At 33.3% G+C, this 72,089-nt stretch overlaps 2 protein-coding genes across 6 annotated transcripts; both read left to right on the top strand.

Moving 5' to 3' along the window:
* The first annotated feature begins 23,880 nt into the window (after positions 1–23,880).
* On the top strand, positions 23,881–27,015 carry LOC112273496 (inositol oxygenase 1). The gene is made up of 10 exons (XM_024502387.3): positions 23,881–24,374; positions 24,532–24,616; positions 24,726–24,930; positions 25,198–25,257; positions 25,377–25,429; positions 25,647–25,769; positions 25,903–25,972; positions 26,115–26,193; positions 26,312–26,393; positions 26,546–27,015. The coding sequence occupies exons 1-10, from the start codon at positions 24,193–24,195 to the stop codon at positions 26,570–26,572; spliced, it is 966 nt and encodes a 321-aa protein (XP_024358155.1). The 5' UTR covers positions 23,881–24,192; the 3' UTR covers positions 26,573–27,015.
* Positions 27,016–27,182: 167 nt separating this feature from the next.
* LOC112273495 (protein DECREASED SIZE EXCLUSION LIMIT 1) lies at positions 27,183–32,026 on the top strand. 5 transcript variants are annotated; one of them, XM_024502383.3, is made up of 14 exons: positions 27,451–27,689; positions 27,767–27,941; positions 28,251–28,313; positions 28,475–28,543; positions 28,695–28,751; positions 28,969–29,057; positions 29,372–29,439; positions 29,573–29,639; positions 29,959–30,025; positions 30,197–30,279; positions 30,680–30,771; positions 31,001–31,104; positions 31,349–31,412; positions 31,568–32,026. In XM_024502383.3, exons 2-14 carry the CDS (start codon positions 27,826–27,828, stop codon positions 31,685–31,687), a joined length of 1,059 nt encoding a protein of 352 aa, XP_024358151.1. In that variant the 5' UTR covers positions 27,451–27,689; positions 27,767–27,825; the 3' UTR covers positions 31,688–32,026. The 5 variants fall into 5 exon arrangements, with proteins under 5 accessions (XP_024358152.1, XP_024358151.1, XP_090101142.1 ...); XM_090245016.1 differs by having other exon boundaries at positions 29,378–29,439; XM_073529339.2 differs by having other exon boundaries at positions 27,555–27,689; positions 27,795–27,941.
* The last annotated feature ends 40,063 nt before the right edge of the window (positions 32,027–72,089 follow it).

A 72,089-nucleotide genomic window follows, 5' to 3' on the forward strand; every position in this document is an offset into this window, starting at 1 on the left:
CTTCTCTTAATCATCTTTTCACTATCTTCATCAAAGTATTCATCTCTCAATCTCTTCTCAAATCTAGCCTATATTTTTACATCAATACTCTTATATAGTTGTTTCATCCTTTCTCTAATCTTTGAGATAACTGCTAAATGAAAGGTCTCAATCATCCTATCTAGTGAAACTTCATACATTTCTATTTCATAGCTATAGATTTTTAAAAAATTAGTGATATTTTTTCCATCTAATGTCTCTACTTTACCAATAACATCCCTCAATGCTTAGATAGCCTCTTGCAAAGTTGTATTAGCAACTTATTGGCCCATGAACATTTGCATGGCCCTTAAAAATTCATCTACAAGCATTTGATCACCTCCATCATTTGAACCTCTTTATTTTGTATCTTCCATCTTGACTTATTGAGAATTTAGTATCTTTAGGTGCTCTCATTGGAAGCACTATTATGTCATGATAGAGAGAATTTACCTTAAGAAAGCATTGTGCTTGTAGCTATCACTAAATGCTCAATCAAGCTTCTAGATTTTAAAAAACAAATACCAAGTCTATATATAAAATTTTCCTTATAGAGGCAATGACATCAATATATAAGCCCTAAATACCAAAGATCACCAAAAATGTGATAAAAATATTTTAAAAACTTGTACATCCTCAAAGTGAATTTTTTTCCAAATTTCAACAACTCATATTTCACGATTGAACCATCCAAACAAACTAAAATTTTACATGAAAAATTGATGTATATTTAACAACTACCACAACAAATTCCAATTGTAAATTCATTATAGATCTTAAGATATTGCCAAAATCCTAATAGTAGCTTCAAATCCTTACTTACATACAATTATATACAAATTTCTTCATATCTCACAAAATAAATACTCAAATACCATAAAACTTTGATATATAGCTTCTCAACCTAATAACAAACACTTCTAAAAGTTTTGAGCTAAAAATTCTTTTGAAAACTTAAGATATGGCTCCAACTATTACTATCAACAAACCAATTCATTTATTGCCTTTGAATTACATGTGTTGTCTTTAATACTCTAAAACTTCTTCATACAGACTCTAAATGCAAAAATTCCTCCACAATAGATATATATCTTAAAAATATCCTTGCTGTTACATCTCTCAATTTCCAAAATCTATCATAAAACTCCTTGTATCTTCAAAATAGTAATAGTATATCTTTAAAAGACACCATAACTTCAAATGGCTATAACTTCATCATCTTAACTCCAAATCTTTTAAAATTTATACACAAATTGTATTCCAAATTCTAAATTTTAAAATCTTTGCTTCTAATATTTAAACTTTTTTTTTGAAGTTGCCAAAATCCTTGTTATGGTCATAGACAGCCTACTAAATGTCCATTGGATATGGCCTTTGATTAATAAGAATAAAGATCTTTACCTTTTGCCTTCTTCCAACCATGCCTTGATTTCATCCTTTTCCATAAGCCTTTTAGTAGTTTAAATTTTCATCTTTAGGCTTTTATCTTCTTTTGAAGCTCTATATTAAATATTTAAATCTTATATAATTTAAACATTATAATAAAAATAGATAAAATTCAAAATAAAGTTTTTTATATTCAATTTTTTTGAATTAATTTAATAATAATTTTAACATATATCAAGACTTATAAATATAAAATATATCTTAACTAATTTTTACATATTATAAGCATTTACAATACAAGAGCTGCAAAAAAAAAGGCTATCTTTTGCTATATATGCCAGATTCATTTTTGATAGTTGAAAGATATTAAGTAGTATTTCTAACTAGTATTAAGATTTCTAAGACGTTTTTAAAAAGAAAAATATAAATATTCTTATAGAGTATTAATCCTATAATTATTCAATTGAAATATAAGAAGGATCTCAACCATCATTTGGACTCATTTACAGCTTATTGCAAACTGATTTAGTTGCAATAAAAGAGTACATTGACAAGAACTTGCTTAAGAACTTCATATGCCATTCAAAATCTCCATTTAGAATTCCAAACTTATTTGTAAAAAGAAAAGATAGGTTTTTATGGATGTGCATAGTCTATTAAAGATTTAACAAGATTACTATCTAGAATAGACATCTCCTACCTTAGATTTTAAGACTTCTTGACCAACTCAATCAAGCAAAGATCTATATAAAAATAAATCTATGAGAAGGAAATAACTTAGTCCACATTAAAGGAGATGAGTAGAAGACTACTTTTCAAACTAGGTATAGACATTTGAAATATAATATCATACTTTTAGACTCATGAATATATAAGTTAATTTTAATATGTCATGAATAATATCTTTTGTGAGTTTCTTGATAATTTTGTTATTTTTTATTTAGATGGCATTATAATCTATTTCAAGAATACAAAAAATCATGAACTTTGTATTTTTTGTCTAGTACAAAAACTTAGAGATGTTGGATTATATGAAAAGATGGAAAAATATATATTATTTACTATTCATGTTGAATTTTAAGGACTATCATAGATTAGAAAGATTTAAAAATAGTCAAAAATGTACAATATTTTTTGAGATTTATTAATTATTATTAATTCTTTATTAAAAACTTTTCTCAAGTTGTAGCTCTTCTTATACATTTGATATACAAAGACAAACCTAAATGGAGCAAAGAAGCAGAAACATCTTTTGAAGCCTTAAAAATAATATTTATTTTTGTACCAATTTTATATAGTGTTGATTTTTTTACAATGTTTTTTATGGAAATAGATGCATTGGACTTTGTTATGAGTGCCATTTTATCATAAATAGGACCTCCATATGGTTGCTTTTCATTTCAAGAAATTTTCAATAGCTGAAATTAATTACAAGATCCACAATAAAGAACTTCTTATAATTGTGGATTCATTTTAAAAATGACATCATTATCTAAAAGATGCTTTTAGTTCAATTATTATATTTATAGATCATAAGAATCTCAAGTACTTCAAATTAATATATATTTTGAATCATGACCAAGCATATTAGAATTTTTTTTTATTAAGATTTAATTTCAAGATCACCTATAGACTCAAAAAATAAGAAAGTTTATCATATGTCCTTTCTAAACATTCTTATCTTCTCCTAAAACAGGAGATGTAACAATAAAAAAAAAAACAATTCTTTTGAAGTTGGACCATTTTCATCTTTGAGTAATAAAATCAATATTGATTATTGATTCAACTTTTGTCAAGAAAATTCAATCAAGTATGTCTTTTGATCCTCCTGTTCATGATATCAAGAATAATTCTTTTAAATCTTATATTATTTTTAAATTCAAATTTAAGAATAATCTATTTTATTTTGAGGAATGATTATATATTTCAAAAGACAAAGCATGATTACATATTCTTCAAGCTCATCATGACTTTCCAATAGCTGGACATTTTGGATACAACAAGACTTTAGAGCTGATATCTAGAGATTTTTGGTGGCCTCAAACGTAAAAGGTAGTCAAAGACTTTGTACAATCATATGATATTTTTTCAAGATTCAAAACTCCTTATCATCAATCTTATGGACTTTTTCACCTATTACCTATTCTAAAACAATCATGGTCTTTTATGATAATATGACAATATTTTTGCCATTGACAAAGTTTGCATACAATAATTTGGTATATTTTTTTATTCAACAAATACCTTTTTTTATTAATTATGGTTATCATCCACAACTTACTACTTTTAATTTTTTTTAAATTAATAATCTTGTGGAAAAAGATTTAACAAATTATTTGTCAGAACTATATATAACAATAAAGGCTCAATTAAAAGAAGCTTAAGAACAACAAAAGATCAATGCATATACCTATCATAAGGAATAACTACAATTCAATGTAGATAATAAGATATAGCTACTTCATTGCAATATCAAGATTACTTATCTTTGTGACAAGTTAGAATATTTTAAGCTTAGACCTTTTTCTATTAGTAAATAAGTGTCAAAGACAAGAACTTAATAAAAAAAATAAACAAGTGAAACTTTTTTCAAAGAAAGATGACAAAATAGAAATAAATTAATATATATATTAAAAAAAAACTAAAATGGCTATTGTCAAAAGACCAAAAAACTAGAGACCCTTAAAATTAGACAGAAGCAAGAAAGGAGTTGATAAGAGTGAAGAAGGCTTCACTCTTGCCTCTATATATACTATCTATCTAAGAGCTATGTGGCAATGTTCTATAGGACCTCCAAAAATATGTTGACTTTGCACAACACATATCTTAACTTGCAAGGCAAGTTTTTTATGTAGGCACTACATAGTTTGTTTGTTTTACAAGCTATCAATATATGTGGCATGTGGTTAACTTATTGACCAATTTTCTAACCTACCAATCAAGTATAAACATATGTAAAGTCAAAGTAGCATCTATAAAGCTTCTAGGAAGCTTCTCTAAAAGATATTATGAAATTTATCTACGTTTACTTATTTCTACTTATTCATTTGACCTAAGTAATAATTACAATAAATATATGTTTGTGGCATTGTTCCCCCTTCTATAGACAAGTTCCATGAAGAGTGGTGATTACATGTTGAGGAAGTCTAAGATGTAGCAAATTATATTTGCCATATACTCTGATCTTTGTTTTCTTTGAAGATGATTGATAGGGCCTTTCAACCATTGATAGTCTTCCATATCATGGCAAAAAGACCACCCAATTATTTGATCATAGTTTAGACCTTTATACCTTCTTTCAAATAAAATACTTGAAACACCATCAAAAGTTGTTCCTACTTCTAATAAAATTATCAAATATTGGAAGTCCCTTCTAAGGTCATGATATCAAACGCATTTTATCTTGCCATTTATTCAAGGAAGAACATGTCATTCTTGAGGATTTTTACCTCCATTGCATTGTCTTGAGGTTTATGACAATCATAATGTCTTATCTAGCAGATCAGCAAATAAAGGCTCTTCAGTCAAACTCGATGGTTCTTAGTTTTCTATCTTCTCAATGTCACAACTACAAAGAACCTACAAACAAAGATTGAAAGTAGAATGTTATCTTGCTTAGATCTTATTTCTTTTATAAAGAAAGTTTTCAACTTCACTTTGCTGGATGTCATCGATAAAAAGCCTCCATCGCCTTTGCTACATTTGCAAGATTCTTTACTGTCTTCTATGTGTGTTCACTAATATTATATCTGCGCCAATGGACAAGATATTTCAATTTATTTTGGTGCCACCTTGAATCTATGACTTCTTCTATTTCGAATTCTTCATTATTGTCTACTTCTATATGAGGAGGTGGAGCTTGTCTTCTTATTGGTATGTCCACTATCTTGTATGATTTAAAAAGAGACATGTGGAATACTAGATGGATTTTCATTGACTCTAGTAGGTATAAACAATATGCAACTAGATTGATTTGTGCAGGAATAAAAAATAGTCCAAGCCTTCGATAGTCCAACTTGTCACAGGGATGAGTGGTCTTAATATTGTGACAAAATAACCATACCTTGTCATCCATGTGAAATGGTGGTTGTTCCTTTTGATAGACATCCACATTGATCTTTTATTATTCTTTAGCTTCTTTTAATTGTGCCTTCATTGTTATATATAGCTCTGACAAATGATTTATCAAATCTTTTGTCATAGGATTATTAGCTTTTGAAAAGTCAAAAGTATCAAGTCGTGGATGATAACCATAATTGACTAAGAAAGATGTTTATTTTATAGAAGAATATATCATGTTATTATAAGCAAACTCTGTCAATGAAAAAAGAGTTGTCCAATCATCTTATTGGTAGTTGATGGTACATCTTAAATATTGCTCTAAAACTTAATTAATATGCTCTATTTATCCATCAATTTGAGGATGGAATGCCAAAGATAGTTTTATATCTACTTTTAGAAACTTGAAAAGAGTCTGTCAAAATCTTGATACAAACTAAGTTTCTCTATCTGATATATTATCCTTGAATAATCCATAATAGTAATAGATGTTGTCAAGAAAGAGCTTAGTTGTTTCTTCATGTGTGATAGATTTTGTACATGGTACAAAATATGCCATCTTGGTAAAATAAACTACTACCATGAATATAGAGTCATAAGCACCTGAGATAGAAAGATCCATAATGAAATCCATAAAAACAGAAGCCTGTGGTTGTTCTAGAATAGGTAATGGTTGAAGAAGTCTCAAAGGTTGATGACGAGGAGTTTTTGATCTTAAACAAATAGCATAATATTATATAAAATCTTTGACTACCTTCTACATTCGTGGCCACCAAAAATCCTTAGATATTAGTTCCAAAGTTTTATTGTATCCACAATGTCATGTTGTTGGAAAGTTATGACGAGCTTGAAGAACATATAATCAAGCTTCACCTTCTGGAATACATAGGTGTCCCTCAAAATATAATAGATTGTTCTTGAATTCAAACTTAGAAGTATCATGAGACTTTAAAGGATTTTTCTTAATATCACAAATAAGAGGATGAGAAGACATACTTGATTTAAATTGCTTATGAAAGTTGAATCAATAGTTAGTCTTGATTTCATTGCTTGAATATGAAGATGTTTTGACTTCAAGAGAATTGTCCATTGCTGATCAAAAGTAGTATCTCCTCCCTTTGATGCAAGGTAAGATCATTTAGAGAATGTATCTGACAAACCTTGTTATTTTCATAGTCAATAAGTGATCTTGAATTTAAATCTTAACAAAGTTATACTCGAATGGACTTGGCAACGATTCAAAACAAGTATTGATATAAAATATTCAAGGTTCTTATAATCTGTATATACAGTGACTAGACTAGAAGCATCTTCTAGATAATGGCACCATTCTTTAAACAAATCCATGATTGTAAGAAGTTCTTAGTCATGGATCTTGAAGTTGATCTCAACTACTGAAAAAAATTTCTAGAATAAAAAGCTACTAGGTGATATTTATCATTTGTTCCTATTTGTGACAATATAGCATCCAAAGCAAAGTCTGATGCGTCTGTTTCCATAAAAAATGGCTTAAAAAAAATTGATGCAATACAAATTTGGTTCAAAAATAAAGGCTATTTTCAAAGCTTCAAATCCTACTTCTACTTTTTAATTCCATTGAAGTTTGTCTTTACAAGTCAAACATTTAAGTGGAGCTGCAACTTGAGAGAAGACTTTCATGAAAATCTAATAGTAGTTGGCAAATCTCAAAAAGTATTAAACATCTCTTACCGTTTTTGAGATCTTCTAATCCATAATAGTTTGAACTTTCTTACGATCCATCATAAGTTCATCATTTGAAATGATATATCCTAAGAAGTCAATTTAAATAATGTGAAGTTCTTATTCTTTTGTATTCTTAGAAATGATTGAAGTTCATGTTCTTTTATATTCTTAGAATAGATTAAGTTGTCGTCTAGGTTACAGACAACAAAATCATCTAAAAACTCCTAAAAGATATCATTTATTAGATGTTAGAATACTGTCGGTACATTTGTAAGTCCAAAAGACATGATGTTGTATTTAAAATGTCCATACCTTATTCAAAAGGCAATCTTCTATTCATCTCCTTCTTTGATGCATATCAGAATGTATCCTTCTTGTAGATCTATTTTTGTATAGATCTTAGCTTGACTCAAGTAATCAAGGAGTTTAGATATTAAAAGTAGCAGATACTTGTTCTTCATGGTGATTTTGTTGAGTCCTTGATAATTAACACACATTTGCAATGATGCATCATTTTTCTTAACAAATAAAATTGGAGCTTTTGCTGGAGATTTGGAATGGCATATGTAGTTCTTGGCCAGATTTTCTTTAATATACTCCTTGAGTTCAGCCAATTCATTTTGGGATAAACTATAGATTGGTCCAAATGGTGGTTGTGCTCATTCTTGAAGGTCAATTGAGCAGCCATTGGAATGATGTTTTGAAAGAGTATTTATATTCTTCTTCACAAATACATCTTGAAAATCTTGATATTGGCTTAGAATGCCACTTGAAGTCTTTCTACTAGTAGAAACAAGTGCAGCATAGATGACACAAGGTGATCCTTCTTTTGCAGCATGCAAGAAAGCTCTTGCATCTACAAATACAAGTTTAATTGTATTAGACTTATGACTTTTTACTTCATTAACTATGCTCTTAGTTATACTTTCAGAAAAGTCAAGTCTATGAAAAGTCCAATCTATTTTAGGATTATATTTTTCTAGCCATGATAAATCTAAAATGACTAGATTAGAGAGAGATCTAATGATATTAAATATTACAAAGCTACTATGACCATTAGTTGCTACTCCTTTAGGAAGGATTTCATGAGTAACATCTTCTGAAGACAATAGACAACCATCTATGACTTCTACATGAAGAAGTTTAGTTTTCTTCACTAAAAGTATGCTATGTCTTTTAGCAAATTCTTCATCTAAGAAACATGTTGAGACTCTTGAATCTAATAAGGCACATGTTTTGTGATGTTTAGGTCCTAAAATAATATTTATTATAAAAAAAGAAGAAGATTGTGAGCAGAGAATAGGACCTTCACTAGGTGTTGTACCAGATTCCAACCACACGGTCCCTATTGTAGTTGGACAAACTCATTTTCCAACATACTATCTTCTGAGATAGCCATACTCTTCATTTTATAGTTACGTTACTTCATTAGGCAATGTTGATGTTAGGGACATAGTCCTTAGACCTTTCTAGAGACAAGTTTCTAGAACCTTTTAGAAAGAAGTCTCTAGAAACTTCCAGAAGATTCCTTGAATATTCTCTTAGAATATTCTTCAAAGATTCCCTAAAGATTCTTTGAAGATTCCCTAAAGATTCTCTTAGAAGGCTCTAGAAGATTCTTAGAATATTCTAGTAGATTCTAGAAAGTTACTTGAGAAGCTTCCTAGCTCTTGGGTAGTTGCTCGAGAAGCTTCATAGTTCTTGGGAAGCTTCTTGATGCGCTTCCTTAGAACCATAGGCCAGTAGTATATATAGGAGTCGAGGCTGAAGAGTTCTTCAGTCTCGACAACACATCTCTTGGAGTTCTAGCTCACCTTTCTGGTGTTGTTCTTGTACTCATCTGTTTAATCTAGTTCTGCCACTTCTTCTTGAACTTCTTGTTAGATTTCAAGTCTGTATTTTGTATCCGTGTCAGTTTGTCGAGACTACCTTTATCTTAATATCAGAGCTGAATCCTTCTTGTTTGAGAGCGGATTACCCCTCTTCTTGAAGGTATTCTAGCGCTTTAGGGGTTGCGGATTACCTTCCTCTAAACTGATATTTTCTCAATCACAATATCAGAGCTTAGTTCTTTGAGGCAGAGAGTGGACTACCCCTTTCCTTGGAGATACTTGAGCGTTCTAAGGGTTGCGGATTACCCACTCTTGGACTGATATTAATTCCTTCTTTTTGTTTAGCATAGCTAGTAGAAAAGACTGTTAACATCGATTTCAGAGCTTTGCCTTCTTGATAGAGTGCGGATTACCCCTCTTCTCGAAAGCATTGAGGCATTTTTAGAGGTTGCGGATTACCCTCCTCTAAAACTAAAATCGTTTAGTGTTTTTTTTTTTTCTTTTCTCCGAGTAGGATTTAGTGACAGGTAGTGCTACAATTTTCTCCAAGAGACTTAGCAATTTCTTCTTCTCTCAAAATTTTAATCCATCTATTCTCTAAATATGGAAGTAGACCAGGTCATAGACAGTGCATCTCCACAAGTAGACAATAGAGTGGCAACTCTTGCAGATCTTCAAGCTCTTATGAATAATGTACGAAAGAAGATTGCATTTCTTCGCAATCCAAGTAAAGAACCTCAAATTAATCTAGTGACCGAAGAAGCTAGACGCAAAATTCATAGCCTACAACAAGAGATTATTCGATTGAGAGAAGCAAGACATATGTCACATACGACCCCTATGGATACTTCAAGGATTAGTACAAAAGAACCAAAAGCGAGTATGCCAGATAAGTATGACGGAACAAGAGCCAACTTCCGAGGTTTTGTGCAACAAGTACGGCTTTACCTACGCCTATACCCTTCTCGTTATCCGAATGGATTTACCCAAGTTGCTTTCATAGGTACTCTTCTATCAGGAAATGCTCGCTCTTGGTTTGCTCCACTATTGGAGAAGGATTCTCTAATATTGTACGACCTAGAGGCTTTCATAGAGAGACTTACTGCTGCATTTGGAGATAGTGATCGAGAAAGAGTGGCTGAAAGAAAGATACAAAATCTGCGACAAGGATCAGGTTCTGCTGCAATCTATGCTGCAGAATTTCAACAGCTTACATGTGATCTTGATTGGAATGATAAGGCGTTCATGACACGATTTCGATATGGACTGAGAGATGATGTCAAGAACTTATTGATCACCATGCCTAAGGCGGATACTTTAGAAGAACTTATATCTCAGGCAATTATTTGTGACAACCACCTCTTTGAATTACGACAAGAAAGACGATCAGGCTGGAGAAATGATGGAGCATTTGCTACATTTTCAAAAGGTCCAGAGAATCACTCCACAGATCCTGAATCCATGCAAATTGATGCGGTACGTTTCAAACCCCTCACAGCTGAGGAAAGGAAGCGACGGTTTGAACAAAACTTGTGTTTATATTGCGGAGAAGCGGGCCATAAAGCTGTAGATTGTCGGAAGAAACAGAAGCCTCAAACAACAAGACTCAGGAGTACAAGCATGCAGGAAAACAAGGACGCCCAGCCACAATAGGGACCGTGTGGCTGGACATCTCAACATCCAAAATTAATCAAGGTCCCTTTCTCTCAACTCAACCTTCGGATTGTTTTATGGTACCTTTACATCTAGGTATTCAAGAACTACAAGTAGATGCTTTATTAGACTCGGGTGCATCCGCTTGCTTTATAGATGAAGAGTTTGCCAAGCTTCACAATATTTCTCTTGTAAAGAAACTTAAGCCTGTCCATGTAGAAGTCATAGACGGACGACCATTGTCTTCGGGCAATGTTATCCATGAAACTAAACCATTGAAGGTACGTCTTGAAAACCATGAGAGCAATATTGTGTTTAATGTTATGAAGACCCCTTCATGTCCTATCATTTTGGGACTATCTTGGCTTGATAGATATAATCCATTGATAGATTGGAAGTTGCAGAAAGTGACATTTCCAACAAACTCCTTGAAGGTGGAATCTGCCAAGACAATGTCTAGAAACAAATCTTTGTTTATAGGTGCAAGGGCTTTCATGAAGGAAGCCAAGAAAAATACACCTCTTGTCATCTTCGCAACTCCGACTCGAGAAGATGCAACTCCGACTTTGGTTATTCCAAAGCAGTATGAAGAATTCAAAGATGTCTTTGAAAAGAAGAATGCTGATATGCTGCCAGAGCATCGACCCTATGACTGTGCCATTGAATTGCAAGAAGGAGCACAACCACCTTTTGGACCAATCTACAATTTGTCGCAGATGGAGTTGACTGAGTTGCGGAAGTACATCGACGAGAATCTAGCCAAGAACTTCATCCGTCATTCGAAGTCGCCAACTGGGGCACCAATCTTATTTGTGAAGAAGAAGGATGGCTCACTACGGATGTGCGTGGACTATCGAGGTCTCAACAAGGTGGCAAAAAAGAATCGCTACCCACTGCCTTTGATCTCTGGTCTTCTAGAACAACTTGGACGTGCAAGGATCTTTACAAAGATTGACCTAAGGGGAGCTTACAACCTTGTACGAATTAAGGAAGGAGATGAATAGAAGACAGCGTTTCGAACAAGGTATGGCCATTTTGAATATAATGTCATGCCATTTGGTCTTATTAATGCTCCAGCGGTCTTTCAACACATGATGAATGACATCTTTCGAGAGCATCTAGACGATTTTGTTGTCATCTATCTAGATGATATTTTGATATTTTCTAAGAACGAGGAAGAACATGAGAAGCATGTTCATCTGGTACTCAAAAAACTACGGGAGCGAGGACTCTATGCCAAATTGGAGAAGTGCTTATTTCACCAAACTGAGATGGAGTTTTTGGGATTCATCGCGACTACGGAAGGCTTGAAGATGGATCCAAAGAAGGTAGAAGCAATCATGTCTTGGGAAGTTCCGAAGACGGTTAGGGACGTACAATGTTTTCTTGGATTTGCTAACTACTATCGGATCTTCATCAAGAATTATTCTCAAGTTGCTGCCCCCCTCACTCGGTTAACGTGTAAGGACAAGCTCGAATGGAGACCTATCGCAGAAAAAGCATTTCAAGATTTGAAGATGGTATTTACTACAGCTCCAATCTTGGTACATCCGGACTTTACAAAGGCCTTTTATTTGGAGACAGATGCTTCGAATTTTGCTTTGGGAGCTGTACTTTCACAGATGGGCATAGATGAGAAGCTCCATCCAGTTGCGTTCTATTCTCAAAAATTCTCTGCTGCTGAGATCAACTATGAGATCCACGATAAGGAACTCCTTGCTATAGTAGATTCTTTCCAAGAGTGGCGCCACTTTCTCAAAGAAACTGCACATCCAGTGACCGTATATACGGATCACAAGAATTTGGAGTATTTTATGTTGGCTCGGGTTTTGAATCGGCGTCAAGCCCGGTGGAGTATGTCGCTATCGGTTCGACTTTGTTATTACTTATCGGCCTAGGAAGCAACAAGGGTTGTCCGATGCATTATCAAGGAGATCATATCTCGCGCCAAAGGCTGGAGATGCAGCATTTGATCAACACTGCACGACATTGTTGAAGCCAAAGAAATTTCGGCTCAACGCAGCTATTGTACCAATTGATGCTGACTTCCTCGACCAGGTACGGGCCGCAACCATTGAAGATTCTCTAGCCCTTGATATCAAGCAACATGCTAGTGATGATAAATTCAAGATGGAAGGAGATCTAGTATATTTTGAAGAGCGGTTGTATATCCCAAAAGGGCCAACACGACTCCGAGTTCTTCAATCTTGTCATGACTTTCCAGCTGCGGGACATTTTGGATTCAATAAGACCTTGGAATTTATTTCCCACGATTTTTGGTGGCCTCAAATGTGGAAGGATGTGAAAGATTTTGTTGTATCTTGTGACATTTGTTCAAGATCCAAAAACCCTCGACATCGGCCTTATGGACTTCTACAGCCATTGCCTATTCCGCGCCGACCATGGTCTTCGATTTCCATGGACTTTATTATGGATCTACTACCATTGAATTCATTTGACAGCATTTTTGTTGTCGTAGACCGGCTTACAAAGATGGCGCATTTTGTCCCTTACAAGAAGACATCGTCAAGCGAAGACACAGCAAGACTCTTTCTTGATAATGTGTATCGATATCATGGTCTACTAGATGATATCGTATCAGATCGAGGAACCCAGTTTGTGTCAAAGTTTTAGAAATCTCTTATTGAAATATTGAAGGTGGATATCAAGCTTTCTTCGGCATTTCATCCTCAAAAGGACAGCCAAACAAAACGGGTGAATCAAGTTTTAGAGCAATATTTACGTTGCACCATCAACTATCAACAAGATGATTGGGTCGCATATCTACCGCTAGCCGAGTTCGCATATAACAACACCCTTCATGCGTCAACTCAACAAACGCCATTCTTTTCCAATTATGGATACCATCCGAAGCTTGACTTATGGAGTTCGTCAACGATTAACAATCCGGCAGCTGAAGGATTAGTGAAGGAGCTTTCGCAGCTTCAAACTACATTGAAGCTTCAATTGCAAACTGCCCAAGAATCTTACAAGGCGTCCGCGGACAAATTTCAGAATCAAGCACCTAAATTCACGATTGGAGACAAAGTTTGGCTGCTTCGACGAAATATTAAGATCAAGCGGCCATGTGACAAATTGGACTATCGGAGATTGGGACCATTTGTTATCCAAAAGCAGATCAATCCTGTAGCGTATCGTCTGGAGTTACCAGCTACTATGAAGGTACATCCTGTCTTTCATGTTTCTTTGTTGGAGCCTTATCGAGAATCGTCTTTTCCTAGAAGAGTACAATGTCCACCACCTAGCATAGAAATAGAGAACCACAAAGAATACGAGGTAGAAAAGATCCTGGATTCACGGCAAAGACGGGGTAAATTAGAATACTTTGTGCATTAGAGCGGTTACGATATTAATGAACGAACATGGGAGCCAACCAAAAATCTCGCGAATGCGCCACAAAAGGTACAGGAGTTTCATCGACGATATCCTGAGAAATCCAAGCCGGTTCGACGATAGCTTCTTTCTGAAGCTTGCTCATCTAGAAAACAGAAAAGAGGAGAGAGCACCACCAAAATCCATAGTTGATGTAGTCATTCTCTCCAAGATAGCGTAGAACTTTGTTAGTAGCCCAAGTTTGTTCTTATTGTTTTAGCCTTTGAATATGGATAGCCAAGATACTACACTTGTCATGTCATCTCAAGCAACTAGCTCACGAAGACGACCGCGAGATGAAGAACCGCCTGCACCACGATGACGTCGAAGGATTCCGAGCAACAGATCGCTGGTGATTGTATTTGAGGTCGAGCCTGCCTACAATGGTCAGCCAGAAGGAGTGTTTGCAGGACAATTTCACAATGAAGACACGGAGGTTCATGCTTGGTCAGAAGTTGAAGGCGTGGGCCACTACCGTTGGCTTCAAGGACCATTGAATCACTTGCCTCGTGAACAACAATTGGAGTTCATAGTAGAGGTTATGCTACAGATCTTCATTTTCTTGCGTTGGTATTGACTGATGATAACATTGCTTCTCGGAGACCTCAAAGCTAAAGGAGGAGGTGATGTTAGGGACATAGTCCTTAGACCTTTCTAAAGACAAGTTTCTAGAACCTTCTAGAAAGAAGTCTCTAGAAACTTCCAGAAGATTCCTTGAATATTCTCTTAGAATATTCTTCAAAGATTCCCTAAAGATTCTTTGAAGATTCCCTAAAGATTCTCTTAGAAGGCTCTAGAAGATTCTTTGAATATTCTAGTAGATTCTAGAAAGTTACTTGAGAAGCTTCCTAGCTCTTGGGTAGTTGCTCGAGAAGCTTCATAGTTCTTGGGAAGTTTCTTGATGCGCTTCCTTAGAACCATAGGCCAGTAGTATATATAGGAGTCGAGGTTGAAGAGTTCTTCAGTCTCGACAACACATCTCTTGGAGTTCTAGCTCACCTTTCTAGTGTTGTTCTTGTACTCATCTGTTTAATCTAGTTCTGCCACTTCTTCTGGAACTTCTTGTTAGATTTCAAGTCTGTATTTTGTGTCCGTGACAGTTGAGCAGTGTGCTTAGGTTCTCCACAATATAAGCACAATCCTTAATGATGACGAGTCTTTTCTTACTTAGTAAGAAGTTTGAAACATACTGCATCAATTTGCATATCCTCTACTTCTAAATATATGTGTTGAAGAGATGTTGGTATTGCTATTGAATTATAGTAACATTGTGGTCCACTTGTATGGTTCTCAAATTAGAATTCAAAAAGACGATTGTCGCACTTCACAGCAAAGTCAATTGCTTGACACAATGTTTAAGGATTAGATAAGTTGAGTATTAGTTTTTTTACCTCATATTGTAATCCGTAGAAAAATTGGCTAACAAGTACACCATCATCCGACTTAATATCATTTCCAAGTTGTCAAAACTAAGAAGCATATAATATTACTGATTGATTGCCCTGTCGCAAAATACGGATCTTGTTGATTGTAACACAAATTATATCATGTTTTGCATATTTGGATCAAAATTCTATCAAAAAAGTCTCCAGATTATCCAATATTGGATCTGGTTGTTCAAGAGAAGATGAAAAGTATAATAATATTGAACTTAAAAGAAGCGCAATAATGAATCTAATTTGCGATCTTGGAGTTGGATAGCTTTGGAGTTGAAGTTCAATCAAAAATTATACTTCATTGATAAATCTTCTAAGCTTTGATCTAGTGCCATCAAACTTCTCGAGTATGACAATTCTTGGTCCTCTAACACAAGAAGGGTGTTCCACTATAGGAGAAAAGACACGATTTGGTACAAATGTTGAAGCAGCTCCAATCTTTTCTATATCTTTACTTCGTGCCAATCTTATTGCTCTTTGTCGTGGTAAATTAAGTTGATGCATTGCATTCATTAATTCGCTCAATTATTCTTATATTTGTGCCATTGCATTCTTTATTTTAGCAAGTTCTGCTATGATAACACTTAGAAAAGAAAAGATGTCTAATATCGCTTAGGACAAATAGAAGAGAGGACTTGAAAACAAAGAAAATACTAAGAACAATATCAGTTTAGAAGAGGGTAATCCGCAACTTCTAATATGCTTATGTCTTATCAAGAAAAAGGGATAATCTACTTTTAATCAAGATTAGAAAAAGCTTTGATATTGTAAGTGCACTCTTGTTAATCTGTCAAGGACAAGAACTTGATAAAAATAAATAAATAAGTGAGTTTTTTTTAAAAGAAAGATGACAAAATAGAAATAACTAAATATGTATATTAAGAAAGAAATTGAAATGGCTATTGCCAAAAGACAAGAAAAACTAGAGTGGAAGCAAGAAAAGAATTGACAAGAGTGAAGAAGGCTTCACTCTTGCCTCTATATATACTATCTACTTAAGAGCTATGTAGCGACGTTCTATAGGACCTCCAAAAATGTATTGACTTTATACAACATGTATTTTAAATTGTAAGGCAAGTTTTTTATGTGGACGCCACATAGTTAGCTTGTTCCACAAACTACCAATATGTATAACATGTGGTTAACATGTTGACCAAGTTTCTAATCTATCAATTAAGTATAAACATATATAAAGTCAAAGTAGCATCTATGAAGCTTCTAAGAAGCTACTCTAAAAGTTATTATGAAATTAATCTATTTTTATATACTTCTACTTATTTATATCATCTAAGTAACAATTACAGTAAATATATATCCATGATAATAAGTCAATCATAATTCTCATCGATTAAATCTATCAAAAACTATGAAGATCCATCTTATATTCTATGTATCTCTTTTTAAGCCATATAAGACAATAAATATTTCAAGAAGAAGACAACTACTATTTCTTTCTATAGAAGTAGATAATAATCAAAAATTTGATATAGAAGAAGTCTTAGATTCAAATGAATGCCAAAATAGATTAGAATATCTTTTTTATTAGTATGAATATGATATTAGTGAATGCACATAGAAGCCACTAAAAAATCTTGCAATCGCAATAAAGAAGGTTGAGATTTTTTATTGATGACATTTATCAAAATCAAGATAATGATTAGCAAATCTTTGCTATAAAAGAAATAAATTTTAGAAAAGATAGCATTCTACCTTCTATTCTTATTTGGTACTTTTGTGTATTTGTGATACTAAGAAGATGAAAAACCAACAATCAACAAATTTAACTGAAGAGCTATTACTTGTTGATTTATTTGATGAAATATTACAATTTTTATAACCTTCAAGACAACATAATTGAGATGAAGATCCTTAATAATGATACATCATTCTTTAAATAGATAGTAAGATACAACATATTTGGTAATACAACCTTAGAAGCTACTCTTGATGTTTAGTGATTTTATACAAGAGTCAAAATGACTCTTAACAATGTTTTAAATATTTTATTTGAAGGGAGTTACAAAGGCCTCAAAAATTATCAAATAACAAGGTGGTCTTTTTGCTTGGTATAGAATACCATCAATAGCTGAAAAGACTTATCAACCATCTTCAAAGAAAACAAAGCTCAAAGTATGTGGCAAATACAATTTATTGCATCTTAGATTTTTTCAACATATGATGATTGCTCCTTGTAGAATTCATCATTAGAAAAGAAGATAATATCTTGGACATACATATTTATTCTAATATTTATCTATATGATTAAATAGAAGTAGATAAAAGTAAATTTATTTCATAATATTTTTTAAAGAATCTTCTTAGAAGCTTCATAGATACTATTTTGATTTTACATGTGTTTATAGTTGATTGGTAGGTTAGAAACTTTGTCAATAAGTTAACCACATATTGATGGCTTATAAAAAAAGCTAACTATGTGATACACATAAAGAAAACTTGCATTGCAAATTAAAATATATGTCTTATAAAGTCAACATATTTTGGAGGTCCTATAAGACACTGCCACATTATTATATAGTAACACAACTATATAGTGAAAAATAAAAATATAGATGTTGTTGTAAAAGAACTTAATAAAAGGATGTAGAAAAATAATAATAAATAATAGAAAGGTAATAAAAGATTTAGTCTTAATGCTATCTTTTAGAGAATAGGATTCAATTTAGTTTATAATAACATAAATGCTTCAAATCAAAGTAAATAAGATAAGTAATTAATATGGACAAGTTTAAGAGGGAGTTATCAATATATTCAGGCAAAAATTACCTCAAATTATCAAATATTGATACTTAAAGAAGACCAATGGTCAAAATGGATCAAAATCATATCCAAAAGTACAAAACTATGCACCTATGGTAATTTCGAGATTCTTTGGTAGATCAAAGAATTAGATTTGAGAGCAAACTAGCAATGAGATTTTTTGACATTAGTTTTAAGTCAATTTAGTTAATATTTAGTTTTGAAGAGATTTTCAAAGTTAGTAATGTTCTTGGTTGGTTTAAATTTTAAAAAATAAAACTATATTCATATATCTAAAGGTTTCTTGAATTTTGTAGTATGTATATAAGTAAATTTTGGATAAGTTATTGATGTGCTAATTTTAAGTATATGTGTAAATTTTAAAGTCAATCAAAAAAGTTAAATCAAAGTGTATGAAAGTTTTGTGAGTTGAGATCTAAGAAATTGGAGTTTAAAGATTAGTAAGTATTTTTAATATTTTTAGTAATTTGTCATTTGGATTGAAGTAAATTTTTTTTACATAAAAACAAGACTTGATTTTTAATAGTTTAAGTGAATTTTGAGAAAAATTCAATAGTTCAAAAAGAAGATATTGGTGCTTAAAGTTTATTATTTAGATTGGAATAGGATGCCAACTAACACCTGAACGGATTTTACGGTTTTTCTTCCATTTGGTAAGTGCAATTATCTTTAAATTTTTTGTACTTATTTTTAATTAAGAAATTTAAAGTTGTTTAAAATTTTAAGTAAGATCAATGATTTAATAAATAGATATTGGAATTCTAATCTATCTTAGGATTGGTTTGAATTGATTTACTTTTGGTTAGGATTTGATTTAGAATTTAGGATTTGTTTAGGACTTAGGATTTTTCTAGGATTTAGTTTAAGATTTAGGATTTATTTAGGATTTGATTTAGAGCTAAGGTTTGTCTAGGATTTGGTTTAGGATTTAGAATTTATTTAAAGTTTAGGATTTTATTTAGAATATGACATAGAAATTAGTTAAGGTCCACTAAGATTTTCATTGAGAAAAAAATAAGATTTGATTAGGATTTATTTAAGATTTAATTAAGATTTCTCTAATATTTCTTAAAGATTTCTTATAGATTTCTTTTGGATTTTTTTAAGATTTCTTTAAAGTCTATTTATTATTTCTTTATGATTTCTTTACAATTCCTTTAGAAGTTCTTTAGAATTTTTTTATGTTTCTTTTGTCATTTCTTTAAGATTTCTTTTGATTTTGATTAAAGCTTAATTAATATTATTAAGATTTAATTGGAGTTTATTTAAGATTATATTAGAATTTTTAAGATCTTATTGTTGTAATTTCTCTTCTTTCCTCTACAACCACGTGCTTGGTACATTTTCAAGCAAGAATTCATGTAATACAATAATACTATTGTAACAAGCTAGATTACTATGGACTTGGATTATTTTCTATTTATAAATATATTTATTACATCTATTAAAGTCAATAAGAGACCATCTTATATTCTATGTATCTCTTTTTAAGCTATATAAGACATCAAATATACTAAAAATAAGAAAAATATCACATTCTCGAATAAAAATTGATAATAATCAAGAATTCAAAATTAAAGAAATCTTGGATCCAAAGTAGTGCAAAAATATGTTGAAATATTTTATATATTATTAAAAATATAATATTAATAAATTCACATAGAAGCTAGTTAAAAATCTTGTAGATATAGTAAAAAAGTTTATGTTTCTTTATTGATGATATCTATTAAAATCAAGTTGAAAAGTCAATGCCAAAAATATTATATATTTATCTAAATTAAAAAAAGTTTGATAGAAGTAAAAAAAAGTAAATAAATTTAATAATATTTTATTAAAAAGCTTCTTAAAAGCTTTATAGATATGGATTTGACTTTATATGTATTTATAGATGATCAATTGGTTAAAAACTTGGTAATAAACGGGCCACATGTTCCACATGTTGGTAACTTATATTTTTGATTTATGCTATTGATATTTGGTTGTGCTATAAAAAAATAAAGATTATAAAAAATCCAATTTATTGAAGGTTATATATTTTTAGATATGATTATCCTAAAATAATAATTAAAGAGAGATCTAATAATATAAAATATTATTAAATTATTATAACTATTTTTTGTTATCTTTATAAAGTTAATTTTATAGTTAATATTTTCAAAAGACAAAATGTAATAATCTATGAAATCTATATGAATAGTCTTAGTTTTTTTTTTTTTAAAAAATATATTATATTTTTTAAAAAAACAAATTATCTAAAAAACAAAATAAGGTTCTTGAATTCAAAAAGGCAAAAGCTTTGTGATTTTAAAGCCCTCTATGTATGTCTATTGTAAAATAAGGTAAGGATTTTAAGAAAAGAATATAACATGCATTAGGTGTTGCAAAAGATTCAAATTCCATGATTGTTATTATAACTGAATTATTTTTATTTTTATTTTTATCTTATTGATCCATTACTTTTATTGGCAATCATATTCTTCATTTTGGAGTTGTATTTCTTCTTTAAATAATGTTGAGTAGTGTGTTTAGGTTTTCTTCAATATAGGTATAATCCTTTTTAATTATGTTAAGACTTTTCTTGCTTGATAAGTGGTTTGAAATGTGTCACATCAATTTGTATAAGTTTTGGTCTTGATAAATAAGTTTCAAAAAACTTAATTTTTTTTATTATGACTTGATTTTTCTTCTTCAATAAAATCTTTGTTTTTAGCACCTTTTAAAGAATTAATTGTTATATGCAATGGCTTGAGCATGAAATTATTTTAATGAGTCTACTTTTAACATTGTTAACAATAAATCTTTGATAAAATCATTTAATAAATATAAAAGTTGATTAATAAGGGTTATATTATCTCAATCCATATCACAATAAAGGCTTTGGAATTTGGCAATAAAATTGATAGTTGATCTTGATTCATATTTTAAAGATAAAAACTTTATTTTTTATTCTTTTTTTTTAATAACTCTTTTTAAATGTGGCCGTAAATGTATCTAAAAATGAATTCAAATGAAATAGTAGTTATAAATCTTCTTCCATCAAATATGCAAACAAACAAAAAAAAATATTTTCAAATAAGGATACATCTATAAACCCAACTTGAATTTTTTTTTTAAGACATTGAAAAGAATGTGATCTTAAATAAAACAAAACTTATTATAAAAATCTTTAAATTTTATATTTTATTCCATAAAGCTTCTTTGGCATATTAATCTTTGCTTCTTTGATATTTGTAGTAGCAAAGTTTTTTAGATTTATTTACAAGATTGATATGTTTAATTCTCATAACTACACGATTTCTTAGCATAAAAATTAGACCTCATTGTTGACTTCTTTCATAGGCATATGAATAATACTTCTATTGGTCACATTAGTAATACATAATGTTTTTATTATAAGAGTGTTGACAAACTTGTGAAGATTTGCAATAGTTGGAAATCCATTCTTACTCCCATTGATAGAAGCTAAAGTGACTATTGCCAAATACATAGAGACTAGAGATTCTTAAGCTAAAACAAGAATAGAAGAAAGACATTGATAAGAGTAAAGAAGGCTTTACTCTTACCTCCATATATATTACTTAATTAAGGATCTATGTGGCAATATTCTATTGATTATTTGAGATGCATTAAACTTGCAAAACATATATTTAACTTACAATGTAAGTTTTGCTCATGTATGTCACATGGCTAACTTGTACTACAAGTAGTCAATATACACAATATGTGGCCAACTTATTGGCCAAGTTTTCAACCTATCAAATACCTACAGATACTTGTAAAATTAAATCCATGTCTACAAAGCTTTTAAAAAGCTTTTCTATAAGATATTATCAAATTTACTCACTTTTAATTCTATCTAACTCTTCTTATCTTCATAATTATTAATGCCAATATTAATGTCCATAATACAAAATACCTTAAAATTATAAAATAAAAATAATTTAGATACATATTAAGCTTTTAGATGTATTATATTGAATATAATTAAGATAATAAAAGTAGCATAATTAATCAAAAGAAAAAACAACAAATTACCTAAAATTGAATCATTACATAATTTTTAAAATATATATATATTTTTTGGTTTAATGGCATACAAGTAGTAAATGTTAACAAGAAATGAAAACTTATTCTACAAAACTATAAAAAATCTTTTAACTTCATTAAATTAAACATTAAAGAACCAAAATGAAATTGAATGTCCAAACCTACTAAATTTAAGTTATATATAGAAAGATGCATGGTTCTTTTTAAAAGCAAGAAAAGAAGTTATCATAAAATAAGCAATCACCAATCAATTAATGGGATCTAACAAAATAAGCAAAAATATTTAAAAATGAAAAATTGTGGCCAATATTTCTACTTGTTGCAAATATTAGATTTTAAAATATAGTTTTATCATGGCTACTTTTTTAATCTAAGCAGAAATTATACCTTATAAGTGTAATTAAATAAACTACCAATGATAGTTAAAGATCTTGTCATTCTTATGCTTCCAAAATATAGTTACTGTCATATATTTTTCCACTTTGCTGTCCCTTGCTGTCAAATTATTCCTATAAACTCACATGTTTGACTACATTTCTGTCCCTTGCTGCCAAATTATTTCTGTGGTCTCACATACAATTGACCATTTTGCTGTCCCTTGCTGCATTGGAGTTGGAAAAGGAATGTTCAGAAGAATGACAAGGGACCAACATCCCCCTATTTTGGACCTGTTTGGAACCATAACAAGCAAGGATTCTGAGAGTATTGTGATGGTCCCTTGACATTGTCACATGCAATTGGACTGCTGTTGCTTATCTTCTAAGTAAGGTTTGGCATGTCACCCTGCAGGAGATAGGCATGATACCTAAATTTGGAGGCTTTTGATTTATTTGCCACATCATCAGCTGGACCTTTCCACTCTGCTCATTCTGAGCCTGTCATCCTTAGCCTGCTGGAAAAGTACCAATCTGATACTGCACTTCACCAAACTCATCAGTGAACAGAATATGCATCTCCCCCCAAAATTTGCCATCAGCCAGCTACTATTTATTGGAAGTTGGAGATTAAAACACAATGTCAGGAATAATTTGGGGTTTTTAAACCCAGCATCAAATTGGAACTTATTTACATTTGTATAAATAATACCTCAGGGCTTTTAACCATGTAGGAATAATCTTCTTTCCAATCTGAGTTCAAGGACAATACATGCATCACAGAGTGAATTGTTGGATGCATGATGATTTTCCAATGAAAAGGTACATTGCCTGTAAAGATATTTACTAAGAGGGGTTCCACAACCTTGTGATGGAGACAGTAAGCTGAAGGAGTCAAGAATGACATCATAGAAGCACCTGCTGCAAGATATTTTACTAAGAGGCGTTCCAATCTTTACTTCAACAAATTCTCAAAAGAACTACCAGGAGAAGGTCTCTGAAAAATATGTAATATGAGAAAGGTGTGGAGGACCAGAGGTGAAGGAAACAGGAGTCAAGGTGGGAAGCAGAGAGACTAGGGACGAGGGTGAGGGCGAGAGGGGATAGAGTTGGGGCAGGAGCGTCACACGGAGGGGGAGGGCGGAATCAAGGTGAAAGAAAAACGGGTTGGCATCATTCATTATTTCTGAGGAGGCCACATCCCTGTTCTCACTGTCAACTGCCCCTTGTTCAATGACCCATCTGTGACTTCGCATCGAAAGCTCAGTTCCAGTCCCGTCTCTCTTAATCCATTCCTCCTCCTCCTCCGTTTCATCCACGTCTCTCTGTGCTCATCGCTTCACGTCCCTCTCCTCTTGCTGTGTGTGCATGGCGTTGCTACCCTTCATCTGACCCTGCGTAGGTGGAGGAGGAGTCTGTAGCTAATCTTCTTTGCTGTTGTTCGGAAAAGGTAGATCGCACTGAAGAAATCGAGGTGGTAGGCGTCGTCCACCACAACCGAGTTGTATCGCAATGGGGCGATTAGTAGTGGACGTAAGGACTCAGGTGGAGGAGACAGACTCGAAGCCCAAGTCCAGTGATGGAGAGGCGCAGTGGCACCAGATGTCCATGCAACTCGTTAGTTGTCCCGAACTTAAAGAATCAGTTGGGCTCTTTCAAATGCCCGAGCACAATGCGTTTGGCCAAGCTTTCAGGTCACCTCTTAGATGATACCACTCTATCGTCACAACTTGAATGAGATAGCATCCTGGAACCGCATCTATAGAATGACTTCTTTCTGTGCAAGGGTATCAATGTAAAGAGACCTGAATTCTCCTTAGCACATTCTTAGAGGTCGCGTTTGTACTTCAGAGCATACGATGCAAAGGATGGGGAGCGTCAAGCATGCGTGGAGGATCTCTATCGCGCTAATCATACTCACCAGACCTACGATTTCGTAAGTGGCGCCAATTCGATTAAATAATATGCCTTATTTTTGAATCCCACATCGAGTGCCATGGGAATGGATTTTCAATCTCATCTGGTGGAATCAAGTACTATTGCAGGGTCAAGCCATGCGGCAGAAGCACCTGCAATTCAACAAAGCGGTCATGAGCATCTGGGATTGTTGCGAGCTTCTGAACGAGTGCGTAGATGACAGCGATCCTGACCTGGAAGAGCCACAAATTCAGCACCTGTTGCAGACTGCAGAAGCAATCCGCCTTGACTACCCCGATGATACCTGGTTCCATCTTGTGGGACTTATTCATGGTAACCTATTACTGTGGACAACTTGAGGGGACTTGAAGAACTTCTCCTTGCAAATCTTTACTAAATGTTGTTTTGCGAAGTATGTTTGTAGAACCCGTGTTCAGATGGAAAATAACGCTCGAAAGAAATAAGTGGTCACCTTGACTCGGCCCTGTTTGTGAAAAATTGTGGAAGGGCCGATTGAATTGGCGGACATCGGTTAAGAATAAGCGCCACAAGGAACGTCGCAGGATGTTTCTAAAGTGTTTGTGTTGGTGGCAATGGCAGATTTGGGCAAAGTGTTGTTGCATCCTTTGTTCGGAGAGGAGCCTCAATATGCAGTTGTTGGTAGACATCATGTTCTGCACCCTCAAACGTACTCATGTTTATCTAGCATTTATGCTTTAATAGGTCTTCCTTTGGAGTGTTAATGCATGATCTTCGTTGTATTGGATTTGTCCTGGCAGGTGACACTTTCCCAGTAGGATGCGCTTTTGATCCCGCCATTGTGCACACCGAGGTACAATATGTTTCGCCCCTTCGTTTTAAACGAGCATCATGTCATGTGCTCAGTAGAGATCACCATTTTAACATACAACTTAGGCAATTGCCTAAATTGTGTGGTGTGTAGGAAGGTTGTTTGGCGTTTGGCATGGCAACCTACTGTATGGTATTCTAGGAACCATGCACTAGAATTCTGGTAGGGTTTGTGATGTTAGTTGGGTGTGACCTTGCAGTTGTTCAAGGACAATCCTGACACGCATAATCCCCAATTTTCTACCAAGTTGGGAATTTACCAAGAAAAGTGCGGGCTTGACAACGTGGTCATGTCCTGGGGCCACGACGAGTACATGTACCAGGTATTACTTCGAGGTCCCCAACACCACCACGTTCTGTCTTCTTGTGTTTGCTCGCGACATTACTAATTTTCATGTCCAACCGGTCTATTTTATTCTATTTTTCACTTTCTTTTCTACAAACCTGATGATACAGGTCATGAAGCACAACAATACAACACTTCCACCGCAAGCGTTGTTTGTTATCCGCTACCACTCCTTTTACGGTGAGAATTTTGTTTTTCCAACTCGAAGCCCGGAAATTTTGAAAATTACTGGCCCCAAATATGTTTGGGTTATGCTGCTGCGACATCTCGTGATTTCAAGTTCCTACCTAACAAGCGATGATGCTTGGGTTCCATTGTGTAGCGCTGCATCAAGCGGGAGCATACAAGCACCTATTGAGTGAGACCGACCACGAGAATCTTCAGTGGCTTGAAAAATTCAAGTAGTTTCAATCCCCTACTGATGTAAAACTCTGCTATGAGTATGAATTTAACTGAATTTCCCTTAGAGCAGTCATGACTCGATACTGATCATTGCCTCGTCATCGAAATGTATTGCAGCAAATTTGATTTGTACTCCAAAAGTAAGGTGCGCGTCGATACTGATGAAGTGTATCCCTACTATCAGTCCCTCATTGACAAGGTACACTAATCGTTGCAATCTTTGACGAATCCATGCATTCACACTATATTTGGCGGAATTGGACGCAAGTTGGGATATAATGAGCACTCGAAGATTGCATGAGTGGAAAACAGGAACTAACAAGGTGCATTCTTTGTGGTTTATGCAAGAAGTATTTTCCCAAGGTACTTCGATGGTGAGCTAAGTGCAGATGAATACATTCAAGCATCTAGGAGAGCTTCATATTTGTGCAACCCTGTTCCAACAATCGTGTACTATACATCTAGGACTGAAGAATCCGAAGTTGAATGATCAAATTGATGTTCCATGTGCTAAATAATACGCTACATTCATGAATCAGCTCTCGTTCGGCATTTAGTATTACAATTACTTCATATTGGTTAACAAATGTCGTATTTGGGTTCTCTCGACTACCTTGCTTGGAATATCTCTTGGGCCACAAGAGAAATGACCTAATCTCTCTGCAAGGTTATCCAATATTTCCAGCACTTACCTTCAAAGAGGTCTATTTGTTCTAGAATCCGGATTGAACCCTAATATTTTCTGAGAGTGCCCTGATTTCTGTGACGTGCAATCCGTATCTACTTTTTATTAATCAATTATTATAAACATTCAATTCTCATATTTGTTGTTAACTGAATATAGTAGGAGGTCAGCAAATCTTCTGCAAAACGCCACTCCGTGTACATAAACATGCTACACTTGTTTCGACATGATTCGCACCACTACATTCACATGAATAAACCCTACAAGCAGTACCAGTAACTGCCGGACGACATCTCTCTAAGAATCGCATAGCATGATGTCAGTTTCTGTGGGACGTTCGCCAGAGTTTTGAATATTTGGTGGACTTTGTAGTTAGCGTAATTATGGTTGGCACACCGACTTCGAAAAGCTTTGGTTCATCCAATGAGACCTGGGTGAGCCAGCACCTGGGCTAACGCACGAATGATGCGGAATCCAGCTAGTGAGAAGAATCCATGTCATTTGAGGACAACCACAAGACTAACGTTACACAAAATGAAAAAAAAACAATTCATCGCTATAAATAGACTTCGAAGAGCTCCATGGATGATTTCATTGTCAATTCTCCGCGGCCATCCTTAGAGAGGTGACGGTGTTAGAGTTGTGACGGAAAGATTTGGCACACGAAAGTTGGGTGGCACATCGTGGTAGACAGAATTGTATTCACATAGTTTTTATTTATCTTCTTGTAATCGTGAGCTATCTTTTGTTGAACGGTTTGCGGAAATTGCATCATAACTGGGGCAGCTGAAAACCCATGTGGCGGTAGAGGTGATTTTCTTATGGATGCTTGTGATTGTAATTCTTAGTATAGTTCGCGCATGATTTTCAAGCACTACTTTATTCAGAACAAACGAAATCCTGTGTGAGGTGAAGGTGGTGGGTGGCTATCGAATGCTGTTCACCTATGGCGCTAGCGACATCAAGACGCCCAGCGCCTGATCCTGTTGCTGTTCTCCGTGCTCATCGAGCTGCTGTCAACGTGCTAGCTTTTCACACACCCTCCGGCGCTCTTCTCTCCGGGTACACACTATCTCCTGTAGCTTATGTAGATTAATTGTCTCTGAATTGTTTTTGATAATCATTCTAAGTCTCAACTCATTTTTAGTTGTGGCTTTTGACGAACGCAAAGTACATGTAACCATATGTGCAAATTTTCCTTTCTTTTTTGATGCTGTGACCTCTATATGTGTTTAGGGTTTATGGTTTAGGTGCTTAGCATTCAGAAGATGCTTTGTTTCTCGATTTACGGGAGAGAAATTCTATGTGTGCAAAACATGCGGCATTTAAATATTTTATTGTGCGAAATAGTTCTCACACGGGTGGATGCAGTGATGCTGATGGAGAATTGAAAATATGGGACCTTGTGAAACATCGACCTGTGTTTTCGTCGAGGTATGGCCTCGAATTTATTTTATTGCATGTTGAGCTAGTACTGCAAACTATTCCACTAGGCGGAACCGTACCAATCTTTGTCTGGGTTATATTGAACCTGCTAATAGCTTTTAAACAATCGTGTCTGGTTTTCTAATTATTTTGTATTTGTGCAAATGTAGAGTTCATACTCCGTCGGCTGGAGTGCTTGGAATTGGTGTCAGCTCAGCATTAAACAACAAGATTATAAGGTCTGAACACGATTTGAATAGCAACCTCAGGACTGAATTGATCACCTGAGCTATTTGCTTTTTAGAGCTTTAATTACGGTTGTAGGTTTTAATATCAATGGTATTTTGTAATTTTCCATATCAAAGTTTCTGTCCTGGATTATGAAAGCAGCCAAGGTCGAGACGGCACCGTGAAGTGCTGGCAGCTGACAGAATCGAGCTTGTCAAGGTATAAGAAGTGATTTCTAGTCCTCCACTTCATGCGTTCTAGACTTTCTAAGAATGTTGTATTCTCCTACTGCGACAAATAGGATAAGAGATTGTAAAAATGACATTAATTTTGGTGTGCGAGTTGTTGCAGAATTGAGAATTGTTTGATAAGATGAAACAGTTCCAGAGATGGTAATCGCTGGGAATTGAACACCGTGTCTTGGTTGAGCTTGCAGACAACCAATCTTGAGTGTAAAGTCAGAATCTTATCATTTCTGCAAACTCGCAGTTGCAAGGCGTTGCACTACAAATGATGAATCTCATGGTAAGAATTTGTGTTTAGATGAACATGAGGACCTACTGGTGTGATCGAAGTGCGTGATATTAACAAGTTGTCATTGAACTCTTGATATTCGTCACACTTTATTTGGAAATCTCTTGTTTAGTTCATCTGCTAGCTCCACACGTTTGATGTGTTAGGAAGTTAGGACTCTTTCCTCTTCAAATAAGGTATATTTGGTACATGGTTATCTGCAGAGCCTAGTTACAGCCACCAATATTGTACGCTGTTCCCAGTTTATATTGTGATTTATATACTTGTTCATTTGTAATTACTATGTAGAAATCGTTTTCAATAAGGTGCAGAGGATACGAGAGGAGCGGCAGGCCAGATTTTGATGGCCATTGCTGGAAATGATACATCTAAAGTAAGGCAGTACTGTCCATGCGCTTCTTCTAACAAACCTTGTCTAACGTTAGTGTTCTCTCGGCATGATATGTGATAATGTGATATTAGATTATTGGGAATTGGTCCATGCCTGATTATTAATGTGAATATAGGTAGAGATCTGGGACATCACTTCTGGTCAAAGGGTGCAGCTCTTGTCGCCGAAAGACTCTTCTGTAGGTGAGACTTCGTTATAGTCGCAACATAGTTGATTATACCATGTTCCACCTCAACCATACTCTAAGAGATGTTTGCAATTTCATTTACATCCAAAGAACACCATAAGACGTGGAATATCCTTAGAGGTCAATTCTTTAGTACGTAGCTTCATGTGAGACTCCTGTAAAAACATTGTTAAAGTTTTTCATTTAAATGTCAACTGGGCATGGCCAAGCCTTGCATTATAAACTTAGGAGATCCGAATTCTGGATCAATGGGCATTTAACATATATGAGGAGGTGATGTACACTACTATCAAGCACATAATTTGTGGGTGCAGGTATGTGTATGTCACTGCACATGATCTTTCAGTCTGGGGAAGGTGACCAGTGTACAGTAGTTGCCGGGTCAGTCTTCATCTTACGCAAGCTTTCATTTGTTCGTTTCATCTTCAACATGCTCAGACATTCTACTTTGGTGAACACTGTTCAGACCGTAAAATACGAGAAGAGTTAAAACATCAAATCAGTACCATAAATTATACTCTACAGTCCTGAGGCATAACTAGCTATATGCAGATATGAAGATGGCAGCATGTTGATGTGGGACACACGGCATCCAGCTGCGCCTTTGCTACAATCTAAGCAACACAAAGAACCTGGTTAGTCTTCAAAAATTTTATTGAAATTCCCGAGCACTGTTCTTTCTGAAGTGATTGTCGTACATTCTTTCTTCATGATCACGAATGGCAGAATTTTGCTGAAATTGAATTTGGTTCCATAACTTGATGCACGAGAAAATTTAATCTTAAGGTTTGTTAGCTATACGATTCTCACAATCCATTCTAATGTCCAGTAGTCGTCGCTGCATGTCATTGAAGTAAAAAATTTCGCCGATCTGAATGAGGCTTGGCAGGTCAGTATTGTTCAGTATTTCTAGATCCTGGCGCTGATTATTAACTTTCGGATCGCGTACAAGAATGAGATGTTGGTTGCATCGTGAATCGGTTACAGTCTGTTAACTTGTATTTCTAATACCCTGCTGTGTGTTCGTAATGACAGTCCTCAGTCTCGTACTGGATGGACCCGGACTAGGAGGTATTTCAGGTTCTGCTGATGGGCAACTTACACTCTTTTCTTTCAATAGTACTGAGGTAATCAAAATAATATTCTAAAGATCACCAGACTTGAGATGTAGTATTTTGTGGAAAAAATAATCTGCAATAAGTACAACTAAATGACATGTTCTTGTTCATACTTTTCTTCTGGTACAGAACATTAATGTGATTTTGTCCAATTTTGTTGTTATTGTTGTTATTGTTATTTGTTTGTTTTTCTTCTTTCTTTATTCTTTTTTGATGCGGTTGCCTCGCACGCAAGCAGAAAGTGTACACTCCAAAGAAGAAGTTCGAAGGGCAAGCAGGAATAGGTGATATTGCACTACGAGGTGATGATAAAATTTTTGCAACTTCTGGTTGGGATCACCGGTAAGACATTGTACCGATTGCTGTATGGAGATCTGAGGTCACGGTCTTGTTATTTCAATGGCTTCAGTATATGGATCGGAAAATGGAATGGAAGAATAGTGAGAAACTGTTGCATGTATGCTGCATCTGTTGTGCTTATATAATCGTGTAGCTTTAGCGTCATTAGCTATCCACTTTCTTCTTGTTTTGAACTTCGCAAGTGTTTCTCTGTTGACAAGGAACCACGGTGTTGTATGTTCAACAGGGTTTCCATTTATGACTACCGACGTCGCAAGCCTCTGGCTTTTCTTAAATATCACAAAGAGATCGTATGTTTTTTCGTTGCCTTTGGCGTAGTCAATTTCATGTGACATGACTTCATGTGGACAAAATGCAACATTTTATGCTCTATAAAATTTCATTGATGTCTTGTCGCATATCTCAATTTTGATTCTTCAAGAGGAGTGGACGGTGTTGGAACCAGGTGAATGGGGTGGCGTTCTCGGAAGACAAAAAATGGTTAGCCTCAGGATCGAAGGATTCAACCGTGGCTTTGTGGTCCTTGTACCCGCCTTCTGAAGGAACTTCAAAATCCGTGGAGTAAAACAGGTTGGTCACGTATTTTGTAATTGTGGAAGCAATCGTTGTAAACATTCCACAAAAATTATTTTTGAAATTGTTGTCTTCGTGTTGTGACACTTGTATCGTAATTCAAATGTGGTAACTTCAATCACATTCTTACGATGGCCGTCTGATGGCAACCTCCAAGTGAGATGACGTTTCATCAGTAGAGAAGACAACGTTTTCGACAGAAAAGTCTTTGGTAATGTTCGGAGTCTATTTTTGAAGGGCTTATATTATGTAATTTATGGTTTATGCATGGGAAATAGGATGTGAGATCAGACACTTACATTTATTGAATAATAGAAGCCTATATTTTGCATTTCGGTTAGTTGGAATCTTTTGAATATTCACTCGTTACAGGTCAAGAATAATAGTGTGATGGTAGAAAAGATCTTATAAACTATGAGAATCATAGTTGGCTACTAATATTATTTTGGGAGTTCTTCGGCATTGATCAGACAGCATTCATCAATTAAGTGATCCTAAATCTCTTTAAACGAACTTTTTGTTCATCATAAAATACTTGATTTTTTAAGTAATCATGTAAAAGATGTAAAACTTACATGTACCACAACAATAATATTTTGTTAAATCCATCCACCTACTTGTTAAATTCACCCACCTACCCTTCGTATAGAGATTCTTAAATTTAATCATTCTTGTACCATCTTTCATCTTCACCATCATAACCATCATTAAAAAACAGATCATTTGCAATCACTTTATATTTTGCAATCAATGAAAATATGGAGTTTTTATTTTTTGTGTTAAGAATCTAAATTTTTTTGTTAAATAAACTATAAATAAAGAATTTAGAAATATGAATTCAATACTTCATCTAAAGTTTTACAAGAAACTTTGGAAAATGGCACAAAGTTGCAAAGAGCTTTAGACTTGACTTTTGGATAAATCTTTGCAAGAAAGAATAAGACTTTAAATTAAAAATAAAGCAATACAAGTTAATAATTCATATTAAAGAATCAATATTAAAAAAAATTATAGTTCGTAAAAAATCTCTTCAATTTAATAGTTTAAAGAGGCTTAAGAGTTTTAACTTAGAAGACACAAAATTATCCAATCAATCACAACTTTATTTTAACTTTAAGACTTCATTAAACATAAGTAAAAAATCATTAAAATTAATAGCAGCCAAAAACAAGAACCTAAAATAAATGAACCAATTTATGTGATAGAAGAAAAAATAAGTTAAAGTAACCATGATGTGCACTAAAGCTCTCAATTGAAAATAGAATTTACTTAGCAACAAACATACAATATGGCAAGCATTTGTTTTGAATCTTAACCAAGATGACACATGAGTGTTGACACTCACTTCCAAGGATTTTTTAAAATTTATTTATAATATATTTTTAATTTTTTAGAATTTTTTAAAGATTTTGGGATTTCTTGTAATTTCTTCAAGGTTTACTTCGAATCTTCTTATTAAATTGTTTAAGGTTTACTTACTTCTTGAAGCTATCAAAGAGTTGCCAAGTAAAGACTAAAATGCCTAATATTTAAGGTGTTTTTTTCCTTCTTAGATTTTTTCTTGTTCTTATTAGAAAACTAATATTTTTACAATATGTATTTAAATTAATATTTAAATTGGTTTAGAAGATAAATACTACATTATTGAAGAGTTGGTAGAAGATCATCCAAACATATTTGATATTACTAACTCCAACCTACCACATTTATAGTAAGACCAAAGTTGATTGGTTTTATAAGCTCATGACTCAAATTCTCTCAATAATGCTTGAAATTTTTCTCTTCTTCATCTTGTATATACATATCTAATACCAAAGGAGATAGAATCTTGTATATATATAAATAAAGCTATCAAGACAATAAAAAATACCATCTTTTCATCTTCAAGGTATCATATAAACATTCTCTATATTTAATTCAAGAGCCAAATATCAATGGCTTCTTTTATAATTTGAATTTAGTTCAAGGTATGCACATACAATAATACTTCATATTACATAAATGGCTAAAAAAATTAATTTTTTTTTTATTACAATTTGAGATTATATAATATTTTAATCTAACATAATAAAAATTAGTTTATTCAAAATCAAAATCTTTCTATATAAGATATAGATTCCATTATATTGCAACTACTTTTGAAATATTTTAAAAAAAGAATAGGATGTAATATTGAATAGGATTGAAGTCTTTTAGTAAAACACAAAGTATTCAACAACCTTTTCAATTAATTTAAAAGTCAAACTTAATTTTGTGAAATTCAATGTGTTACATATTGGTGATGATTAAATCTAATGTTGTTTTATTCTAATACAACTATTGAATTATTATTATATATATATATATATATATATAGATCTTATAGAAAAACTTATTATAAAACATAGTTCTAAATTATCTTAGATAAAAATTAAGAAGATATTAAAATCTATATTTGTTAATACTATCTTTCTATAAAATAGACTTTTACTTACTTTATAGAACCATAAACAAGGCAAATCAAGATGGATTAACAAAAGTAGTGTTATGTTCATCTTTAGATAGAAATAAAAAATAGCAATTGAAAAAAATTACTTAGATAAATCTTAAGTTAACACTCTTAGAAGGCCAATTATGAATTAGGATTAAAATATACCTTGATGTGCAAAACCACCCAACTATTGTAGATGAAGCTATTTTTTGTTAATTAAAGTGTAAGTAAACTTAATAGGATTTTTTTTTAGAATTATTTTAAGGAATTTAAGTAAATACTTTAATTAATTTAAGTGAATATTTTAAGGAATTTAAGTGAATAGGGGTTTTTTTTTTTTAATTCTAAACAATCTTTGAATTTGATTTAAAAAATAAATAAAATTTAGGTTGTTAAAGATTGCCAAAGTGTTTCTAAATACCTTAGGCATTATTTTTTTTAATTACAAATCCAACTTAAGGTAAGATTATATCTTTCAACAATCAAATGCTCAACATATGTAAGCTAATTTTTATATAATACAATAATCTTTTCTTATCTTTGTAAACTTTACCTGTCACCAATATACATATTTACCTCAATAATTACCTAGATAATGCAAATAGATAGAAGTACATTAAAGTTGATAAATTTGATAATATCTTATAGAAGAGTTTTTAGAAACTATATAAATATAATTTAGACTTTACATGTATTTCTGGTTGATTGATAGGTTAAAAATTTGATCAATAAGTTAGCCACATGTTGCACATATTGATAACTTATGGTACAAGCTGTTGAAGATCAGTAAGCTCTTATTTACTTACCACCACATAAAGATTAATCATAGTAAGTTGCTAATAGTCAAAAGGTAGCAAAAGATTAAAAGAAGTTATTATAATGGCAGCTAGAATTTTAAGCTAGCAGTTGAATTAAGATGAATCTAGATTTAGTTGGAAGGAAGAAGATGTCTTTGGATAAAATCCATATACTTTGGATGTAAACTCCACCTATAAGTAAAAGGTGTTGGAAGTAAGAAACATCTTACTTTACACTTTTCTTTGTATGCAAACTTTGTTGATGCTAAGTATTTGTAGCTTTTAGATTTATTTTTTTTAATAGATTATGGGCCCACACATATTTTCTTGAGTGTTTTGAAGTTCTTTGAAGTGGTTATTGATGTGTGGAGTAGATCAAGTTGTTGTTGCTGATGTTAGGATTTAGAAGTACCTAACCTTTAGATTCAGATCTAGATCTAATTCTTGGTTTGATCTAGATCTAATTCTTGTTTTGGTATTGATGTTTGGTTTTTCACCTTAAGAAAAATGTATAGAACACTTATATTGTATTTTTTTTGAGATAGATCCTTGGTGGTTTAACTTTTTAGTTTCATGACTTAAAAATAGTAATTATGTTTATGGTGTATAGAGGTGATTTATGAGCATAAGAGTGATATTTGAGTTGCAAATCAGATTTGAAACGTTTAGATAGGTCATTAGACTTGTGAGAAGTCTTACAAGTGAAGTTGAGAGTATTTTTGAAAGTAAGAATAATAATTTAATCACAAAGAAGGATTTTATGATTTAAAGGCAACAATACTTTTTTGCTGATTTTGAGAGCATTTAGGACTTCTTTTTTTAATCTTTCTTGATGCATCTCTCTCTTAGACATGGCTTCAAGTAAAGGTGAAGGATTGAGAGTAATTGAAAAGTTTTGAGGTAAAAATTTCTACCATTGGAAAGTAAAAATAGAGTTTTTGTTGGCGTCTTTGGATCCTTGAGATATTGAAAATGAAAGTGAAGAGGCTCCAAGCACACATGCTGATATGAAAGAAAAGAAGGAGTTCAAATGTTGTGAAAAAAATGCTTTTGGATTGATTGCAACAAATGTGGATAAAGCCAACTTCTCCCATATTATCACTTGCAAAGAACTAGCAAAAGCATGAAAAATTCTTTATAATATCTATGAAAGCAAGAACTTATCCAACATCATCTATTTAAGGAAGAAGTTCTTTATTTGTAAGGTGGAAGAAAGAAAAGACCTCATGGCTCATGTCAATAAGATAAGGGCTCTTGTAAACTAACTAGCAATTATTGATAAGTCTTGGAAAGAAAGTGATATTATCATGACCTTGTTGATGAACCTTTTCAAATCCTACAACTACTTTATTATGGCATTAGAGTCCATTAAACTAAAAGAGCTTATAATAGACTATATGATCGTAAGACTTGTCCATGAAGTAACCAAAAAGAAAGAAAATGAGCCCCAAAGTAAGAATTCATCACTCTACTCACATTAAGGCAAAGACAACTATTCAAATCAATGAAATGATGTCAAAGCTTGCTTCATTTGTTACAAAGTAGGCCATTTTGTTCAAAATTGCTACAAAGGCAAAAAAATAGAAAAGAAAAATGTAAATAGTATGCAAGATAAATTTGGAGGACAAGATTATGCATTCACGGCAATAAATGGGATTTCTATGGTTGCTATGTCAAGATGGATTGTGGATTTAGGTTGTTCTAAATATATGATATCTTATAAGTATTTATTTGACACTTAAAAGGCTATTCCAACATCAAATGTGGTATTGATAGATAGTAGTACATATGAAGCCATTGGAATTGGCTCTATTATAGTGGAGGTAGTTGTGAATGGAAAAAATAATAGGATTAGATTCAAAAACATCCTTCATGTACCTAAGATGTAATAAAACCTACTTTCGGTGAGTAAACTTGTAATAGAAGGTTTTAAAATTTAATTCGACATGAATGGATGTTTTATAAGAACATTGAATAGATGTAAGGTCTTCAAAGGCTTTACAGAGGGAAATTTATACTACCTCATTTATAAGAAGGTGAATAGAGTGGATGTAGCTGCATTTATTGATTTTACATCATTCCAAGACAAATTAAATATATGGCATCATTGCCTTAGCTATTTGAATGTCAAGAATATGAAAAACCTTAAGTCTATAATAAGTGACTTAGATCTTGGCAATACAAGCCAAAATATAAAACAACTTACATATAAAGGATGCATATAAGACAAACAACAAAGGGCCTCATTTATAAGTAGCGTAGGAATATATGCTATCAAGTTAGTGGAGATTGTCCATTCAGATGTATGTGGACCTATGAAGAAGAAAAGTATTGGAGGATCAAGGCATTTTCTTACTTTCATTGATGATTATTCAAAAAAGATTTAGATCTACATTCTTAAAGCCAAGAATAAATACTTTTAAAAGTTTAAAGATTTTAAAACACTTGTTGAGAAATAAAGTAGATACAAGATTAAGGTACTGTATATGGATAATGGAGGTGAATACATGTCTATATAATTTGATGTTTATTTGAAGAATGAAAGAATTTTTAGACAAACCACAACTCTATACATTCCATAATAAAATGGTATTACTGAAAGAAAAAATCAAACTATTGTAGACATAGCAAAGAGCATGCTTTATGCTCAAAACCTTGGTTGTGAATTTTGAATGGAAGCTATAGTGAATGTAGTGTATACAAGAAATACGTGCCGAATAAGTGCTTTTGTATCAATGATACCAAAAGAAGCTTGGAGAAGGAGACAACTTTGGATTTCTCATGTGAGAACCTTTGATTATATTGCATATGTAAAAACACTAGATTGTATGAAGTCCAAACTTAATGCAAAAGGTACAAAGTGTGTATTTCTTGATTATTATGAAGATACTAAGGCATATAGGCTAATGTGCTTGGAAACCAAGAAGATCATTAAAAGTCGTGATGTTGAGTTTTTAGAATATAAAAGTACTTGTGAGTACTTGGAAATATATCCAAGTAGGATTAATGATAACATATCTTTGAATTCAGCAAAGAAACAAGAAGATGAAGATAATAAAGATGATGAAGATGAAAAGCTAAAGAATATTGAAAAGTTGAAAGCTCCTACAATTGCTAGGACCAACAATGAAAGAAATAAAGATGTTGAAGATTATGATGATAAGGAGTACCAACTACTGAGTAGGAAATGACAAAGTTTAAAAGAGAAGATGGGTAAAAAAGTACATGGAGTGCAACAAGGTGAATGTTCTTCTACAAGGAAAAAGAGATATCTTTTGAGAGAAAGAAGACAACACAGTGAATGGTAGAAGAATTACATCTTTCTTCAAATAAGTGAAGAACATATAAATATTGCTCTTCTTATTGATCCATTGTCTTTATGTGATGCATTGAAGTTCCAAGATGCATTCAAGTAGAAAAAGGCTATGGAAGAAGAGTACCAATCTCTTGTGGACAATGATATATGGGAATTGGCACCTTTTCTAGCAAATTGATCTAGTGTTGGTTGTAAGTGGGTGTTTAGGACTAAAAGAGATGCAATGGATGTGATTATGAGACATACAAGGCAAGATTAGTTACCAAAGGATACTCATAACTTGCTAGTATTGATTTCAATGAGACTTATGCACCTGTTGCTAAATTCACCACCATTAAGACCATTGTTGTGATTGGGGCAACAATAGACTTAGAAATATACCAAATGGATGTGAAGACAACAGTTTTGAATGGAGAATTACAAAAAGACATTTACATGGACCAATCTTAAGGATTTGTACAACAAGGCAAATGACATCTTGTGTGCAAATTTTAGAAATCTTTATATACATTGAAACAATCATCAAGGACATAGTACCAACAAATTGACACTTTTTTTTGTTAATGAAGTATTTATGAGGAGTGAGGTTGATCATTCATTATATGTGATGCAATCGAAAGAATTTTTGCTGATTGTAATCCTTTATGTTGATGATTTGATCATCTTGACTAACAATATGAAAAAGATGGATTAGATGAAGGCCAAATTAGAGAAGGAATATGAGATGAGTGATTTGAGAGAGTTGCATTATTACTTGAGAGTCTAATTTATAAGAAATCATAGTAACAAGATCATTACAATAAATCCAACTAAGTACATTGAAGAAATGTTGAAATGATTCAACATACAGGAGTATAAGCCCATTGGAACACCCTTGGAAGTAAACTTGAAGTTGATGAAGCTCATGAATGAGGAGTTTACACAAGTTGAAGGTGAGATGCAAAGTGTTCCATATAGCACAATAATAGGCTCATTCATGTATGCAATAGTGGCCACAAGGGTGGATCTTATATATACGGTGAGTATTGTAAGCCAACACATCTCTAAGATTGGACAGTTGCATTGGAAAATAATAAAGAAGATATTAAGATATTTAAAAGGTACAAAAGACTTTAAATTATTCTTTGGTCATAAGAACATTGATTTACAAGATTATTGTCATGTGGATTTAGTTAAAGATATAAATGATAGAAGATTTACAATGAAATATTTTCTCTTCATTAGAGTGAAAGCTATTTTATGGAATTACAAGAGACAATCTACCATTGCAAGATCAATGATGGATGCAAAGTACATGGTAGTAAGTCATTGTACAATGGAAGCGTGTTGGATAAGACAACTCTAAGAAGATATTAGACTAGTATAATTAGAAGCAACTCTAATTATGTATGACAATCAAAGATGTCTTACATTTGTTATCAATCCAAAACATCATTTAAGGACCAAGCATATTCATATTCAACATCATTTCATACAATAGAAGATTAAAGAGGGAATAATAAGTATGAAGTATTGTACTACAATGACATGCTTACTGATATGCTTACAAAGGCATTAGTGAAGGATAAACATCACAAGTTGATACAAAGATTAGGATTGAAAGCCTTTTAAAAATTAGCAAAGAATGAGTGGTTAAGATTTGCAAGCTCTTACTTAGTTACTACCACATGAAGATTAATCATAGTAAGTTACTAATAGTTAAAAGATAGAAAATAATTAAAAGAAGTTACTATGGTAGCAGCTAGGATTTTAAGATAGTGGCTAGATTAAGATGAATCTAGATTTAATTAGAATGATGAAGATGTCTCAGAATGAGGCCATAAATGAGTATAAATTTTCACTCCTCAATCCAAGTTATAAGATGGCCTCAATTAATAATTGCTTTTAATTGGTGGTGTGAAGTGAAGTAAGAAAATAACAAGAACAAAAGAAGAACAACTACCAAGCAATTGACATAAATGACATGAAGCAATTACAACATCTAAAACTAAGTCACAGTCTGTTCACTATATTTTTATTCAATGAAAAATAAAAGTAAAAAATAAAAAATATATTTATGGATAAATAATTTTATTATCTTTTCAATGACGTAAGAAACATATAAATCCGAATTACTATGAGTAAGTTATGAAGTTTTAAAGATATGAAGTAAATAATTGAAAAGTGAAGTGAAAATATTTTTCTCAAAAGTAACTTGCTTATAGATCAAGGATTCGAGCCTCACCAAGGCTCACATGAAGTGTATATAGGTGACTAAGAGAGGCCACGATGACTTATTTTTATCCTCCTAACTACCTTCAAGGTGCTACAACCCATATGGAACTTGTGTACTCCCCTTTCTACAAGGACTACACTATCTGATGGCCCTCCTATTTTCTACTAGAAGGACCAACATTTTTGCAATTTTGACCTCACCACGGTGTTCGAAAACATCCAATTGGCTGAGGAATCTTGTGTGGCCTTCAAATCTTGCTCCATTTCTTCATAAAGGCTCTCAAAGTCATAAAACTCATTTTTATCAAGATCTTAAAAATTACTCTATAAATTCCTAAACAATTCTAAATAAATTCTAAAAAATTCTATAATATTCCTATATTGCTAATATCCATCTAAAGCTATATTTTTCTACCTTTTTAATTTTTGATAATAATAAAAATTAATTTAAATCCACTATAAATCCTATTTTTTATATCAATAATTAAAATAACATGAGGTTCTTTCTCATGCTTCTTCTAACTAGTAACATTTATAGTTTTAATAAGTAGTACATATAGATAGAAGATCAATATAAATATTAGTTTAAATAATAATCCTTAATATTCAACAATGAAAAAATATACTAAATCAATGAAGATAATTGCCTTCAAAACTTACTAAGATTCCATTTCCACCACTAACATTTTAATTTTCTATTTTTCTAAGGATTTCTATACTACTCACTATATATTATGATTTAAAGCATTCTAAATGAATATTTTTATTCTAAAACAACAAATAAGTGAATTTCATGACTTATACCATGTACTTTGGATATAAACTCTACCTATAAATAAAAGGTGATGGAAGTAAGAGACATCTTACTCTATACTTTTTTTTCTGTGTACAAACCTTGATGATGCTAAATTTTTGTAGCTTTTAGACTTCTTTTCTTTAATATAAGCTAACTTTATGGCACACATATAAAAAACTTGACTTGCAAGTTAAGACACATGTCTTACAAGTTGAACATATGTTGGAGGTCTTTAAGAGGTAGCTCCTAATTAGGTAGTATATATGGAGGCAAGAATGAAGTCTTTTTCATTCTTGTCAATGTCTCTTTAGTCTTTAGTCTTTAGTCTTATTTCAAGACTTCTAGTCTTCTTGTCTTTAACAATAGCTATTCTAGTTTAATATTATATTATCTTTGAGTGATTATCTACTTTTTTTGAATGACACAAGAGTGTATTGATTTTTGTATTCTTTAAGATTCATATCCTTCATACTACCACAAAGAATCACAAGAAGTCATTATATATATATATATATATATATATATATATATAAGCATCTTTAGATAAAAATAAAAATAAAAAAAATAATAAAAAAAAAATTATATAAAAATATATATTCATTGTAAATATATGATTTTTTGTAATTAAAAAAAAAGAGATTAGAATACAAGATAGATAGAGATTTTTAAATATTTTGCTTAAGTGATTTGAATAGATGATGACTTGTAAGAGCTTTGAAAAGTTGACGTTGTATAGAATAACTATGTTTTTACAAAAAGATTATATATATATATATATATATATATATATATATATATATAAAGATATATATAATGAATTATATAAATTTTATAGCAAATTTATAAGTAAATATAGTAGATTTAGGAGCATATTTATATAAGATTCTTATCATAAATTAGGCTTAATTAAAATTTTATATTAGAAATAATTAAAATACAAGTAGATTAATATCTCAAAACTTTGATTTTGAATATTCTATCAATTTTATTAACTTTTTTTTTTTTGTGATTTAACAATAAATTTTATTTTTAATATTTAAAAATATATTATAAAGCAAATAAATGGTTTAAAAATTAATTATTAATACTAAAATATTAACATCAAGGTTGAAGCATGAAGATAATTAAAATCAAAGTAAATTAAAAGCTTTTTCTTTTAATTTTGAAATCTAATTTCATAAAATAATTTTATATTTATTATCAATTAATAAATTAAGAAATATAAAAATTTGAATCAATAATTTACAATAAATTAATAATTAATATTGACTTTACTTATGATTTGATAATGATTTGTTAAAATTTACTTAAGATTTGATTAAGATTTTATTATTATTTTTTAAAATTTACTTAAATTTTTATTAGAATTTGATTAAGATGTATTAAAATTTAATTATAATTTTATAAAGATATTTTAGGATTTATTTAGAAAATTATTTTTAATTTATTATAATTAAGTAGAATCTAATCAAGGTTTTATTAAGATATTTTTATATTTAGTTAGAAATTCTTTAATTTTTTAATAATTTATTTATGATTTAAATATTTAATTAGTATTATTAAATATTATTTAAGATTTATTTGGAATTAATCAAACTCTAATAAGATTTTTTAGGAGTTTTAAAAGATTGATAAGGTCTATTTAGCATAATTAGAAGCTTATTTAGAATGTTTAGATTGCTAAAAAGGCGTTTTTAAACACCTTGTATATTTTTTTGTAATGTAAATCCAACTTCAATATATGATCAAATTTTTCTCTAATTAAATGCCTTAAGCATTATTAGGTTGATTTTTACATAGCATGACATTGCTCGTCACTTAAATAAATGCAATATTAAATTTTTACTTCATCAAATGATTTATTGTAATGAATATAAAAAAATTGATTATAGAAAATGGTTTTATAAATGGAATCATGCATGTGCATATTTATAGGAATTAATGGTTAGCTTTTATTTGTATACATTAATTGTATGCCACCAATCATCATTTAATTGCCAAGCACCAGCATGGATAAATTCTAGTGCCTTCTTTAACTTAATTTCATAAATAGACTAGTTAGCAAAGATAAAAAAACTCCTTAACAAAGTAACTTAAATGATTTAATAAGTTTTTACATTAAGTGATATATATTAAAAATTTGTAATTATTATTTTCTTTAAATTCTTTTTTAGTGTTAGAAAAATAAGAAGAAAATTGGAAGCTTTTAGCTTATTGATATAATATAAAGTATTAAGAAATAATAAAATGGATAAAAAGATTATTTTATTATAAGTCTAAAAATTTCAATTCATATCTTGGCTCTAATAATTATAAAAATTACAAAGATAAAATAAAAAATCAAAAAAATTAAAAAATGAAAAAAAAAAAAAAACTAATTTCTAAATTTTTTTAATAATTCTATTTAATAATTTTTGACAATCTCCTAATTTTTTTTAAAACCTACTTCTTAAAAAGTACCTTATAGAAATATAAGAAGAGAAAATAATTTATACCATACAGGCAAATAAATATGTTCTACCTCACTTTATATTTCATAACATTATTAGGCTAATTTTTCTATATATAATAAAACTAAATATTACTTCTCAATTTTGATCAATTAATAAAACTTATAGCCATTATATTAAAGTTATATAACCAATATTTTTAGAATTTATAAAATTAAATAAATAAATAAATAAACCATGTTACAAGTTTCAAAACTTAATATAACTAATATTTTTTTAATCATTTATAATACAATAACATATTTTACTTAATAGTCCATATTACATAGACTATGAGATAATACTCAATATTTCCAAAAAATTATTTAAATTTTTTTTTTTAAAAAATAAGACTTTTTAAAAAATAAAATAATCTATAAAAAAACTATTTTTTTTCATTAGCTTATAGAGAGTTCATAACAATATAATTTTTTTAAATATAAATAGAAATTATTTTATTTTAGGTGGTTAATAATTTTATAATAATCCCTACCTTATTTGGCAAGAATCGGTTAGTATTCTATGCATTTATATGTGAAAATTTACATATCCTATGAAAGGTCTACGAGATGCCAATGGAGTTTGTTTCTAGAAAAACATCATAACAAATTAGATAAGTGCTCTTATAAAATTTTCTTCTTCAATTGAGATCAAAGAAGTATCATTTGCATATTGTGTTAAAACTTGTTGTCTCTTCAAAGTAGATAGTTGAATATCTCAAATGATTCCATTTCCCACCTCTCTTTTAATCATGGTATTTATATCTTCTACAACAATGAAAAATAAATATGGAGCAAGTGGAAATTCTTGTCTCATCCATCTTATAATTGAAAAGGTGGTTCATAAAACTCTATTAATTTTAACACATGCTAATGCATTTGTCAATAGATGTCTAATCATGTCAATAAACTCTTCCAAAAAGCCTAATACTATCATCATTGAATATAAGAAATTCCACTCTACTATGTCAAATGTTTTTAAAAAGTATAATTTGAAAAATAATAGAAAGTCATATGATTTTTTAACTAATGTTATTATTTTTTATGTAAAAAATAAGTTATTTGAAATAAATATCATTGATAAAAAGGCTAATTGATCCATTCTTATAATATCCATAAGTATTAAATGTATTCATAGTTGTAATACTTGAGCAAATATTTTATATTCTAAATTCAATGACATAATTAAATGCTAGTTGGAAGAGGATCTTCTTGATTTTTCCTTATATATTAGAGCTACAATTCTTATGGTTACTCTTTAGAGAAAATTTTCCATGATTAAATTAGCCCAAATCATTTTAGTGTACTCTTCTTCAATTAAATTTCAAAAAGCAAAATAGAGTTCATGTACTATTTCATCTCGATTAAAAGATTTTCCTATAATCATCTCTTTTAAGGCTACAATAATTTCCTATAATATAAGTAGAGCTTGCAAACTCTATTGTGTGGCTATATCTATTTTTTTTTGTAATGAAGCTAGCTACTTGCTCCCTCATGCCATATATTGCTAGAAAGCCTTGACTTATTATATAAAGCTTTTTATAAAAGGTCATGTAAACCTAAGCCATCTTCTTTTATCTTGAGTGGACTTGCCCCTCAACTTTTATTTCTATTAGTTGAGATACCATTGATTATTTTATATTGGCACAAAAAGGACATGAGAGTATTGGTCTCTCTTAGGGTATCTTTTGATTCAACATTTTTGCATCTGCTCTTTGATCTTTTTATCTTTGATCTCTTTCAACTCATCGACTAAGCTAGCTATATCATTTTATAACTAAGCATTACTTGGATCTTAATAGACGCCAACTACCATCTTATGAAGCCATCAATGGATAGTTGTCTCTATTATTTGTTTCTTCCTCATATTTCTAATACATTACTTCTTGTAGAATTTTATATACAAATAAATTTTTTCAAAAAATCTCAAATTTTCATGTACAATCCACAATTAATATATTGAACTTAAATCACTAGCTCATTCAAAAATATTGGATTCATTATATAATATAAATTATTCCTTGATTTGAGGAATATTTGCATCTCCCTCCATATAAAAAGGTCGTTTAAGTGGATGTTATTACTTCTAATGTAGTACTCTGAGCTCCTCAGTTTAGGTCCAAATAATAAAAAGGCTATATCCAATCAAGCCTAGTAATGGCTTGTGATACCTCTCTTTGATAGTTATCTTAGTTGAATTTGATGTTAATCAATACTCAAAAGTCATCTATGATATGTAGTCTTCTAATAAGATTGTAGAATAGTGTCAACTCATGGATTAGTCGTACTGACCTATTCATATTCAACTTTTCTACTCTATTTTTTGTAAAATTCTAATTATTAATAATTATTGACTTACAATCTTTTGGCAGGACTTATATAAGTTCCTCTTCAAAGTAGTCATTCTTCTAACAATGTGAATACTGCATGCACATTTAAAAAGATGTCAATTGATCCATTAATTCTATAAAGGCACATCCATTGTGCTCTGCTGGTCCATAACTACCTCACTATTATAATCAAATGAGATATTTATTGTATTATTCATAAGTAGACTTTGTTATTCCTAGCTCCATCTAGTTTCATGGAGTTATTATATGCTAGGACTGCTTCTTGTCTGTGAAATATTTCTCTTAATCAAAATATTTCTTTGAGTACAAGTAGAGTGTTACCACGTAAGAAATATTCTTATATATATAGAATATCCATTGTAAAAAATTGTTGTCTCATATAATTTCTTATCCATTCCATCTTGTCAAGTGCATGTAGACATTGAATCTTTTGATACATGAAGTTGAACTTTATTAATTTATGGTATAAATAATACAAATTTTGAATTGATCCTATGCACTTTTAATGTTTTTTTGTTGGACTTCAATGTGATTTAAGCAAATTCATATTGATTGATAGTTTTTGAATATAATCAATTATTTATTAAATTGCACTAGTATCCTTATCAAGAGGCAATTTTCTATTGGAGAGACCAATAAGTTAGTTTTTATTCTTTGTCCTCTCAATTACTCCTAGAACAATGGTATCAATTAAAAAGATATGAATCAAAGATGCTGGCTTAATCTTTTCTATAAAGGACCTAATAAGTGAAGGATTCTTTTTGATTGATACTCAAAAATGAATTGAACCACATGCATTACATTACTAATGGAAATTAAGGGTTGGTTGTTAGTAGATATAAATTCTACCATTATCCCTTGATTAATATTTATATCTAATTATTCTCTTTTGCTTAGAATAGCTATATGTTTATATTTAATTATTTGCTAGTATATTCCTATCTCTATAGCTTATAAGATCGTAGGCATAGTATGGACTAGGACCTCATTATTGAGAGTTATATTTTTCAATGTACCATAAATTGTTTAATCCATATTTTTATCATCATCCATGGCATTCAAATACTATTATCTATCTCTCCTACTCAAAGGCCCATTTTGCATTGCTTGTATGTCTTCTTAATTCATTACTATTCTATCCTAATTTATATGATTTTTAGTAGTTATGTATTGCTCGTCCAGCCCTCTTTCAGCACTATTTTGTTGGTTGGCATTTGCCACTAATATACTTTCAATTGGGCTATGATTTCTAAGTAATAGCAAAGCATTGCTTGATGGAATATATACCAATCTAAGCTTTGTACATTGTATTTTCTCCCTATTTGCCATTCATTGCAAACTTCTAAGAATTTGTATATGTCTAAGAATTTGCTAGTATTAAGCAAAAGAGTTCTATCCTTGCAACATTGATTGAGTTTTTCATTGAGTCTATCTCCAGCTTTTGTCTTTACTTCATTCCATGATTGATCCAAGTTGATTCATATTAGGCATTTTGTAATTACTCCTCTTTGAATTGAATGATTTTTCAGAGCTTGTAAAAGAGCTTGATATATTAGTCAAGTAGATTATAGATTGTCCATTAATCTTTCCATCTATTGCCCATGATTGGTTGTAGAGTTTGGCTATGAGTCTCTGCTATAGCCATCATGACTATGGATAAGATGTGATCCAAATCTTTATTAGTCTTCTTTGATGTTGTTAAGTGAGTACATATTCTTTTTGTGCCAAATAAAGCATGGCATTCTTTTATTAAGTGTGTAATTAAGAGATAGTATTGACACTAAATTGAAAGATTATTATAATCAGTTTTAATAAAAGTTATGTCTTCTATTTATAGATTCAAAGTACCTAATGTGAATTCAAACAATACTTTGATCTTCAATACTTTGATCTTCAGAACTTATGGTATGAGCAATGTATATTTCTTTGATATTTGTCCACGATTGCTCCCAAGCTTTGATCAATTTATGTAGATTGTTGTATTACATGTGTTCTTACTTCAAAATGTACCAGGCACATAACTATGGAAGGTAAGTAGAAATGCAAAAACAATCCTATTAAGTCTAATAAAATCTTAAATAAACTTTAAGTAATTCTTAATAATCCTAATCAAACTTTAACCAATTCAAAATAAATTTAAAAGAAGTTATAAAAGAAACATTAAGAAGTCTTAAATTAATATCAAAGAAAAATAACATAAAAAATCTTTAAAAAATATAAAAATAAATCTTTAAAGAAATAATAATAATCTTAAAGAAATATTAGAAAAAAATACAAAAAAAATCCTTTAAATATTAAAAATAGAAATATTAGATAAATCTTAAATATATCTTAATTAAATCTTATTTTAATTTTAATTAAAATCCTAATGAACCTTAACCAAATTTTAGATCAAATTCTAATTGAAACCTTAATAAATCTTAAGTAAATCCTAGTCCAAATCCTAATGAAATCCTAAATCCTAGAACAATTCTAATAAAATTTAGTAAAATCATAATCAAATCTTAGACAAATCCTAAATAAATCCTAATCTAATTCTAATTAAATCCTAATCAAATATTAGTCAAATCTTAATTGAATCCAAATAAAATCCTAAATTCTAACCAAATCCTAAACAAATCCGAAATCCTAATGGAATATTAATTAAATTTTAGATCCTAAATCAATCCTAATCAATTCTTAATCAAATCCTAAATCTTAAATAAATTTTAACAATTCTATAACAGATTAAAAATTTAACAATCAATTATTAAATTATTAATTTTGACTAAAAATTTGTATAACTTAAAACAACTAAGTAAGTAACAATTACAAAAAATTTGAAAAAAAGCACACATATCAATAGTGAGCAAAGCTCTCAAAATCTTTTGGTCATTGGCAACCTTCCTTTTCCAATTTGAATGTTGATCTTTCAATACTATTTTTTCCTTCTTAAATTATTTAATTGCTCCAAAAATTGGGTTGTATGTAGATATTTAAGTTTTAATTACTTTGACCAATTTTTTCTTTAATTCAATTAGCAAATATTGTTAGATCTTGGAATCACTCACTAATCTTAATTCTCAAATTTATAAAACCATAATCTATAAAACCCTCATATACTTTAATCTAATTTTTTGATTGACTTCAAATTTCTTATACACATTTATAATAAGCACAAAGATAAATTATCCAATTTTCACTTGTATATAAGCTACGAAATTCAAGAAATTCTTAAATTTGTAAACATATTTTTATTTTTCAAAATCTAAACCTACTAAATATATTATTAACTTTAAAAATTCTTCAAATTTTCAATATTAATCCAAATAATATGAAATTAATACTCAACAAAATTTCTTCAAGTCTACTGTCAAATCTCACTTTGTAATTTACAAAAGAACTCTGGAGTTGCTATAGATATGTGGTTTTGTAACTTTGGATATGATATTGATCTAAGTTGATAACCAATCCTCTTTGAATATCAATTTTTAATAATTTGAGGTAATTTTTGCTACAACCTATTAACAATTATTTTTTAAATATGTCTATATCAATTTCTTATCTCATTTACTTTGATTTGGCTCATTTATACTTTTACAAAGTAAATAGAAGTCTCTTTTATAAAACACAATATTAAGACTAAATCTTTTATTATCTTTCTATTATTTATTCTTATTTTTCTACTACATCTTTATATTAGGTTCTTTTAAAATAACATCCATATTTTTATTTTTTACTATTTAGTCATATTCCCACTTATCAATGTTGCTCCAAAACTCGTCTGGTATCACTATCATTATAATCCACATATGTATTTTCATGCTTATGGATTGAGCCAAATTAAATCCTGAGACCTAAGGTTGGAATATGCATATGCTCTGCCTCAAAATGTAAGGCTTTTATGTATTTGCCTTATCTTTGTCAATAACTTGAAAAAATTCAAATCCGAAATATCTTCCAAACTAGTATTCCTCTCTTATTTCTTTTGATATGCTAGTCAACCATTCTTGAGTGGTTTTGGATAGCTATTTATTTCTTACAACATATGCAATGAGCACCTACTTTAGATGATAGTCCATTGCTTGTTAAATTTTGACTTTGTTCAAGGTCATCCACATAATATGTTTTGACAACCAAAATCTTTGACTTTTTCAAAATAAATCCTTTGATTTAATCTTACCTAATGTTACTTTCATCAAGTAAATAGTTGCATGTCTTTCCATCTTTATAGAAACTACTACTAGTTCAAGCTCTATTTGTTATCTCTCCTCCTCTCTCCTTCTATGCACGTTTCACTTAATTACATTCCTTCGAGATGAACTAAGGAGTTGTCACATGTGCAAATTTATTTTTTTATTGTTGTTGCATATACAGACAAACTCGCCATGATTCCATTTGCCTACTTTGTCTTACCTTCACAAGTTGAGATTAGTGACCTATTAATCATTGGATAATATCCTCACTAGCCTTAATCAAAGTAACATCCTAACCCTAAATTTAAGTCCTACAATAGGTCGATACCTCTCATATATTATTATGATAAAAAAGGTTATATTTGTCCTTATACAATTGTACAGGCAACTTGAAGATTGAATTAAGTAGATTCTCTTGAGCTTGGCATGGATTTCTTCATAGTCTTATAGTGATCTTTATGTTTTTGTAGAGAGGCGAGTCCAAACCCTACAACTTGATCCTATTATAATAGTTTTTAATATAAAATATTTTGCAATAGATATTCAAGAGCACATAATGAAGTAAATCAATAAGAATAGGCATAGATCTCAAAATTTTAATAATTAAATTTTTATTTTATAAAATATATATATATATATATATATATATATAATTTAACGACTTCTTTTAGATTAATAGAATCTTTAAAATATAAATATATATTTCAAAAGTCCATAAGAATTATTTAAAATTTTCTTATCATAAATTTTAAAATTCAAATTTCTATTCAATTAATGTTATATTAATAAATAAAGTCTATTTAATTAAATTAATTTTTTATTTATTATATAATAATGATTATTTTAATTTTTACATTTGAATTTATCAAATATATATAACAAATGAAATCACAAACTTTATAAAATACATATTAATGGCATAAATATTTCTAGTTTTATAGACAATTAAAGTAATAGATTTGATGAATAATTATATAAATTTCTAAAAATATTAACTATGTAAATTTTTTTATCAACAATTTAATACATCATTGTATGAATTGACATAAGTTTGTAATAATTAAAAGTGAAATATTTAAATAGCCCACCTATTGTTAGGGACATAGTCTTTAGAACCTTCTAGAGATAAGTTTCTAGAACCTTCAAGAAGGAAGTCTCTGGAACCTTCTAGAAGCTTCCTAGTTGGTAGAAGTTGCTTGAGAAGCTTCCTAAATAGGAGTATATATTAGGATCGAGGCTAAAGAGTTCTTCACTCTCGACAACACATCTCTTGGAGCTCTAGCTCACCTCTCTGGTATTGTTCTTGTATTCATCTGATTAATCTAGTTCTTGCCAGTTCTTCTTGAACTTCTTGGTAGATATCAAGTCTGTATTCTGTGTCCGTGACAGTTTGTCGAGACTTCACTCACCTCAGATATCAGAGCTAGTTTCTTTTTTGTTAGAGTGTGGACTATCCCTCTACTTCGAAGTGTACTAGTACTTTAGAGGTTGCGGATTACCCTCCTCTAAATTGATACTTCTTTTGTTACAATATTGGAGACTTATTCTTCTTGGAGAGAGTGGATTACCCCTTTTCTTGAAGCTCTTAAGGCATTTTAGAGGTTGCGGAGTACCCTCCTCTAAACCAATATTGTCTTCTTGTAGAGTCATTTCTGTCCTTCTCTTAGAATGGTCGGGGGCCAAGACATTAGTATGATAGAAAGTTCAGAGTCCAAGTTAGATGCTATCATGAATGCCCTCGCTACGTTATCGCAAAGAAATGTAGAGATTGAAGGAGTCCTGGCAAGGCTTCATAATGATGGAGCATATATGATGGCACAATCTAGGTTACACTAGCCTCAAACTTCTACACTTAGAGAAGCAACTTTGCATCAGGTTTGACAAGCACCACTGATTCTACAACATAAGGAACCCCGAGTTAGCCTTCCGGACAAGTTCGATGGTACACGTTCCAAGTTTCGAGGATTCGTCAATCTAATCAGGTTGATAACAGTTTTACAGCCCGAACGCTATCGTATTACGTGCTTTCCTGCTCGAGAATGCGCCGGGCATATGGCTGTAGAAGGTAGTATGGAGATTCACCGATAGTCAAGCAGTCTATCAGTTTTGACTGCTGGAATATAAACGACTGCAACAATGTACCGTAAATCTATACGGATGCTCTTCGACTGCTTGTCGAAGTCCTTTTTGTCCCAGCCGGTAGGTCTCTAGACATTACAGAGAATCCCGAACAACCCAAACTGTTAATCTTCAATACCACTTTGTACTTACGATCTTGTATCCACTGACTGTCTTGTTAGATTAACCCAATAAATTTCATTCACTCCGCATACTCAATCCTATAGACACCCTTTTAATCCTTCAATCACAGACGTAACTCGATTTCACAAAATAGTCAAGAGTATTCAAACCCACTTCATTAAAAATCCCGATTCACTATTACAATACTGACTTCAGCAACGATTGCCTCAGTCTTCCCAAAACTCTACGAAGAAGAAAAATCCAAATTTTCTATCTTTCCTTCCCCGACCCAAAACATGAAGCTCCCCTCTCTAATCCCCCTCCAAAACTTTCCCCTTCCTCCTCTAAATTTCTTCAATCTTTCGTCTTGGATCCGGAATTGGCTCCCACCGTCAGAGCTTAGATCCGAAATTGGCTCTCGCCATCAAGCTTGGATCCGAAATTGGCTCTCGCTTTGAGAGCTTTCTCCTCTATTTTTACCTTTAAGAAATCCATTTACCAAAAATAACGTTCCCTAAAACGGCACAGAGAACAGGACAGCCTGAAACAGAATCGAAACCCCGTAATCGGGCTCACATTGAGTCGCCCGACCAATTCAGGTCTCATATTGGATAAGAGGACCTAGATTGGATTCTCAAAATTAGATCCAATTGGCTCTTCGAACCAGGCTCACCCATCGTGAGAATTGGTCCTTCTCTTCCTGCTGACTACCGTTATTGGAATCGAATGAAGTATTTCAGTATGCCCCCGCTGATTGTAACAGGGTGACTGTATCTGGCCACTCAGTATTTGTACAGGACTTGGTCGATGCTCCCAATATTCGAGGTAACTGAATATTAATAAAATTCCCCTTTCTTTTTATTTTCACTGTATAATCGTATTACAACACAACATCCAACCCCTCTGAACCTGTGCACCCTCCGGTATGCACCAATTTACCCAATTGCTATTTGATTCAGAATATATCCTCTACGTCTTTGTCCAGTTCATCTTCGTCACCTTCATTATCCAAATCACTTTCATCTTCTTGCTGCGGAATCTCTATACCTTCATTAAGGTCTTCCATATTCATCTCTGCATGTCTTCGTTTAAATATTTTTACTCGCTTCCCTGCAATTAATATTTTCAATTTTGTACCATCTAACTCCCGTAATGAGTAAGTCGCATTATCATGAACAATTGTTACCACATATGGTCCAAACCAACATTTTGAGAATTTCCGCAAAGTACTATGTTGATTATCCAGACTATTGTCATAAACAAGTACCTAGTCACCTTCCTCGATTGCTTTTGGTCTCAATCGATGTTGCTTATCGAATCGTGCCTTGTTTTGTAACCTTGCTCTTTTTAACCTTTCCAATGCTATCTGGACATCTTCCGTTTTTTGCTCCAATTGTCGAATCCTAATAGCCAGAAGTTCTTCTCTTGTCAATCCATCTTCCCATGGTAGCATACTCCAAGTAAGTACCTTTTTTTCAATCGGCATAATTGGTTTTTGACTTGTCATAAGTTCTACTGGTATATATCCTGTCACCAAACCATGTGTTGTTCGATCAGCCCATAATACAAATGACAAAAGCCGTGGCCACTCTTTAACTTTCCCATTACAAGCTTTAACCAATACTTTCACAATCGATGGGTGACCGCATTCGCTTTTTGTATTCCCTTCCGGATTATAAGCAGTAGTCAGTGATAGTTTAACTCCACATCTTTCAAAGAACTTACGAACTTCTTGTGCATTTAATTCTCCACGATCTGCAGTGATTTTTCCTACGCACCCGTAACGGCAAATGACATCTTGAAGCAAAAACCTACAAATCCCCTCTGTAAATTTTGTCCTCAATGCTCTTCCTTCTACTTGATTTGATAAATCTTCACGAGCTAAAACCAAATATCTCATCTGCCATAACCCAACCGGCATAATAACCAAATCAACAACCCATTTAAAATGAATAGCCAGAGGATACGTAGGATGAAGACCATCTCCATGTCGGATATTAGAATACGATTGACAGATTTCACATGACTCTACAAATGAGAGCACATCTCGATACATATTTTTCCACCAATATCGTTCCTTGAGTTTAGCAAAAGTAGCCCAGATTCCTCTATGCCCTACCCATAAACTATCGTGAAACTCTTTTAATAATTTTAGTCTTTCTTCCTTTTTGCCTATCACTCGCTGTGGCATCCCAATTCCTTTCTTCGGTCTCTTCCATAAAAATCCATCTCGAAGTAAAAATCCATATGCTTTTTTTCTTATTTGTTTGAATTTTTCTGTAGACCAATTCCCCTGCTTAGACAAGGTATTCAAGTAATGACCAATATCCAATAATTCTCCTTCATAAGATTCTTCAAGAAATAGCTTGTCTTCTCTGTTGAGATTTGATATTGAATAGAATTTCAATCCGACATCATCAATGTCTTCAACCATTTTGTCCTCCCTCTCATATCTTGCTCGAGATAGCATGTCTGCTACTAAATTGTCCTTCCCAGTAATATGCTTAAATTCTGGATTTAGTGACTTAATATAAGCAATCCATCTCAACATTGCAATATCTGGCATTGAACAGTTAATAATCATTCCAAGCAATGGCAAGCAATCTGTTTCAATTACTACTACTGCCCCAATCAAATAGTCCTTTTCAGCTTTCATAGCTGAAACGACTCCCCAAAGTTCTCTTTTGACTTGCGAATATGCACGCTGAGAAATACTTAAAACTATAGCCCCAAACCGAACTGCAAATCTATTCCCATTTGAATCATCTTGACCCACAGCCCATCCAATGGCAATTGGACTAGCGTCCACAGTAAGAATCACTGGTCTATTGCACTTATAATCAACCTTCCTGAATATTGGAGGTGACATCAATAATTTCTTCAATCTTTGCATTATATGAATATGCCTTTTTTCCCATTTAAATTGGTAACCCTTGCGTAACAGTGTCAAGGACAAGAACTCAATGAAAAAACAATTTAGACAAGTGAGCCTTCACTCAAAAAGAGGTAACAAAATATATATAAATAAGAATATATATTGAAAGAGAAACTGGAATGGCTATTGCCAAAAGACAAGAAAACTAGAGACTCTTGAAACTAGACCAGAAGCAAGAAAGGAGTTGACAAGAGTGAAGAAGCCTTCACTCTTGTCTCTATATATACTATCTAACTAGAGGCTCCGTGGCGACGCTCTATAGGACCTCCAATATGTGTTGACTTTATAGGATACATGCCTTGACTTACAAGGCAAGTTTTTCTACGTGTGGGCCACATAGTTAGCTTGATCTTCAAGCTAACAACATGTGTGGCACATGGCCAACTTGTTGACCACGTTTCTAATCCGAAAAGTCAATTAAAGACACCTAAGAAGTCAAAGAAGCATCTAGGAAGTTTCTAAAAAGCTTCTATATTAAATATTATAGAATTAACTTACTTTTATCTACTTTTACTTACTTCTACCTATTTCTATATGTAATTATTAGCTTACATGATTATGGCCGTGACATTACCCCCCCTTGTAGAGACGAGTTCCACGAGGAGCGGTCATCATATGTTGAGGAAATCTATGATGCGACGAATTTTATTCGCCACATACTTTGATCTCTGTTCTCTTCGAAGATGATTGATAGGGCCTCTCAACCATCGGTAGTGTCCCATACCAGGGCGGAAAGACCACCCAGTTATTTGATCATTGTTGAGGCCTTTGTAACTTCCTTCGAATAGAATATTCGGAACACCATCAGAAGTTGTTCCTACCTCTAGCAAAATCACCAAACATCGAGAGTCCCTTCGCAAATCGTGATACCAAACACGTTGTATCTCACCATCTATTCGAGGAAGAACATGTCGTTTTTGAAGATCTTCATCTCAATTGCGTCGTCTTGAAGGTTGTGACAATCGTAATGTCTCGTCCGACAGGTCAGCAAACGAAGGTTCTTGAGTTGAATCCGCTGGTTGTTGGCACTCCATCTAATTAGCGTCACAAATGCAAAGAAGTTACAAACAAGGATAGAAAATTGAATGTTATCTTGCCTCAATCTTGTCTCTTTTATAAGAGAGATTTTTATCTTGATTTTGATGGATGTCGTTGATGAAAAACTTTGACTTTAGCTGATGCATTTGTTAGATTCCTAGATGGCTCACATGTACGTTCACTAATATCATATCCGCGCCAATGAACAAGATATTCCAGCTTATTTCGGTGCCGCCTTGAGTCTAATATCTCTTCCACCTCAAATTCTTCATTATTATCTACTTCCATAGGAGGCGGTGGCATTTGTCTTCTTCCTTGTATATCCACTGTCTTATATGGTTCAAGAAGAGACACATAGAATACAGGATGGATCTTCATTGACTCCGGTAGATGTAACCAATATGCAATTGGGTTGATCTGTTCGGAAACAAAAAAGGGGCCAAGCCTACGATAGTCCAACTTGTCACAAGGTCGAGTACTCTTGATATTGCGACGAAGTAGCCATACCTTATCAGCCACGTTGATTTGTGGTTGCTCCTTACGATATAGATCTGCGTTTATCTTTTGTCGTTCTTGAGCTTCCTTCAATTGCGTCTTCATTATTGCATGTAACTCTGACAACCGATTTGCCATATCTTCTGCTGCAGGATTATCAACTTTTGAAAAATCAAAAGTAACAAGTCGTGGATGATAGGTGTTTGTTGCGTGGAAGAATGTACCGTATTATTATAAGCAAACTCTGCCAATGGCAGAAGGGTTGTCCAATCATCTTGATGGTAGTTGATAGTACACCTTAAATATTGCTCCAAGACTTAGTTTACGCGCTCTGTTTGTCCATCAATTTGAGGATGGAAAGCCGAAGATAGCTTTATGTCCATTTTTAAAATCTTGAAAAGGGTCCTGCAAAATCTTGACATAAATTGAGTTCCCCTATCTGATATGATATCTTTAGGTAATCCATGATAGCGATAGATATTATCAATGAAAAGCTTAGTTGTTTCTTCACCTGTGATAGATTTTGTACATGGCACAAAATGTGCCATCTTCGTGAAACGATCTACTATCACAAATATAGAATCATAAGATCTTGAGCTTGGAAGATCTGTGATGAAATCCATAGAAATAGAAGACCATGGTTGTTCTGGTAAAGGTAATAGCTGAAGAAGTCCGTAAGGTCGATGACGAGGAGTTTTTGATCTTGAACAAATATTACAAGATTGTACGAAGTCTTTGACTGACTTCCACATTTGTGGCCACCAAAAATCTCTTGATATGAGTTCTAAAGTCTTATTATATCCAAAGTGTCTTGCTGCTGGAAAATCATGACGTGCTTGAAGAACACGTAAACGTGCTTCTCCTTCTGGAACATATAGGCGTCCTTCAAAATATAATAGATTATTCTTGAACTCGAACTTAGAAGGATCATGAGACTTGGAAGAATTATTCTCGATATCATAAATAAGAGGGTCTGAGGACATACTGGACTGGATTTGCTTGAGAAAAGTTGAATCAATAGTCAATGTTGATTTCATTGCTCGGAGATGAAATTGCTCCGGTTTTAAGAGGACCGTTCTTTGTTGCTCAAAAGCTGCATCTCCTTCTTTTGGTACAAAATAAGAACGTCTAGATAGGGCATCAAACAAATCTTGTTGTTTTTCTGGCCGATAAGTGATAATGAACTCGAATCTTGACAAAGACATACTCCAACGAGCTTGATGACGATTCAACGCGCGTGCTGACATGAAATACTCGAGGTTCTTGTGATCTGTATACACAGTGACTGGACTAGAAGCGCCTTCTAGATAATGACGCCATTCTTGAAAGGAATCTATGATCGTAAGAAGTTCTTTATCGTGGATCTCATAATTGATCTCGGTTGCTGAGAATTTTTTTGAATGAAAAGCTATCGGATGAAGTTTGTCATCTGTTCCCATTTGTGATAAAACTGCATCCAAGGCAAAATCTGATGCATCTGTTTCCATAAAAAATGCGTTGGAAAAGTCAACACGATATAAGACTGGTGCAGAGACAAACGATGTCTTCAAGGCTTCAAATGCTGCTTTCGCTTCTTGATTCCATTGGAATTTATCTTTACTAGTCAAGCATATAAGTGGAGCAGCAACTCGTGAGAAATCTTTGATGAAGATCCGATAGTAATTGGCAAATCCCAAAAAACATTGGACATCTCTTACTGTCCTTGGAATCTTCCAATCCATGATTGTTTGGACTTTCTTAGAATCCATCATGAGACCATCATTTGAAATGATGTATCCTAAAAAATCAACTTGAGTAGTGTGAAATCCACACTTTTCCATCTTGGCGTACAATCCTGCATCTCTAAGTTTTTGTAATACTTGACGAACATGTATTTCATGTTCTTCGACGTTCTTAGAATAGATCAGGATATCATCTAGATAGGAGATGACAAAATTGTCTAAGAATTCACGAAATACATCATTCATGAGATGTTGAAAAGCAGCTGGTGCATTCGTGAGTCCAAAGGGCATGACATTATATTCGAAATGTCCATACCTGGTTTGAAATGCAGTCTTCCATTCATCTCCTTCTTTGATCCGTACTAGATTATATGCTCTTCTTAGATCTATTTTTGTATAGATCTTAGCTTGATTCAACTGGTCAAGGAGTCCTGATATCAAAGGTAATGGATACCTGTTCTTGATTGTGATCTTGTTGAGTCCTCGATAATCAATACACATTCGTAAAGATCCATCTTTTTTCTTTACGAATAGAATTGGAGCTCCTGCTGGAGATTTTGAATGGCGTATGAAATTCTTCGCTAAATTCTCGTCAATATATGTCTTGACTTCAGCCATCTCATCTTGCGATAAACTGTAAATTGGTCCAAATGGTGGTTGAGTTCCTTCCTTGAGGTCGATTGAACAATCATATGGGCGATGCTCAGGAAGAATATCTGCATTGTTTTTCTCAAAAACGTCTTGATACTCCTGATATTGACTTGAAATGCCACTTGAAGTCTTTACGTTTTCAGAAATAGGTGCAGCATAAATAGCAAAAGTTGATCCTTCTTTTGCTGCGTGTATAAATGCTTTTGCACCTATCAGTACGGGTTCTACTATACTAGACTTATAATTTTTACTTGGTTGGTAGAACTATTAATAATACTCTGGAAAAAGTCAAATTTACGCAAATTCCAATCTATTCGAGGGTTATATTTTTCTAGCCAGGATAAACCTAAAATAACTGGATTGGACGGGGATTTAATTATGTTAAAAGCTATGTAGCTATCATGACCCTCTATTGTTACTTTTATAGGATGATTTTCATGAGTGACATCTCCAGAAGACAAGGGACGACCATCTATGACTTCTACATGTACTGGTTTAGGTTTCTGTACAAAGGGTATTTTACGACTTTTAACAAATTGTTCATCTAAAAAACATGCTGAGGCTCCCGAATCTAATAAAGCAGAGGCTTTGTAATTCTTAGGTCCTAAATATAAGTCTATTATAAAACAAGGAGAGGGTTCTGAGGAGAGGATAGGACCTTCATTAGGAATTGTACAAGTTTCCAGCTGCACGGTGTCGTGTTGTAACACGATTATACAATGAAAATAAAAAGAAAGGGGAATTTTATTAATATTCAGTTACCTCGAATATTGGGAGCATCGACCAACTCCAGTACAAATACTGAGTGGTCATGTACAGTCACTCCGTTACAGTCAGCCGGGGCATACTGAAATGCTCCATTCGATCCCAATAACGGGAGTCAGCAGGAAGAGAAGGACCAATTCACAAGACGGGTTCGAGGAGCTAATTGGATCCAATTTCGATAATCCAATCCGGGTCCTCTTATCCAATATGAGACCTGAATTGGCCGGTCAACCCAATGCACTCTAATTACGGGAAATCCAGGTCTTACTACGGATCTTAGCCAATCTGACGCGAGGACCAATTTGACCCAATTACGGGAACATCCAGGTTACTACGGGCATCTTTCCCAATATAGGACCTGAATTGGTCGGGCGACTCAATGTGGTCCCGATTACGGGGTTCGATTCTGTTTCAGGCTGTCTTGTTCTCTGTGCCATCTTAGGGAACGTTGTTTTCGGTAAATTGATTTCTTAAAGGCAAAAACGGAGGAGAAAGCTTGACGGCGAGAGTCAATTTCGGATCCAAGCTTGAGGTGGGAGCCAATTCCGGATCTAAGACGGAAGATTGAAGAAATTCAGAGGATAAGGTTAGGTGGGATATAGTTTTGGGGGTGGTTTTTTTTTGAGGGAAATCGGGGGGGGAAGGATTTTTCAAGCTTCTGCAAGGTTACCAGTTCGGTTTTTTTTATTGGAGGTTTTTGAAGATCAAGGGAATTAGAGAGAGGAGCTTCATGCTTCGGATCGGGGAAGGAAAGACATAGAATTTGGATTTTTCTTCTTCGTAGAGTTTTGGGAAAGACTGAGGCAATCGCTGCTGAAGTCAGTGTTGTAATGGTGAATCGGGATTTTTAAATGAAGTGGGTTTGAATACTCTTGACTGTTTTGTGAAATCGAGTTACGTCTGTGATTGAAGGATTAAAAGGGTGTCTATAGGATTGAGTATGCGGAGTGAATGAAATTTATTGGGTTAATCTAACAAGACAGTCAGTGGATACAAGATCGTAAGTACAAAGTAGTATTGAAGGTTAACAGTTTGGGTTGTACGGAGTTCTCTATAACGTCTAGAGACCTACCGGCTGGGGCAAAAAGGACTTCGACAAGCGGTCGAAGAGCACCCGTATAGATTTACGGTACATTATTGCAGTCGTTTATATTCCAGCAGTCAAAAACTGATAGACTACTTGACTATCGGCGAATCTCCATACTACCTTCTACAGCCAGACGCCCGACGCGTTCTCGAGCAGGAAAGCACGTAATACGACAAAAGTGGTGAACCCGACGTGAAAGCTTGAGGTGGAAGGTATTGGATTTTGGTTGATTTTATCTTTATTTTTATGGAAAACAAATATATAAATTTTGAAGGATTTTTGGGAGAAATTTCTCGTGGGGAGTCTTCTAAAGGACAAGGTATGCACATGGATCCGTCTATTGCTAGTTTGTTTCAAGCCTTCTCATTGTCAATGCAGCAACAACAAAGCAATGATCGAAAGGAAGCTTTGGCAACCAAAGCATTGCAAGCAGTGGTCAATAAAATTGATCAATTTGATGGAAGGAATATTTCAAGGTATTTAAGATGTTATGTTCGTGAAATGGAATTAAATCGGGTTTCTGAGAGAAAAATGGTTGCACTATTTGGACTTGCCACGATACCGGAGATAAGGGACCACATTACAACGATTACGGATCGTTGTGGGAATTCATGGGAGGATTTTTCACATGCATTGAAAGACGAATATTTCTTAGAAGATGCTGATCACGTTACTAAGAAGCTGTTTCTGGGATGGATTGAACGGCCCAATAAGAATTTGCAAGCAACAGAGCTATTAAGGGAATTTGAGAGGCAGTACTCTCAATTATCGAAGGTAGAAAAATTGACATTGGAGCCGAACAAAGTTGATCTATTTCTTCAAGCTGCTGATGGAGAATTGCAAGAGAAATTAGAACCCCTTCTTGAAGACAAAGAAGAAGATGAAGGATTGACAACGAAGTGGAAGAACGTTGAAGATGCGGTGGGGTTGCTTACAAAAAAAGAAAGGAGGAATGATAGGAGTAACATTCCGAAAACAGTACAAGCACCCAAAGCTCCAGTACGTACAACACCACCGACAATGCCTGCAGTTCAACCTTCGACATCCTTGTCAAAGAAAGCAGATATGGGTATGGAAGAAAATATACGAGGAATGCGAGATCTTCAAATCAAATTGGCAAGACTTGAAGAGAATACTTCTATAAACAATTCGAAGAATGTTTCAAAACAAGGATATGTACAAAGATGCATTTGGTGTGATGATGCTTCACACACTAGAAAAGATTGCAATGAATTTAATAAAATGATACGGCACGGAATTATTTGCTGGAAAGATGGGAAGATAGCATTGAAAGAAAGGGAGGATCTTCTTCAAACCAGTTTTGGCAAGGGAGGAATGAGAGCATTGGTTCAAGATTACTTAAAAGGGCATGAAACAGTAATACGAGAAAGTGCAAGTTATGGTGCTAGAGTAGATGATGCAATTGGTGGAAGTAGGAAAACTAGTGAGTTTTGGGCTTCTACCGTTTCTACAATGCAAGAAGGGAAATTACCTTGAGAAGCGTTATTGAGAACTGCAGCTACAATACGATGAAGATTAGGTTGGGAGGATCCTGTTGAGTCTCTTTCAGTTCATGCATATATTGCTAAGAGCTAACATGAAGCTTTGATGGAAGAAAAAAGACGAGGAAATTTTGATGATACTAGAGAAGGAAATTCTTTTAAGAGGCAAACTCGAGGAGACAAGGCTCGGGAAGCAGCTTCATAAGAATTGCCTGTAAAGGATACCTCAGCATCATTGGGAGAAAAAACAACGGAGACAAAAGATAAAGGCAAATCAATTGCTTATAAGCTACTTTCTGACATTGAAGCGGCAACAAATTTGAAAGGGGTGTTGAAAGAACGTATATTAAACGCTGAGGTGGAATTCACATTGAAAGAAGTCTTGGAAATTGCAAAGAAGGAGTTTCATGATGTTATCATTGACAGCATTAAGCGAAAGAGGAAATTAATGAGCGAAACTGAAATGAGTCATGCTATTGATGCAAGAATATGTAGAGATGAAGAAGAGGTTGATATTGGTTACAAGCAACCAACAAATGAAAAGAATGGGTATAATCAGCGAGTACATTTCGAAGATTCTAGTGACATTGGAATGGAAACTTTGAGCCATTATACTCGAAAGCATTGGGCAAGGGCAACTACTGAGGTATTGGTGAAGGTAGGAGATATAGATGAACCAATTGTTGCTTTAGTCGACCATGGTTCTGAAATAAATCTCATGTCTAAAGATCTTTATAAGAAGCTAAAATAGCCAATTGATATGGAACATGGATGGGCAATACAAGCAGCTAATAACACACAGGAAAAATTATATGGAGCTTATCGAGATGTCAAAATTCAGATTGGGGATGTTGCGATGGAGCAACATATCTTTGTTCAAGATACAATGTCTTATCCGTTGATTTTAGGACAACCTTATATCACGGCAACACGGATGGAAACAAAGGTACTTGACGATGGTTCTGCTTATGCAAGGGTACGGAGCGAAGATGGGAGGAAAGTTGTACAATTTCTAACAGTACCTCGTAACCATGAACGGAATCGAGATAGGTTGAGGGAGAAACCATTGCCAAAGATTGTTGAAGGATTTAAGGATTTTGGGGAGGTACCACTATAAAGCGAGATTATGGAGGTACAAAAGAGGAGGTTCTCTCGCGAGATGAAGGTGCCTTTGATGCGAGTTTTATTGGTATATTGGAGAATGGAAATATTATGTATAAGAAAGTTGATGATTTTAAAAGAAAAGAAAGAAAAAGATTATATGATATTGAAGGACAATTACGCAAGATAGGTACATTGCAAGATGATGAGAGGATTTTGGGTGTTTATGAAGAAAATGGACTGGAAGATTCATTGGAATTGAATACATCTATTGGGATAGGGGATAATGATAAGATTGTTGAGATTCATTCGAGAGAGGTTTATACCATGCTTGAATCTTTTCAAGTACCAGAAGTCACAGTAGAGACGAGATATAAAACGGCAGATAAGAAGGTAAAGCCTGTTGCCGGACCATTACCAGAGGATTCTAAAGAACAAATGGGAGAAGCATCAAAAGAAGCAAGTTTAAGAGATCCAATGAGTATTGGACATCAGTTTACTGAAGAGACTTTTGAAGAATTGAAGATTGGTTCTGATGGTTCTTTATTGCCGGAGGAAATTACTTGCTTCAAAAAGATGTTGGCTAAACAAGGTAGATCGTTTGCCTTCGAATCTCATGAAATTAGGTGTGTGGATCCAAATATTATAACACCTATGGTTATCTTCACTGTACCGCATGTACCTTGGAATCTAAGACCAATTCCAGTACCGAGGGCACATTTACCTAAATTGGTGGAACTATTGAAAGAAAAGATAAAGATGAAAACATTAGAACCTTCATTTGCGCCGTATTCTAGTCGATGGTTTACGGTACCTAAGAAGAATGGATCACTACGGTTTATTCAAGATATGCAGCCGGTGAATGCTGTAACTGTCAGGATTGTAGGAATTGGACCTATTGTGGATGAATTTGTTGAGGCGTTTGTTGGAAGGGCGATCTATTCAATGGGTGATTTGTATTCAGGTTATGATCAATTTCAACTTGCCGAAGGAAGTAGAGATATGACAACGATGAGAACACCGCTTGGATTGGTTAGAATGTGCACTCTTCGTCAAAGCGCGACCAACTCAGTTGCACATATGATGAATGGGATGAATAAGGTATTGAGAGATTTTATCCCGAAAAAGACTGTGCCTTTTCTGGATGATGTTCCTATAAAAGGGTGCAGAGAAGGAGACAAGGATGAAACTTTAGATACGAGGGGGTGTCGCAGATATGTTGTTGATCATATACAAGATTGTGAAAAGATTTTAACTCGGCTTGGAGAAGTTCATCTTACATTATCGGGTATGAAGTCTGTATTTGGAGTGCGAGAGGTTGTAATTGTTGGACATTTATGCGGATCTTACGGAAGAAAACCAGATCCGACTAAAGTTGATGCAATTGGAAGGATGAAAGAGGATTGTGGTTCTTTAACAGAGGTTCTCAGGTTTTTGGGTGCATGTGTATTTTATCGAATCTGGATCCCTCATTTTGCTCACATAGCGGATCCATTATATGAACTGTTACGCAAGGGTTACCGATTTGAATGGAAAGAAAGGCATATTCAGATAATGCAAAGATTGAAGAAATTATTGATGTCACCTCCAATATTCAGGAAGGTTGATTATAAGTGCAATAGACCAGTGATTCTTACTGTGGACGCTAGTTCAATTGCCGTTGGATGGGCGGTGGGTCAAGATGATTCGAATGGGAGTAGATTTGCAGTTCGATTTGGGGCTAAAGTTTTAAGTATTCGTCAGCGTGCATATTCGCAAGTCAAAAGAGAACTTTGGGGAGTCGTTTCAGCTATGAAAGCTGAAAAGGACTATTTGATTGGGGCAGTAGTAGTAATTGAAACAGATTGCTTGCCATTGCTTGGAATGATTATTAACTGTTCAACGCCAGATATTGCAATGTTGAGATGGATTGCTTATATTAAGTCACTAAATCCAGAATTTAAGCATATCACTGGAAAGGACATTTTAGTAGCAGACATGCTATCTCGAGCAAGATACGAGAGGGAGGACGAAATGGTTGAAGACATTGATGATGTCGGATTGAAATTCTATTCAATATCAAATCTCAACAGAGAAGACAAGCTATTTCTTGAAGAATCTTATGAAGGAGAATTATTGGATGTTGGTCATTATTTGAATACCTTGTCTAAGCAGGGGAATTGGTCTACAGAAAAATTCAAACAAATAAGAAAAAAAGCATATGGATTTTTACTTCGAGATGGATTCTTATGGAAGAGACCGAAGAAAGGAATTGGGATGCCACAACGAGTGATAGGCAAAAGGGAAGAAAAACTAAAATTATTAAAGGAGTTTCATGATAGTTTATGGACAGGGCATAGAGGAATCTGGTCTACTTTTGCTAAACTCAAGGAACGATATTGGTGGAAAAATATGTATCGAGATGTGCTCTCAATTGTAGAGTCATGTGAAATCTGTCAATCGTATTCTAATATCCGACATCGAGATGGTCTTCATCCTACGTATCCTCTGGCTATTCATTTTAAATGGGTTGTTGATTTGGTTATTATGCCGGTTGGGTTATGGCAGATGAGATATTTGGTTTTAGCTCGTGAAGATTTATCAAATCAAGTAGAAGGAAGAGCATTGAGGACAAAATCTACAGAGTTGATTTGTAGGTTTTTGCTTGAAGATGTCATTTGCCGCTACGGATGCGTAGGAAAAATCACTGCAGATCGTGGAGAATTAAATGCACAAGAAGCTCGTAAGTTCTTTGAAAGATGTGGAGTTAAACTATCATTGACTACTGCTTATAATCCGGAAGGGAATGCGAAAAGCGAACGCGGTCACCCACCGATTGTGAAAGCATTGGTTAAAGCTTGTAATGGGAAGGTTAAAGAGTGGCCACGGCTTTTGTCATTTGCATTATGGGCTGATCGAACAACACATAGTTCGGTGACAGGATATATGCCAGTAGAACTTATGACAGGTCGAAAACCAATCATGCCGATTGAAGAAAAGGTACTTACTTGGAGTATGCTACCATGGGAAGATGGATTGATAAGAGAAGAACTTCTGGCTATTAGGATTCCACAATTGGAGCAAAGAACGGAAGATGTCCAGATAGCATTGGAAAGGTTAAAAAGAGCAAGGTTACAAAACAAGGCGCAATTCAATAAGCAACATCGATTGAGACCAAAAGTAATCGAGGAAGGTGACTAGGTACTTGTTTATGACAATAGTCTGGATAATCAACATAGTACTTTGCGGAAATTTTCAAAATGTTGGTTTGGACCATATGTTGTAACAACTGTTCATGATAATGCGACTTACTCATTACGAGAGTTAGATGGTACAAAATTGAAAATACCAATTGCAGGGAAGCGAGTAAAAATATTTAAACGAAGACATGCGGAGATGAATATAGAAGACCTTAATGAAGGTACAGAGATTCCGCAGCAAGAAGATGAAAGTGATATGGATAATGAAGGTGACGACGACAAACTAGACAAAGACGTAGGGGATATATTCTGAATCAAACAGCAATTGGGTAAATTGGTGCATACCGGAGGATGCACAGGTTCAGAGGGGGTGGATGTCGTGTTGTAACACGATTATACAGTGAAAATAAAAAGAAACGGGAATTTTATTAATATTTAGTTACCTCAAATATTGAGAGCATCGACCAACTCCAGTACAAATACTGAGTGGTCAGGTTCAGTCACTCCGTTACAGTCAGCCGGGGCATACTGAAATGCTCCATTCGATCCCAATAACGGGAGTCAGCAGGAAGAGAAGGACCAATTCACAAGACGGGTTCGAGGAGCCAATTGGATCCAATTTCGATAATCCAATCCGGGTCCTCTTATCCAATATGAGACCTGAATTGGCCGGTCAACCCAATGCAGTCTAATTACGGGAAATCCAGGTCTTACTAAGGGTCTTAGCCAATCTGACGCGAGGACCAATTTGACCCAATTACGGGAACATCCAGGTTACTACGGGCATCTTTCCCAATATAGGACCTGAATTGGTCGGGCGACTCAATGTGGTCCCGATTACGGGGTTCGATTCTGTTTCAGGCTGTCTTGTTCTCTGTGCCATCTTAGGGAACGTTGTTTTCGGTAAATTGATTTCTTAAAGGCAAAAACGGAGGAGAAAGCTTGACGGCGAGAGTCAATTTCGGATCCAAGCTTGAGGTGGGAGCCAATTCCGGATCTAAGACGGAAGATTGAAGAAATTCAGAGGATAAGGTTAGGTGGGATATAGTTTTGGGGGTGGTTTTTTTTTGAGGGAAATCGGGGGGGGAAGGATTTTTCAAGCTTCTGCAAGGTTACCAGTTCGGTTTTTTTTATTGGTGGTTTTTGAAGATCAAGGAAATTAGAGAGAGGAGCTTCATGCTTCGGATCGGGGAAGGAAAGACATAGAATTTGGATTTTTCTTCTTCGTAGAGTTTTGGGAAAGACTGAGGCAATCGCTGCTGAAGTCAGTGTTGTAATGGTGAATCGAGATTTTTAAATGAAGTGGGTTTGAATACTCTTGACTGTTTTGTGAAATCGAGTTACGTCTGTGATTGAAGGATTAAAAGGGTGTCTATACGATTGAGTATGCGGAGTGAATGAAATTTATTGGGTTAATCTAACAAGACAGACAATGGATACAAGATCGTAAGTACAAAGTAGTATTGAAGGTTAACAGTTTGAATTATACGGGGTTCACTGTAACGTCTAGAGACCTACCGGCTGGGGCAAAAAGGACTTCGACAAGCAATCGAAGAGCACCCGTATAGATTTACGGTACATTGTTGCAGTCGTTTATATTCCAGCAGTCAAAAACTGATAGACTGCTTGACTATCGGCGAATCTCCATACTACCTTCTACAGCCAGATGCCCAGCGCGTTCTCGAGCAGGAAAGCACGTAATACGACAACGGACCCTATTGTAGCTGGACGAATCCGTTTTCCAACATGTTGTCTTCTTTGACCGTCGTACCCCTCATTTTATAGTTGCATCGTTTCTTTGGACAATGTTGAGCAGTGTGCTTAGGTTCTCCGCAATATAAACATAATCCTTCTTGACGATGATGAATCTTTTCTTGCTCAGTTAGGAGTTTAAAACGTACCGCATCAATTTGCATATCTTCTACTTCTGAATGTACGTTTGGCAAAGATGCTGATGTTGCCATTGAGTAATAATGTTGAGGTTCCCGTGAATGATTCTCGGATCGAAATTCGAAAAGTCGATTATCACATTTTATCCCAGAATCGATTGCTTGACCCAAAGTTTGAAGATCAGGTAAGTTGAGCATCAATTTCTTTACTTCGTATTGCAATCCATAAAGAAAATGACTGATGAGTGCAACATCATCCCACTTGATGTCAATTGCAAGTTGTCAAAATTGTAAAGCATACACTGTTACTGAGCGATTTCTTTGTCGTAGAATTTGGATCTTATTTGTTACAACACGAGTTGCATCGTGTTCACCATACATAGATCGAAACTCTGCCAAAAAAGCTTCCAAATTATCCAATATTAAATTTCGTTGTTCAAGAAAAGATGAAAACCACGATAATGCAGAACCAGAAAGTAGAGTGTCAATAAACCTGACTTGTGATCCTGGGGTTGGATAGCTTTGCGGTTGAAGTTCAATTGCCAATTGTACTTGATTGATGAACCCTCGAAACTTTGATCTCGTACCATCAAATTTCTCGGGTAAGGCAATTCTTGGTTCTCTAGTGCTTACAGGGTGTTGTATAATTGGAGAAGGAACGTGATTTGTTGTAGATGTTGAAGCAGCTCCGATCATCTCTATATCCCCACTTTCTGCTATTCTTGTTCTTTCCTGTGTTGGTGAATTGAGTTGATGCATCGCAAGCATTAACTCCCTCATTTGCTCTTGCATTTGTGCCATTGCACTCTTCATTTCAACAAGCTCTGCCATAATGACACTAAGAAGAAAAATTTGTTTGATATTGCTTAAGACAAAAGAAAAGAAAGACTTGATAACAAAGAAGATACTAAGAAAAATATCAGTTTAGAAGTGGGTAATCCGCAAACTTCTAATACGCTTATGTCTTGTCAAGAGAAAGGGGTAATCCACTCTTACTCAAGAGAAAACAAAGCTCTGATATTGTAAATGTACTCTTGTAAATCTGTCAAGGACAAGAACTCAATGAAAAAATAATTTAGACGAGTAAACCTTCACTCAAAAAGAGGTAACAAAATATATATAAATAAGAATATATATTGAAAGAGAAACTGGAATGGCTATTGCCAAAAGACAAGAAAACTAGAGACCCTTGAAACTAGACTAGAAGCAAGAAAGGAGTTGACAAGAGTGAAGAAGCCTTCACTCTTGTCTCTATATATACTATCTAACGAGGGGCTACGTGGCGACGCTCTATAGGACCTCCAATATGTGTTGACTTTGTAAGACACATGCCTTGACTTACAAGGCAAGTTTTTCTACGTGTGGGCTACATAGTTAGCTTGATCTTCAAGCTAACAACATGTGTGGCACATGGCTAACTTCTTGACCACGTTTCTAATCCAAAAAGTCAATTAAAGACACCTAAGAAGTCAAAAGAGCGTCTAGGAAGTTTCTAAAAAGCTTCTATATTAAATATTATAGAATTAACTTACTTTTATCTACTTTTACTTACTTCTACCTATTTCTATATGTAATTATTAGCTTACATGATTATGGCCGTGACAAACAGTTTATATAATGGAACCGCTATGTGAGCAAAATGAGGGATCCAGATTCGATAAAATACACATGCACCCAAAAACCTGCGAACCTCTGTTAAAAAATCACAATCCTCTTTCATCCTTCCAATTGCATCAACTTTAGTCGGATCTGGTTTTTTTCCGTAAGATCCACATAAATGTCCAACAATTACAACCTCTCGTATTCCAAATACGGACTTCATACCCGATAATGTAAGATGAACTTCTCGAACCCGAGTTAAAATCTTTTCACAATCTTATATATGATCAACAACATATTTGCGACACCCCCTCGTATCTAAAGTTTCATCCTTGTCTCCTTCTCTGCACCTTTTTATAGGAACATCATCCAGAAAAGGCATAGTCTTTTCCGGAATAAAATCTCTCAATACCTTATTCATCCCATTCATCATATGCGCAACTGAGTTGGTCGCGCCTTGAGGAAGAGTGCACATTCTAACCAATCCAAGCGGTGTCCTCATCGTTGTCATATCTCTACTTCCTTCGGCAAGTTGAAATTGATCATAACCTGAATACAAATCACCCATTGAATAGATCGCCCTTCCAGCAAACGCCTCAGCAAATTCATCCACAATAGGCCCAATTCCTACAATCCTGACAGTTACTGCATTCACTTGTTGCATATCTTGAATAAACCGTAGTGACCCATTCTTCTTAGGTACCATAAACCATCGACTAGAATACGGCGCAAATGAAGGTTCCAATATTTTCATCTTTATCTTTTCCTTTAATAGTTCAACCAATTTAGGTAAATGTGCCCTCGGTACTGGAATCGGTCTTAGATTCCAAGGTACATGCGGTACAGTGAAGATAACCATAGGTGTTATAATATTCGGATCCACACACTCAATTTCATGAGATTCGAAGGCAAACGATCTACCTTATTTAGCCAACATCTTTTTGAAGCAAGTAATTTCCTCCAATAATAAAGAACCATCAGAACCAATCTTCAATTCTTCAAAAGTCTCTTTAGTAAACTGATGTCCAATAGTCATTGGATCTCTTAAACTTACTTCTTTTGATGCTTCTCCCATTTGTTCTTTAGAATCCTCTGGTAATGGTCTGGCAACAGGCTTTACCTTCTTATCTGTCGTTTTATATCTCGTCTCTACATTGACTTCTGATGCTTGAAAAGATTCAAGCATGGTATAAACCTCTCTGGAATGAATCTCAACAATCTTATCTTTATCTCCTAACCCAATAGATGTAATCAATTCCAATGAATCTTCCAGTCCATTTTCTTCATAAATATCCAAAATCCTCTCATCATCTTGCAATATACCTAACTTGCGTAATTCTCTTTCAATATTATATAATCTTTTCCTTTCCTTTCTTTTAAAATCATCAACTTTCTTATACATAATATTTCCATTCTCCAATATACCAATAAAACTCGCATCAAAGGCACCTTCATCTCGCAAGAGTACCTCCTCTTTTGTACCTCCATAATCTCGCTTTATAGTGGTACCTCCCCAAAATCCTTAAATCCTTCAACAATCTTTGGCAATGGTTTCTCCCTCAACCTATCTCGATTCCATTCATG

This window comes from Physcomitrium patens, chromosome 20 (genome assembly GCF_059467195.1).
Source record: "Physcomitrium patens ecotype Gransden chromosome 20, ASM5946719v1, whole genome shotgun sequence".
Lineage (NCBI taxonomy): Eukaryota > Viridiplantae > Streptophyta > Bryopsida > Funariales > Funariaceae > Physcomitrium > Physcomitrium patens.

Coding starts and splice junctions, on each gene's coding strand:
- LOC112273496 (XM_024502387.3), top strand. CDS start 24,193: ATGGGGCGATTAGTAGTGGACGTAAGGACTCAGGTGGAGGAGACAGAC. Junction 24,617..24,725: donor CTCACCAGACCTACGATTTC/GTAAGTGGCGCC, acceptor GTACTATTGCAG/GGTCAAGCCATGCGGCAGAA. Junction 26,194..26,311: donor CAGTGGCTTGAAAAATTCAA/GTAGTTTCAATC, acceptor AATGTATTGCAG/CAAATTTGATTTGTACTCCA.
- LOC112273495 (XM_073529338.2), top strand. CDS start 27,826: ATGGCGCTAGCGACATCAAGACGCCCAGCGCCTGATCCTGTTGCTGTT. Junction 28,752..28,968: donor ACAGAATCGAGCTTGTCAAG/GTATAAGAAGTG, acceptor TTGAGCTTGCAG/ACAACCAATCTTGAGTGTAA. Junction 31,413..31,567: donor TTAAATATCACAAAGAGATC/GTATGTTTTTTC, acceptor TGTTGGAACCAG/GTGAATGGGGTGGCGTTCTC.